Below are 72089 nucleotides of genomic sequence, written 5' to 3'. Positions count from 1 at the left end.
TACCTAAAGGAGACCTACCATTTCAGACAATTCATGTGGATCATTACGGAGAAGTGTGGAAAAGGTTTTAAATATGTTTTGGCAGTAGTGGATGGATTTACCAAATTCGTTAGACTGTTTGCTTGTAGATCGACAAGATCTGAAGAAGTGATTCGAAATTTTACAGAGTTTGAAATGAAACATTGTGTCAGATTGTTCGAAAACTGAAACGATACCGCATTGTGAATGAGTTTAAGTTTGTGTGTGAATGTATGGGTATTTGTTGCATTTCGTAAGACTTATTTTTAATATTTCTTATTTACGTTTTGTGTAATATGAATTGTATATTTTTTAAGATCTAACTCTTGGAAATAAAGTTGGGATTCTTTGGTGACCATGGATGGTCACTCTACAGTTCAGGATTGGCCGAACTGTAGAATGAATCGTGTTAGCTGTGGGATGCGATCGATAAGAAGATTGTTTAATACATTACGATGTTTATTCGAGCCGAGCCTTTGTGAAATAAACAATTTAAAACTTCGACTCAGAATAATAAATTTGCCGATTCATTTCCTACAGTATCATGATACAAATGTCGAGCGATCAGATCTGGGATGAGATCCTGACTACAGGAATCCTTCCCAACTTCCCTGAGGGCTCTGAAAAACTGGACTGGAAAATATCGACTGTTCTCTTGACCGACTCGGGTCTCTTATTTATATTACGTCCCCCAAAAAGGCCACGCCTGTTTTGGGGGACTCGCTGTCTTCTTTTGCCCCCGCTTAGTTTAGCGGGGGAGACAGCCATCGATGAACCCTCGCTGTAGGGGTGCGCTGGCCGTTCGGCCAGGCAGCGGTACGCGGCCGGCGGCTTTCTCCGCGACCAGGCATGCAGTACATCTGGCAGTGATAAAAAATAAAGAAACAAAGGAATTTCCGGTTCTTGCTAACGTCAAGGACGTTTTCTCTCCGTCGACCCCTTGACATCTGCAAGCGGACAGTTTTATGGTTATTACGGTCGCCGGCCGTGTGCCGCTACATCACCCCCTTACCAGTGATTGACCAATCGCGATACAATTCTTATTTCTACAACAAAAACAAAAACAAAAACTTGCCCTGCGACATGCCATACGACGGTATATGCGATACTCGCTACATCCCACTCTCTCACTCATTCATAATAGTATCTTATTTTTGCAATCTGCAATCTATCCGGAAACCTCACTCGTCTTCCCGAACGTGTAGTTCGCACCTCTTGTTCCGGAGCAGACACTGTCGGTTCTGACCGCGGTAACTGCATTGTTTGAGTCGCTTCATTATCAACGGCATCATTAACAACGTACGCCGGCTTTAATCTATCAATACTAACATTAACAGGTTTATCCTTAATATTTATCACAAAGTTTTTTGGGCCCCGGGATATGACCTCGAATGGTCCATCGTACGGTGGCTCCAATAAAGTTCGTACTTTATCATTCCGGATAAACACTTTTTCACACACTGTTAAGTCTTTATATACAAAAATCCGCTGCGCATTGTGGTGACTACCTGAGGCTGGGGTGATCCCCCGGAAATGCTGACGTAGTTTCTCGGCAAAATTGGAAACGTCATACTCGCCTTCTATTTGACGCGGTGCTAGGAACTCACCAGGTAGACGCAACGTCTCCCCATACACAAGTTCTGCTGCCGTTGATTTGGTGTCCTCCTTCCAGGCTGCGCGTAAACCCAGCAATATGGTAGGAAGGACCCTCGTCCATTGAACGTCTTGGTGGCAACGAATGGCAGCCTTCAACTGTCGATGGAAACGCTCCACCATGCCGTTCGCCGCTGGGTGGTATGCTGTTGTCCTTAAATGTGTTGTCCCTGTTAACTCGTTCAAATGCTTAAACAAGGACGATTCAAATTGACTTCCTTGGTCGGTTGTTACTCTAAGAGGGGTCCCAAATCGAGCAATCCATCCCTCGTAGAACGCTCGTGCCACCGTTTGTGCTTCCTGATTTATCATCGGGAACGCCTCCGGCCACCGGGTATACCGGTCCACGCAGGTCAAACAATACCTATGACCTTCCGACATCGGCAACACTACAATGTCAATATGCACATGTTCGAACCTTTCCGACGGCGCAAACTTTCCGAGCGGCGAATGTACATGCCTGGACACTTTTGAACGCTGGCAAGAGACGCACGCTCGCGCCCAACGCTTACTGTCCGTTTTTATTGACGGCCATACATATCGTTCCGTCATTAATTTCGCCGTCGCCTTAATTCCGGGATGTGCAAGTCTGTGCACCGTATCGAACGCCGCGCGGCGGAATGTTCCCGTGACAAATGGCCTCGCAATGCTCGTCGACACATCACACCATACAAAACTGTTTGACCCAGGAATTCGCATTTTTCTTAGCACTAGAGCACTCGCACACTCGCCTCGCACGTAGGCCGAGAGTTCGCTATCGGTGTCTTGTGCCTTCGCCAATTCTTCGTAATCGAGAAGTTCTTCCACTTCCTCGATCCTGGATAACGCGTCGGCAATAATATTGTCTTTTCCGGCAACGTGACGGATGTCGGTAGAAAATTGACTTATAAAATCTAGGTACCGGAATTGCCTCGGCGAGCACTTTTCCGGTTTTTGGCGAAACGCAAACGTTATCGGTTTGTGATCGGTGAATATAACGAACGCACGTCCTTCCACCATATACCGAAATTGCTTAATTGCTAAATATATAGCTAATAGCTCGCGATCGTAGGCCCCGTAATTCGTCTCCGCCGCGCTGAGTTTTTTTGAAAAAAAACCTATCGGTTCCCAACCGTTCCCGGTGTCCTGTTGTAAAACCGCGCCAACCGCGAAGTCTGAGGCATCGCAGGTAAGCGCAAGGGGGGCGCCAATCTGCGGGTGCGCCAGCAAGGTGGCCTGTGCCAAGGCTCTTTTTGACTCCTCAAACGCTACTACCGCCTCTGCATTCCAATGAATCGGTGTGCGACCCTTCGCGTTACCTGACAGCAAATTATTCATCGCTGCCTGCACCTGTGCAGCCCTAGGTATGAATCGTCTGTAGAAGTTCATCATACCTAAAAACTGCCTCAGCTGTTTGGCTGTAATAGGTTGGGGGTATTCTACGATCGCGCGCACCTTACATTCTAGAGGTTTTGTGCCCTTATGTGATACCGAATAACCTAAAAATTCTACCTCGGGTTTTCCGAACGTGCACTTGCCCGGGTTAACTACTATACCGTACGACTTCAGCCTATTAAATAAAATGTTCAAATGTTCGAGGTGTTGCGCTTCGGATTCCGACGCTACGATGATATCGTCTATATACGCGTACACGAAATCTAGTCCTCGAAGCACCTCATCGATAAATCTTTGAAAAGTCTGTGCCGCGTTGCGTAACCCGAACGGCATCCCCGGAAATTCGAACAGCCCGAATGGCGTCGTAACCGCCGTCTTAAACACATCTTCGGGCGCAACCGGAATCTGATTGTACGCACGCACTAGGTCTATCGTTGAAAACACCTTTTTTCCGAATAAGTTTTGCGCAAAGTCTTCAATATGCTTTACCGGGTACCTATCCGGAACTGTGCGGTCGTTGAGTGCCCGGTAATCTCCGCACGGTCTCCACTCGCCTGATTCCTTCTTTGGCACCACATGTAAAGGAGATGACCAGCTGCTTTCGGACGGCCTCGCAATCCCCAGCTTCACCATTTCGTCGAACTCCTTCTTCGCTGCCCTGAGTCGATCCGGTGCCAACCTCCTTGGTCTGCAATTAACCGGTTGACCTGGCGATGTCCGGATATAATGTACCGTTGTATGCTTTTTTCTAACAGTCGGGATTCCCTCTGGTCTCGTGATTTCGGGAAATTTCTGCAACAGCTCCAAGTATATGGAATCCCCCGAAACCGTTTTCACGCTGGGAATGTCGCTAGCACTTCTACCTACCGGTTGCCCGGGCACTGACAACGAAGTTATATTGTCTATCAACCGGCGATTCCGAATGTCTACCAGTAAACCATAATGGTACAAAAAGTCTACGCCGATAATTGGCTTAGATACACTGGCTACCACAAATCTCCACGTAAACTCGCGACGTAACCCAAAGTCCAACGTCAACGTGGTCGTACCAAACGTTGTAATTTCGGACCCATTTGCCGCGAACAACACATAATCCGATTTCTTCCCGGGGCCACGAATCATGGATCGTGGGTACACGCAAAGGTCGGCTCCTGTATCGACCAGGAATTGCGTTCTAGTCGTCTTGTCGGTCACAAATAGACGGCGCGGCATCGTGCGGATTACATTTTTCGATTACATTGTTCAAATTTGTTGCATTTGTAAAATTCTCGAATTTAGAGTCCAAGGATTACGTAATATTTTATTCCATAGTTATATTGTACTAGATATTTTTTTGTAAAGGATTCCGGGATTATATCCAGCATTGTTTCATCATCGTCGATGACAATGTTCCATTAACGTTTAAAATATTTTTTAATTAAAATATTTCGATTCTTCGCAATTTCTATAATTTGTTTATTAACAAAATTTAATTATATTTTTAAAAATTATGTTTACCTATCAACATGTTGGATTCAGGGAGGAGTTGAGGGCTCTGAAAAACTGGACTGGAAAATATCGACTGTTCTCTTGACCGACTCGGGTCTCTTATTTATATTACGTCCCCCAAAAAGGCCACGCCTGTTTTGGGGGACTCGCTGTCTTCTTTTGCCCCCGCTTAGTTTAGCGGGGGAGACAGCCATCGATGAACCCTCGCTGTAGGGGTGCGCTGGCCGTTCGGCCAGGCAGCGGTACGCGGCCGGCGGCTTTCTCCGCGACCAGGCATGCAGTACATCTGGCAGTGATAAAAAATAAAGAAACAAAGGAATTTCCGGTTCTTGCAAACGTCAAGGACGTTTTCTCTCCGTCGACCCCTTGACATCTGCAAGCGGACAGTTTTATGGTTATTACGGTCGCCGGCCGTGTGCCGCTACACCCCAATAGTTCAAGAAACCGAGCCAACAACAAAACTATATCAGTCACCTCCTACGAAAATGCCAAACGAGAATACGCCCCAACCAAGGACCAAGCCATAATACTGCATGCTGTAGATGGTATTACCGTCAGGGACTATGCATTAGCCATAGGAAAGATAATAGGCCCCAGATCTATCAAATACGTATCGAGAATTTCAAACGGTAGGGTATGCACATACCTAGATAACAAAGAAACTGTCAGCAACATAACAGCAAAATTCAAATCAATTACCACCAGCAACACAAATATTGAAATCCGTCCTATGATATCGCCGACCCAACGTATCGAGCTGTCAAATGTAGCATCGATCATCCCAAATTCAGTAATTGTGTGAAAATGCATTTAGAACCAATAACATCAAACTCTGCTCTAGAATAACCGACCTGAGAGCAGAGACATCTGATCCTGAATTTGTGCAGCTTCAGACGTCAAGTATACGTCGATATCGACGTCCTGAACAAATTTCCAAGCACATTCTTAATTAATTTTGACAATACCCTACACAGAATTTTTGCCTCTACTGACAAACAGATTTGCTTAGTATACAAAAGAATATGCGCAATAAGTAAACAAAATTTATGTTTCTACTTACTATAAGAAGTGCTTTATTATATGAGAAAGCTATTGATTCAATAATACTATCATAAATAATAAAAGAGAGTAATAATTTTTCTAATAATATCGTGTCCGAATATTAATGCGAGTCACTGTACTTGAAAGCAGTAATCACAGACCCAGATTTTGCACACATATTAAGTTTCAGAAGAAGACAAGTCTACGAACTTGTTTATAACAAGTCTCTGAATATTCACCACTTCAGAGAAACAGATCTGCTTCAATTGTAATCAATCAAGCTATAAGCAATGTCCTAACAATACAAACACGAACGAAAACGGTTCCCAAACCGATCTGAATATAAATCCCCTCCCCCCGCATTAACGTATCAATCATCAATGATATATTCATATCGGTCAACGTATTGTCGAATATCAAGAAGGCAGGACAAATACAATGGAAATAGAGACAGAACAATTCAACACAAACAAAGAGGAGAATAAGAGACCGCTATCTATAACATCAGAAGGAAGTCATATCAACCCAATAAAATTAGCGACTTAAATTTCAAGATCCCTGCTCCAATAACATTAAAAAAATAATAATCAAACTGTTGCGACGGCAACACCGAAGGTCGAACGTCCCTGGCCATCCCTTGAGCAATTAAGCAATATACCTGCGACAGTAAAAAATGCATCCGAACGAAAATACCCTTCGACCCGACGAACGGACAACACGACTCATAAATTCCATATTTCACAAAACGGAAAAATTACAACCCGAACTTTCGAACAGTTTCCCACTCCTCATTTCAAGTTCCTTCCGACACACCCATCTCAAATCAAAAACGCTTCATTTCCTCCACCAAAACCTACCATCCACCAATCAACAAAAAAACCGAGGTGACAAGCGGAAGGGCACCTAGAACGTTAGTCAGAACTGTTAGAACTCTAAGAACGCAGATAGAACGCAAATAACGCATCGCTAAGACCATAGCTGTACTGTAATATTAAAGTGTACATAAAAACAACCAGCGACTTCGTTCAACTTAATTCCATTTGGAAACATCGCGCATATACACAAACGAATAGAACCACCCTTTTGCAACACGTGCAACCAAACTATGTCGACCAACCACATCCTTTTCGAATGCAGAAAATACGAAATATCAAGACAAAAATACATGATACTACCCGTCGTAAAATTCCTAAAGGAAACCAACATCTACCAGGAAATAAAAACAAGAAACAGGACAATAAACCGTCGCTAATGACATGAAGGTCGATGCGATGTTAAACCTGAAAAAAAAGATTCTTGGTCTTTTTCACAACAGTTTTCTTGTACAAATTCGTTGTATATTACCATCGCTTATCAAAAATGAATATCACGAGCCAGGCTCGCGAACAGATAGTAAATGAATGTTAGTTCCTATCAGTATGCCACGAGAGTTAGTCGCGATTCTTATAATTGTTGTTACAAAGCAGTTTAGTTATTAAAATGTAAGAAATCCCTACAAAATGCAAAATACAAAAGTGTTAGATAAAAGCAATGATAACGAATCCAGTGATAGTAACGTGTTTGCGCCAATCACAAAGCTTGTAAGGCGTATGATTATAGTTGGGAGTGGATTTGCCAGAAAGTAAAAAACACACCAATAGTTTGGAAGTATTCTGAACATCATGGAATAAAAGCGTATATTTTAAATAATTTAAGCGAGAATCCAACAATGTTGGACCTATTTTTTATTACATTTGATAACAAGTTTCGGGAAATGCTGACTATGAAAACAAATCGCTTCGCACATCAGACAATTCACGACGAGCGAAAAGACGGCATGTGGACGACACTTGGTATTCTGTTATCTTAGATGAAATAAAGGCCCATTATGCACTGTGAATTTTGATGGGTCAAGTGAAAAAAATCAAATATTTAACTGTATTGAACTAGAAGAGCTGTAGTAGAAACGCCAATATTTAGACAAACGTTGCCTTTTAAGAGATTTCGGCAAATTTCGAGATTTTTACATTTCTCTGATAATGAAACTGCTGATAGTAATGACCGACTTCGAAAGATAAAAGCTATCATTAACCTTTGGAATGAAAAATTTAAAGAAATTTACACACCCAATGAATGTGTCAGTATAGACGAATCCTTAATGAAATATAAAGAGCGTTTAACGTACAAACAATTCAATCCATCCAAAAGAGCCTGATTTGTATTAAAAATTTACAAATTGTACGAGGCAGGTACCGGTTTCTGTCACGGATTTAAAATATATACTGGCCAGTACAAAATTGATCGAAATGATAGTGCGTTAGAGAACGTTGTGATAGAGCTGTCAAAATTTATAATAAACAAGGAATATACTTTGTCTCTGGATAACTGGTACTCTTCGCCAAATCTGTTTTTAAAAATTACACCAGAAAAAGGCAAACGTAATCGAGACAGTGCGCAAGAACAGGAAAAATATGCCAAACGCCAATCAAAAGCATATTTTGAAGAAAGGCGAATGTATATGAAGATGTTGCAATAATTTGATAGCTGTGAGGTGGAAGGACAAGCGCGACGTGTATATGATATCAATGAAACACGAAACTGCAGAGATGGTCGAGTAATCAAACAAAGAATTACAGAAAGTAATGAAGCCTAAATGTATCCTGGAATATAACAAGGTTATGGGTGCAGTTGATCATCAAGATCAGTTGTTTGCCTGTTTCCGAATCATGAAAAAAGTCATCGAAGGATACCGAAAACTTTTCTTTTGCATGTCAGATATGGCTCTGTTCAATACCTACATTATGCATAAAGCTATTCACAGTTGAAAAAGGGAGACTTATGTTGATTACGGTATAAATATAGCAGAAGCAATTTTACAAATTGTCGAATTACCGGACTACAAAATGCGTGGAAAATCTAGATCAGTTGAAACACCTCTTCGACTCCAAGCTCATACATAAACATAAAATTCGAAGCGAAACGAAGTGAGAATGCGTGAAAGGTAAAGTAGCTTCTGCCGGAATGTTTTAAGAAGTATCATACCGTGGAGGATTTTTAGAGTTGTACGTATTTTCTTAATAGATATTCATTCAAGGTAAACATTTTTTATGATTGATTTTTTTTTGTTTATAATATGCTATGTAACAACAAAAATGATTTCTGAGGGTGAAAAAATAATGTACGTAAAATTTCAAAGCGACTGGATAACGGTAACCCGTGTCGCATCGGGTTCAAAGATTTGAAATTTCTATTATGTACGTTAATTTTAATATAAATGTGTACCACTGTTTTAGAGGCGGTACTAAATATTTTTTATAATGAAAATGTAATCTTACATGTATATAATATTATCGTGACTTAATTTAAAATTATACGTTATAATAAAATTAATTGAAATATCTTATAAAATGTTACATACTGGTCAATATACAGCTTTTATTCAGATTGATTTGCTGGCATCTGGATGACGTCACCGATAATCTTCTAATACTTGTAAAATAAATTGTTTATTATATTCATTTTTCGTTAATAAGCTATTACATTCCGTGATAAACTTCAAGCCTCGTCTTACACTGTCATTAACTAATTTTAAATTCCTTACTATTTCTAAGGCTCTTTTATACGTTTCATCGCTTTTCGGAATGGAAGGATTATTATATAAAAATGCTCATTCCATTCAATCAGACACGAGAAAGCTTGCACATGATTAACTAGACATTATAAGTACGGTTATAGGAGAACGATGCACCCCGATACATGTCACACAATTTTTATTAGGCTCTCAGGAGGAAGAAAGAAGAAACGTAAATGAAGAAACGAAAGAACTTCAAGAAGAACCGCAAGATATGATTTTTCACAGTAACGAAATTGTGAACAGAAATTACGTATTCTAATCAAAAGAATAACATTTGAAACTGCACACGCTCCGACGAACTCTCCTCACTTTCTTTCATTTCTCAAGGCCCATACCCAATAATAACAATCACATTCACATTCTCCCTGTTTTTTATTATGTTGACTTATATGTCTAGTCATGTTTGGAATAATAAAAAATGTTACCTTTTATCTTTTGTAATAAACTTGTTCCGTTCCGTAGGACCTCCCGTAGACCGCTTTCGCGAAGGTTTACGGCGCGGACAAGCGAGGTTCATCTAAAGAGACGGAAACCTTTTTTCCATCTGCCGATCATCTGTGCAGTGTCTTCCGTCTTCTTAATGACCGCGAGGCGTCGTAAACCCGAAAGGCCCGGAAAACAACCCCGTCATAAAACTTAAGAATTTTAACGGGTCTTGGGAAAGTTTAGTCCCAACCGTCGCTGGGATGATATCTCAGGCCCCAGGGGACCTCCCGACCGCGCAACTACGCGACACCCGCCTCTCCTAGACAAGGCCCGTGTAGGACGATACGAGAGGGTGGTGACAAAACGTTTAGAGGACACTGATTGGGAAATCGTAATATTCGAGAAAAACCAATCAGTGCATCCCGGCGTGGAGGTGAGGTTCCTTCAGGAATCTCAAGTGGGGGTAACCTGCATAAAACAACGCGACCAGTCGGGGCGCGAACACTCACACGCGCGCTCTCTCTCTCTCTCTCTCGCTCTAGCTCTAGCTCTCGAGTACATTACAGTCGGTGATACGGGGTCGTGCATTCGGGCAGTCAGTGAATCGGACACTCTCTCGAGTTCACACGGAGTCGTTCGAATCGTTCGAGTCGTTCATCCGGAGTCAATCGGACAGAATCATTCGGGCACTTCGTCAATCTTCACGACCACGACGCGGCCGATCGGGCAGTAATCACCGACGGAACAGTGGGAGATTGCAATTCGGCTCAGTATCAACCGTAACATTGATACCTCGAGCCAGATCACGAGGCATTCCGTAGAATCCTCATCCGCGGCATAAATTCGCTAACGAGCGAACGCAATCGCGGGTCGAAAAAGCTAGACTCGCTTCGCACACACATTTTGGTCCTTCGAGCCGGATCCGCGACACATTCTGGTCCCTCGAGCCGGATAAGTGCGAAACAAACTGGTTTAATTGATTCGGTTAATCTCCCGACCACAAGTCTGGAAATATGTAGTCCTATGCTTTTCTGGCCAGTGCTCAGTCGATACACTTGACTAAACCAATTTCGCACCAACCGATGATTTTCGAAAAAGAATTTCATAATTTTGGTATTCTAAATAATGTTGTATACATAATAAATCTCACAGGTGTATTTTAAAAATTGGTGAAAAAAATTTCTTTAATGATATTACAATAATTTAAATCTCTGTAGTTTCGGGAAAATACTCTATATACTATATTGTAGTACCATATAGTGTTTGTTTGAATTAGTTTTATTTATTTTGATCTTATTTTTATTAATAAATATTTAGCGTTATTTATAAAACTTACATTTGTAGGATAGTAATGCATAAATGCTAACTGAAAACATGATCATTTTTTTATATCATTATACTCGAGGTAGGAAAGTTAATTCTTAATTCTATCAATTCAAATGAATTCTGCAGTATTTATGGAGTATATTTTGATTCCAATAGATCATTTTGGACATATGTTGCACAATGTAGTCATCGAGACGAGCTTTTCTATTTCTTCCATCGAATGTGTCGACCCGATGTCGCGTTCAGTGATGGTTCGTGAAAGAAATTATTCGTAATGAGACTTAATTCTGTTTGTACTATACACAGTATTGTACTATAAGGAAATTATACATATATCTGTTTGAACCGTTCAAACGAACACGGTAACTCCTACTAACGTATAGTTTAAAGCTAACGAGAAGACTTTTGCGACCAACGTGTCCGCACTGTGTATAGTCGCCTTCTCGTCAAGTCGGAATAATGCATATAGCGGCTTGAGTACGAATCATGCATAATTAAAGTGTGGATAGTAAAGTATTACTATATTACTTTCATGCATGCTATAGCGAAGACAACCTGCAAAATTGACATCACTTTTATCAACACTAAATTAAATCGTGGGTTTAAACATGAATGTTGAGTATTATCAAAATCTGAATCATAATAACGTTCTATGTGAAATATATAATAGAATGAACCATCTACATCTTACAGTTGTATGTATTTGCGTAACCGGAGTATGAAGTTTTGGAAATATGTAGTACTCAGGAAGGCTCATAAAGTGCAAAAATAAGTTAAATGTTCGACAATTTTCAAAATTACTAGTTCGTTATTCTTATAAAAGTTTATGTTGCAAATATATCTTTTCGTTGGGAACTCTAGTAGTGTTGGAAGGATGAATTGGATAGTGGACTGTACAGTAAAGAACGCTAGTGTAATAACACTAAATATATTTTAACCAATAAGATTTGTACAGAGCAGCATAATATACAATAGAATGATAAAATCTATTGATGTATCATGAAGGTCACGAATTTATACGATCAAGCGATCAATTTATGATTACAAAGCTGTAGCGAAATTTGCAAGTGCAATTGATTATAGCGAAGCTAGGCTGCAAGCACAAAAGTATACAGACACTGGACTGCAAGAGCAGAGAACTTAGAGTTATATATACTAGCGCAACTATATGTATCTACGTAACAGTAGTTGATAACTAATGCCACGTTCGCGGTGTGAGGGCCTATTTATTTCGTTGTGAATATTGAAAACTAAGCAGCACTGAAAGTTCGTTACAGTGCACGAAGGCAATGACCTAACGAAGAGCGCTGCATGGGAAACAACGAAAAATAGGTAACGGATTTGATATTGGGATTATTGGAAGGTGATAAATACATTGCGACGCTGCAAAAAAAGACTGTTTGAAGTGTTTACTACGGGTTGTCTACCTGGACGGGCGTCGAACTCGAACAGCTGAGCTCGACTTAATGTAAAAAAACTAACGTCGCGCTAGAGTTCTTATGCATCGATCCAAGTGATACCAGTAAAGAGGAGGTAATGGACTGGCGATCTAAAATTGATCGATTTGATTTTGGAGATACGGGGCCATTTTGCTTGACAAATTTCCAATATTCGGAATCAGTAACGCGGAATCGACAAACATCTAATTTCACCACAAATGAAGAGTTGCATTAAATGGAACATTCAGATTGAGAATACTCCATTTTTTATTACTGCAGAGCTATGCATTCTTGGAAGTTTGCAGAACATTTCTTGTACTCTACGCGCCCGAAATAACTAAATGTTTTTTTGAAATGGTTATAATATGGAGGAAGAAAAGCAGTGTAACAATAGTCGTTGGTTTCATTAGTCGAAGACAACTATGGCTGGATACGACAACGATACTTACCTAAGTATTAATTACAGGCAAATATAGCCATTTTCAAAGAATGATAAGTTAACTTCACAACTATCGACTTCAATTTCCAAAGTATTTCAGAATAATTGCTGATTAATTCAGGGTTACAAAATTTCAAATAGTGTACATAACTAGAAAAGTAACGCGCAGTGGATACATTCTTGGTATACTGGCAACAAATATTAATCACATAATGAAAAATAGCAAGAATGCACGATTCCTAGTAAATATTGAAGTGGAAATACAGAAAGCAGGAATTTGCTTGCTTGATGATTTACAATTTTTGCCGTCAACAAAAACCGATTGGGTCAACATGGAAGTTGAGTGATGCAGTTTTCATGTCAAGATTCACGTCAGTGTTCAGCAGATATCCAGATGACTATTGCGGAAGTAACCAACAAGAAAAGTAAGACTACATTGATCTGAATTTCGACGTACTTTTGAAGCAAGGCTTTGAGAATTGCTTTTGGATCTTCCATACCAAACTTTCCTGAATTTGGTTAACAGTCTGAAATATTTACTTCTCGGGGTGAACAGGACCGGAAGTGTTTCTGCGAAGCCGTGTATATTATCTATGAATCAAATTGTGCAGTAATGGTACCAAGAGTCATTGAAATCTGGATCGGTAATTTTTATTTACTCGTCATTATATGCTGTTGCCTTCCATTAATTAAAAACTTGCATCCATATTTGGATAACAAGCAATACAGCTTCAGAGGATTGATTTCTACATTGAAATCCTACTGCCACTAGAGATATTGCTTTCTTGAGTTCGTTGATCAATTTACTGGCTGCTACCTATTCTGACACGATTAAATCAAATACTCTAGATTTATAAAAATCCATGTTTAAAATGATCAAGTTGGAACATTCATTCGATGAAATTGATAATGCAGATTGTCTAGTTGTAGCAACTTTTGCGAGGACAAAACCTTGTTGTTGTCTATTAAGTAAGCTGCAAAGTTAAAAAGTAGGTGCGTCGAATCTTTTCGAGCAAACTCAAGCATTTATAGCATTGCAGAGTTAATGCAATTAATAAACTTCTTTCTGAGGTTTTTCATAGTAGCGTTATTGGTTTAAATAAGTCTATGATTTATATTGGACAGTATTTATCGCAGTTCTTCTTGTGAAATGGAATCGCATTCTATATAATGTGCTTGAGTACGAACGCTGTGTATTTCGAACCTACACTGATTGTGATACACTGCATTGGTTTAGGTTGAAGTACAGAAAAGACTCGGTCAGGAAAGAAATTTTTCATTCTTATTGGAGGTTTTGTAAACGTTTTTAAAAAAGACAGAAATGGTAAATGTTTATATTGTTTATATAACAGTGCAATACATTCCTCGCAATATTTTGGGTCGTAACATTCCAATTTAAAAAAATCCTTCTCGGTAACATTGTTTTTATGTGAAATGAAGTCATTTGCATAATTTGGGCTTGATCGAGTTTCGGAGATGCGTTCGAGACTAGTTTCGGAATGACAATATCTTTTTCAGTAAACTTGACAATTTCGAATTTGACGAACGTCATCAATTATTAAAAACATATTTTATTTGGGACAGTAATTTAAATTGTTAGAATATTCAAAAATCTTATTTCTCTATAATCAGAAATAAATTATTTTTGATGATATAATTAAATAAGTCAATGCGGGTGAACTCCTGGGGCGAATTTTACTTCTGTATTCTATCGTATTTTGGAGAGGCTATTTTTATCGCTGCTATACAGGGTTTCTCAAAATAATGTTACTTGAATTGACCTCAGGAACCCTCCATTTCCGCAAGTAACATAATTTTGGTACACCCTCTATATGGTGTCAGAATGTTCACTTTACTGTACACTAGAGGTAAGCAGGGATCTGAGATTTCAGGTTAGAGTCGGGTCGAAAATTTTCTTTGAGTTTGGGTCAGAACCCGAAACTTTGGGTCCCGAAATGTTCAGAAATATAGTGTATATTACATATTACATGTTACTTGTGAACTCGCCACGAAATCTATATAGCGGGGCAGTGTCATTTGGGAGCCGATTTTGCAAGTAGCACCTTGCTTCTAGGCTCCTGGTGAAACACTGACGAGTGGTTTTTTTTTGTTTATGCTGTGATGTTGGATCCGTTGCTGCCTGTAATCCAGACTTATCAAGTGAATTACGTGATTGTGGTTACCTGCAGGATGTAAAAAATTCATTTTAATGAGTGACTGAAGGAGAAAAATTTGCAAAAAAACTCGGGCTTGAGAGGATGCCGTTTAATAATATGGTAAATAATATGATTATATTGTTACGGTGACTTGTCCAAATCAAGTCGCTGTAATGTGAAACTGCCCTGTTGTGAACAACTCCTTAAAAAATAATAGAAGATAGGGGTTGCCACGGAAGAGTGTTACCAACGGACAATCGGAGAGTCTATATTCTTTATTGTAAATATATAAAATGCCGCGACGCGAGAGAAACGGAGTGATTCGCAACAATATGATAAGTAGAGGATAGGTGTGGAGAGGAAAGGAAGGTAGGGTGAGTCAGCGATGAGGAAGTGCGGGTGTTGGATTGAGTGAGTAGTGGTGTATTACCATTTATTGTTTTGGGTGTGATGGGGTCAAGTCAAGTTGAATTAAGATTGTACGTGGAAAAGTGCTGAGAGTTGGAGTTAACTATTTGTTAAGGCTCGAGAATTAGTAGGTTTCAAGATTATTGGAGTTGGGAGGAAGGGAGGGAAAGAGGAGTTCGTTGTTATGATTGTTGTACTTTGTTGAGCTTGTAGCTCCTGTAGTGGTTGTTGCTCTAGATGACGTGGAGAACTTCAACGTTGAGTGTTCTGTTGAGCAGAGGGAGTGTACAAGATCTGTGTGTATGGGCTATAATTGCCGCAGTTTGTTGGTTAAAGTTGCTTGAGATGCGTCAGGGACGGGGGTAAATGAAATGTAATTATTGGACGTGCGAATTGTAAAAAGAGATAATAGGAGTGCAATGCATGCAACCGCGCAGGAACATTTGCTATGTTACGAGCCGAGGGCCAGGCAGCTTTGCGTGGTCAGAGGTTCGATGCGATTGGGATTTTTCATAAGGGAGATTGCGTGGATGCTTCTTTCAGCACGGATGGCTACCTAGTAATCAGGATAGGATTTGGATAAATTGGATAGGATGAATAGAATAGATGATAGAATAGAATAGAATAGAATAGGATGCCTCGTAACTTTTGCAAGAAAAATTGAAGATACACCTCGAGTAGTTGTTTATTGGTTAAATATTTCTATATTATTAAATAATTAATAATATATCATAAGTTAATTAAATTTAAGAATAATGTTAAGATGTAAAGATTTATAAATTTAGATTACTTCTTTTGAAGTAGAATTGTTAATTAATCTATGAATATATAAAGATATTTATTAAATATTAATTATTTGTTTAATGGATCCATTTCAATATATCTATGAGGACAGATGATATTTCTAAATTTATAGTTGATCTATTAAAAATATATATTAATAAATTTAATAATCCTGTGATTTTTATATTTTATAAATTAATAATATATATTATATAATTCTCTAATTATAGTTAATTAATAAAATATTTGAATAAAATATAGATAATAATATGTATTATAATAAAACGTAAATATATATTTAAATATGTATTTATTATACAGGGTGTCCCAAAAATGTCTCGTAATACGGAAATGTGGGGTAGCTGAGATCATTCTAAGTAACTTTTTCCTTCGCGAAAATGCAATCTGCAGCTTTGTTTACGAGTTATTAACGAAAAACACTAACCAATGGGAGGTGACGGCGCGAAGTTCGAGAGCCCGCAGCACGAGACTTTGACAGAAGGTCCGGACGGACTCGAGCCGCGTTCGAAGTACTGAACAAGTCACGAAGCGTGAACTTTCCGGATCTTTTTTTACTATGTAAAAGTGATATTTTTAAACAAAGAGCTGTTCACCTTTATTTTAGAACGTCTGAATAATATTTACTAATTTTTCGGACCCGAAATAATATGTAGTTTAACCGTGACAGCCGTTTTAATTTTCTAGTGTGCATGACACCTCATGTGTACCATATGGAATTTGTATGCAAGGTGTACAGTGAAGATTAACAAAGTTCGTAAATGATATTTTAATTTAAATAATTCCGTGTCCGAACAGAATTCAACGAATGATTTGCAAAGCTGATTTAATAATAAATAATCGCATTAAGAGACGTAAAGGATTTGTTTATTAGATCGATTTATTATCGATTTATTATTGATTATCGTGAGAATGTATCGATGTCCTCTATTGTCTCTAGCATATCGTTGAACCTCGACGATGTCGGCTTGTCAGAGATTGTTACGTAAAACAATACCGAGAAGTATAAAAAAAGAAGGAGTTGAGCCGTTGCCCAACTCTCTAACTCTTTAATACAAATAATACAAGTTTTATACGATTTACAATAGTTTATACCGAATACAATAGTTCCGTAGCTGGTGGAGGATTCGTCAAGGCTGAGGTTTGGGGCGTTGGAGACTGGTATTTATATCGGTCTTTGTCAGGGGTTGATGCTTCCAGAACATTCGGCGACGGGGCCATGTGCAGGATCTTGAGTGGGTTATCTTCCGGATGACGTAGTGTCTGTGTGTAACATGAGAATGTATTGAGGCCCTTACAAGATCGTCGAGTCCTCGCACGATCACTCGCCTGCGCGGGAAGAAACGCCTCGCCAGAGCATGCAGTTCGTTCACCAACTTTACTTTCTCATCGCTCATGATTACCACTGACACCTCTCTCTCTCTCTCTCTCTTGCTTTATCGGGTTCGCGGTCGCTTCAAAACGAAAGATGAACGAATTCTTCGTTTAACCTTATGCTACCGAGGTTTCTTCGGTTGCTGACGCTGCCACTACCGCAACATTTTTCTCATTTCTCGGTTCAATCATTATCTTCTTCATCTATGTTTCGAGCAGCTCTTGTTGTTGTTGTTGTTGTTTAATCTGATGTATTTGTTGACAAACGTGGTCGAGTCTCAACTCAATATTTGTAAATCTATCGTTCCAATTTTCGTCCACAGATATCGTTTGATTGGTTTCGCAGCAATTCCAACGAATGCTCGTTCTATCGAATCACCTGTTAAATTTATCAACAGACATTTCATTCATTACTGCAGTAACGAGTATCGAACGATTTAATTTATAATCAATCCGACTTCTTCGAAGTTCTTCGATTGCGGATATTATTTCGTTGTCGTGACCAGTGGGCCCGGCATTTTTCGATGCCATCAGCAATATCAAACGATACCCCAGCTCGTTCGGATCGTCCCAATGCACGTAATCGATTGGATTGTTTGTTACGCGCATCATCGTTGGAATTTGTTTACCCTTTCCGCGCAACGTCGAAAACATCGGTCCTATGATAGTTTTGTACTTGTAACCCTTATTCCCCATTATTTGGTTACCTCGCTGATGCGCGCGCGTAGCGATGAGAATGTTTCTGTAAATATCCTTATCGACCTCGATGTACAGGTTCTCGTCGGGTATTCTTTTGAATATCAATTCGTAGAGACCTGATAACGATATCGTCGTTGCTTTCAACATCAAACGTGGTGTTTCCAAGTATCAGTTTGTCATTATAAAAATACACTCCATACACGTTGTCCAAATTTTTCGGTGGTCCGCTAAAGGAATTGCGCAAGTATTTGCTGGCTAAAGGTCCAAGATTGTTGAACAAATATTCGTATTCGTCGCGGTGCGATTCAGGACTTTTCAAAATGTTTCGCACCGATGATTCCAACGATGCTGTGGCCGTTGGAGACGATTCGAAAGCTTTCTCTTGTTGCTCCGAAAGTATTGTAGGTATCGTTTCGTGCGCTTTATTGCCACCTGCCTCGTTAAGGTCACTGTTGCCACTGTCGTCGTCGTCATCGTCGTCGTCGTACAACACATAGCCGATGTCATCGTTGGTAAGGACAGGGAAATATATTTTCTTTTTCTTCTTCAAATGCATCCTTGGCGTTAAAGCTGCTTCGTCATGCTTCCTCTTCTTCTTCTTGTTCCATTTTCTCTCTACTTTCTTCATAGAGAATAGCGACTGCGTTTACGGATCCAACGGCCGATCCGCTATCGGCATATTATCGTTCGCTTCCGTAGCTGTATTTTGAACCAGCTGTTTCAACGGCTCCTCGATCGGGCGTAAATTCGTCTCAATGTTCGACTCCGTATTCATTTTCCCAACCTTCAGAGCTAAACTATTTTTACGTATGACATCACTGGTCTTGGCTATTTCTTTGGCGATCGCGGCTCGCCGGTTTTCCTTAGACCGACGCATATCGGGCGGTACGATGCGACTTCAACGACTCTTGCAGTCCAAATGAGCCCCGATCACAGCACGACAAATTCGTTAAACCGCGCCTGTAACGACCACGATTCGCAGGGCTGTCTTTGTCGATTACAAGGAATCCGTACTTGTTTCGCCAATACCTCGTACAAAGTGCGTTGAACGTTTCGAACGACATATCTGTATTCATATGATTCGTGACATCTTGATTGAATAGAATCACTAGATTTGCATTGTCGCGAATCAAATGTTTGGGTATTCTCGCGTACGATTGCGACAGATAGAAACAACCGATGTGCGAATGTCTGCCTATCGCGAAATATTCTCTCATGACATCCTGTTCGTCGCAAGCAACGTCGTCAAAGATAAATATCGAATTCGGCCGAGCATCTGCCTGAGGAATCACGTCCGCGTTGTCCGAGTAGGCAAAATAACCTACATCCCCCACGGACGAGAACAAGTTGCTCAAGTATTGATACTGTGGTTGACGCAGCGATTTCGTATACACGTACAAGTTTGCGAATCGCAGCCAATTCGGACTCTCCAACAGACTAATCATAACATTCGTTTTACCCGCTTTGGGAGCTTTGGAAGCGTTGACAGATGGCGCTGCTGGGGTGATCAAAACAATAAACGATGTGAAAGCTGCGAAGAAACAATTGGAAGAAGCGCGACGACACAATCGCACTATGGAGGGCCGCGGAGTGTATCTCGCGCCGTACAAACGTGGAAAAGGAATGAAGAAGAAGAAGTCAAAAGAAAGGGAAAAAGATAACTCGACGACGGACGTGGAATTGAAAATCGTCTGTAAAAAATTACCGCATTTTCGCGGAGTTTTCATGCGCGATGAATTGCCGAAACAAATATGGGTAAACGAACGAGGAATAGTGAATCTGGATAGCGGTCATGGTTCAGGAACGCACTGGGTCGCGTATATAAAACATGATTCGCGAGTCAGTTACTTCGATAGTTTTGGAGATGTTCGACCACCGATCGAATTGATTCGTTATTTCCGACCATCACGTACAATCACAAGATTTATCAAAGTTACGACGCAAGCGTGTGCGGACAATTGTGTGTGAAATTTCTGCGAGGAACCCTGATATAGTTCGTCGCAAGGATGTCATACGCGTTCATGTTATCGGGAAGAAGTAGCGTGTTAGCATCCAAGTACTTCCCGCCTATAGATCTCAACAATGCCGATTACGAACTGGGCCTGCTCGATTTGCAAACTTATTTCACGATACCAAACATCAGTTCAAATATCGGTATTGGGATTTTGGCTTGGATTATTTCTCAAATAAATATGATATTAATTCCATTTCTTAAACAGCTTTATTTTTACTTTCATTTGAGAGAAGGTATATGTACAAACTGACGCCTGCTTATCTACCTTTTTTGGTGTGGTCTTCTCCACCAATCAGAGGCGGTCATTCATCGCGTCTTACATTGTATTCTCGGTACTGGGATCACTAACGGTCAGAGCACGATGTGTTCTAACGACACCGGCGATGGTATATGGCGGCATCTTTTGATATACAGTTTACATCGCCGTCGGTGCGCGTTGACGAAACCGGCGAAAAACGTAATCTGATATTTTCGAATATCAGTCCCCAGAAAAACCTGACCAGACCATTTATTTCTTATATTAATTGAACAATGAGAAAAAAAATTCTGTTATTGTACGCCTATTCCAACTCTCATTTGGATGAACTTCTGTCCTGGAAGTGGCTTGGTCAGCATATCTGCCAATTGATGACCTGTTGGAATATATTTTAATATTACCACTTTATTCTCTACCTTTTTTTCTGCTGGTCAGACACTCCCGACCCGCCCGACGGACGGGACGGGGGTAGTGCGGGGTTTGACCCGCTAAAACCCCCACGGCGGCCTAGGGCGCTGGCGATTAGCGGGGGAGCCACGAGAACTCTCAAAGAACACAACCGCGGCTCCCCCTCGCCTGGCCGGCCACCAGGATGGAATAGCGGTGGCCGGTCGCGTTTCGGGGGGGGGGAGATTTATCCACCCCCCATGAATCATCTGGATTCGGCGGTGCGGGGGACCGCACCCCACACCGCCTCGTCACTCCCAATATGGGGAGGACATCTTCAGTTGGCAGGCGGCGGGCAATTAAACCAGCATAATCTGGTACATCCGCCGCCCGCCTATTCTCAGCTGCTCGGGGGGGGGCTCTAGGCGTGGGCGCACACGCCGCACTCCCCGCTCACGGCGACCCTGCTCGACAGCCACCTTCTGCAACATTACCTGTTCGCAGAAGGCGATGGCTGCCGCCCATTTTCTCGGGCTCTCCAGCATGGCCCCAACTAAGCTGGAGAGAGCGAGGTCGCGACCAACTTTCCTTCTTAGGACTCGGCGCAGCACTGAAAAGGCGGGGCATACCTCCAGTGTACTTTATTCTCTACCTGCTCTCTGGCAAAGTGATATTTAATATCGATATGTTTCGATCTTTTGTGACTAATTGGGTTGTTTGCAATACTAATACAACCATTATTGTCTTCATAGATTACAATGGATTTTGATATATTTACTTTGATACTGGTTGCTAAAGATTTTAACCATAATGCTTCTTTAACTGCTTTAAATAAAGCCATGTATTCAGCCTCAGTCGAAGAGACCGCGACTGATGATTGCTTTTTCGTATTCCAACTAATTGTATATTTTTCGAACAATTTAAATATATAACCAGTTGTGTCGTTTCCATCCCAATCTGAATCAGCATACCCTGCTGTCTATCAAGATGTTATCATGTGTACCTCTTGTGTACGTTAGTTTGATATCTGTCGTGCCTTTCAAATATCTTAAAACTCTTTTAAGACAAATCCATAATTACTTATTTCTTTTATTTGTGTATCTGCTCAAAATGCTCACAGCTACACATAGATCAGGTCGCGTACAGATCATAATATTGTTACGTGCCGAGGGCCAGGCAGTTTGGGTGGCCGGAGGTTGCATGCAATTGGAATCTTTTTGGATGAGGTGCGTAGACCAGCCGATGTTTATTTCGACACGGGTGGCTACCTTTTAGGTTAGGATGAGGTGCGTAGACCAGCCAATGTTTATTTCGACACGGATGGCTACCTTCAAAGGGGTTTGGATAAGGTGGTTGGAGGAATTGGTGTTAGGGTGCCTCGTAACTTTGTTAAAAAGAAATAAGGATATACCTCGAGCGGCTGAGGTATACCTTGGTGGGTTCTTACCTATTACTGGTTCGAAGCAGGAGATGGTAATAATTGAAGTGGAAACCAAAAAACTGGTAGAAACTAATTTATTGCGTGCTGGGTTTAACAAGTGTGAGTGTGTGTTTGTGGACTCTAAACGCGCTCTCAGTTTTTCGCACTGAGCCGGCGGGGGCTTTCGATTCTAGGCTGTTACCTCTGAGATTTGGTTGAAAGAGAATTTAACTCGATCTTGCTAATGTTTCCGTCTCAACGAATGTCACGAAACTAGCCCGCTTCCCGGTCGCGTTAGAGCCCTTTATATACTAGAATTTTATGGGAGAAATGGTAGTGGCGGTGTTGCTACGTGGTCCGGTTCCAGAACGTTCGTCGTCGTACCCCCTCGGAGGTTCTCGACTCACGATATACAAATCCACCCCCGACTGGCTGCCGCCAGCCTGGCGTATGCCTTCAGGAAGGAATATAAAAAATACGTGGGAAGATTCCTCGTATGTTACAATATACATCAAACAACCAATAACATTTCGACAAGGTGCCTCATATTGTTCGTCTGAATTCAGGGCTTCATAATTAAGCTTACTTTCAAGTGGAGTATTTATGGGTTTACAATTATCCATATTAAATTTCTTCAATACTTTTCTAATATAAGTACTTTGGTCTAGAGTTATATTTTCTCCAGTCCTTTCAATTCTAATGAAACTGTTCATTACCTGTTCATTAAGTAGTCTTTGAAATTATTCATCGTTACGATATTAGCTGTCGCAACTACCAAATGATCGACATACAAAACTACATAGATATTTTTAGAAATATCTCCTTTACCTAAAATATAAGTACAACGGTCAACTGGGGAATTCTGAAAATCTTTTTAAGAGCCTTTTCGAATTCTTCAAACCAGCATCTTGCTGCTTGTTTTAATCCATACAAAGCTTTATTTAATTTACAAACTTGATTCTGTTTGTTTTCAATTCCCTCAGGTACTCTCATATAAATTTCCTCCTTTAATATACCGTTTAAAAATGCGGTTTCTACATCCATATGATGGATTAATAAATTAAATTGATTAGCATAAGCAATTATAAATCTGAAACTTGAAATCCTTGCAACCGGAGCAAAGGTTTCATTATAATCTACTAAATACTTTTGGCTAAACCCTTTTGCAACCAGCCGAGCTTTATATCTTAATGGGTTTACAAATTCATCATCTTTTATCGTAAATACCCATTTACAATTTATTATATTTCTATTGCTAGGCCTTGGTACTAATGTCCAAGTTTTATTCACCATAAGAGAATTAATTTCTTCTCTAACAGCTTGTTCCCATTGTTCCCTATCATTTCTGTTATTTGTTTCCTGATATGATGCAGGAGTTTCACAAACTACCGATTGTGCACACATCATATAATCAATCGGCATGTCCTCTTCATCATATGAAATGTGCGGTTTCCTTTTAATCCTATCACTCCCTCTTGGTTATGATAACATTCTTTTACTGCTATTTGTACTATCTGTATTTGTACTATTCTGAGAAGACCTATCTACTGTTATTTCAATATTATCATTATGGAATTTTTCATTGATTCTGTTTGAATTTATACTCTCTAGTTTATCTGTTTTTCCATCAACAGACTTACTAGGATCACCCACTGATTTTGACTTTACGTCAGAAACATCAGTTTTATTTCCGATATTTTCCGAACTTAAACTATCTGGTTTGCCATTATCAGATTTCTTTAATTCCTTTATTGAGTTTGACATTACGTCAGAAATTTCAATTTTATTTTGAGATTTTTCACAACTAATCTCTTTAACATTTGCTACCGGCCTTGACTTTAGGAAATTAACTTCGTCAAATATTGTATCTCTGACAACGAAATACTTTTCCTTTTCACGTCCCACACTCTATACCCGTTTGTTTCATAGCCTGCTAGTATTCCTTTCCATGACTTTTCGTTACATTTGGTTTTACTAGTTTTATCATGCACATATACTGTAGAATCAAATATTCTTAAATATTTTATTTGTGGAAGGAGTGATTGGACCGCACACGTCCGAATGTACTATAAACAAAGGTCTTTTTACATGATCTTTATCTTTTTCCTTTTTAAATGGCAATCGTGCTCGTTTTCCATTAACGCAAGCTTCGCATAAGTTATTATTTGGAATTATTTTATTTACCAATTCGACATCGCTAATCATTCCTTTATTTCTTAACTCTAAGAATTTACTTTTTTCAATATGTCCCAAGCGTTCATGCCATAGTTCAAAATTACCTTTGATAATACTGTACATTTGGACTGAGTTTACTTGTTCATGCTTTATCTTAAAATCTATTGTAACAAGATTGTTCGAGGACTTACCCCTGATGATCACCTTACCGGATTTAAAAATCTGTACGCCTTGTTTATCAAATACAATCGTATTACCCATACTTTGCATCTTTGATACATAGAGCAAGTTATATGGTACTTCCGGCGAATATAGGACGTCCTTCAATTCTCCTGCGACTCGTGTGTCACTGAGTACGTCTAGTGTGTCCCTTTTTGTTGCCATGATGTATTCTCCAGATTTTGTCACTGATATCCTGATCGGTGTCTTCAGCTCCTCGTTTTGCTAAGTCCTCCCTATTGATAATATGGTCGGACGCTCCTGAATCCAATAAAAATTAAACCCGTTCTCTTCTATCTTCAGTGCATTCCACATATCCTGCCATGAATGCAAATCCATCTGTATTTGCAGCATTTGTATTTTGCTGCACACACTGCACTGTTTGTAATGTTCTCCTGTTTTCGCTATTTTTATAGTCCATGGTTCTCTTGTGGTAGTAACAATCCTTCTTTATATGTCCTTTTCTTCCACACTGGTAACATTTTGTCACATGTGTTGCTTTTGTCTTCATGTTCGTAGACGTTTTATTTCGTATTTAAAAATTTCCACGTTTTTTTGTTTTTATAGGAAAGTCTTGATTAGTGAATCTCCTTTTATTATTATTTTGTTTAATTGCCTGGAGAATCTTTATACTTGAATCGGCATTCTCATTTAACAATTTCACCTCATGATCCAATAGCCTGGTTTTTACGAATGCAATACTTAAGTTGTCTTCAGCTAAAGTTTCAATAGCTGTTATCATTCCATCATAAGATGATGGAAGTAATAATAAGAAATGAGAAATTACATCTATCTCTTCTAATTTTCCTCCAGCTGCTTTCAATTCAGTGATTAGGCCATCAAATGTCGTGAAGTGTCTCATCAATGGGGTATCACTTTGCAATTTTATACTCAGTAATTTCTTTTGCAGAGCCAGTTGAGTGGTACACACGAGGTGTCATGTACACCAGAAAATTAAAACGGCTGCCACGGTTAAACTTCATATTATTTCGGGTCCGAAAAATTAGTAAATATTCTTCAGACGTTCTAAAGTAAAGGTGAACAGCGTTTTTCTTAAAAATATCACTGTTATGTAGTAAAAAAATCCGGTAAGTTCTCGCCTTGTGACTTGTTCAATACTTCGAACGCGGCTCGAGTCCGTCCCGACCTTCTGTTAAAGCCTCGTGCTGCGGATTCTCTCGCGGACCCTCTCCCTCGCACCGTCACCTCTCATTGGCCAGTGTTTTTCGTTAATAACTCGTAAACAAAGCCGCGGATTGCATTTTCGCAAAGGAAAAAGTTACTTCAAATGACCTCAGCTACCCCTCATTTTTGGCTGTTAAAATAATCGTCGAACACCCTGTATAGCGGTATCTTTGATATACAGTTTACATCACCGTCGGTGCGTGTTGACTGAACCGGCGGAAACGTAATCTGATATTTTCGAATCTCAGTCCTAAGTAAACTATAAATTAATTTTTGTCCGAGGCTAAAGTTTCTTTTTCGACAATCGGAGACAATAAATTCTATTTCGGCGACGAGGGTGAGGAGATAAACATCCCGGACGGCTCGTACGAACTGGGAGCGATCAACGCTTACTTGAGGCGTGAGATAAGCGCGCGGTATCCTTCTCCAGCCAAAGATAACAACGATGTAGAATATCCGCTGATCCTACGAGCGATCAACAATACTATGAAAAGCGAAATTAAAAGCGCATATAAGATAGATTTTACGAAACCCGGCACCGTGGGTCCAATCCTAGGATTCTCTAGGAATCGCATTCTATCACCGAACACGTGGCATGTATCGCACACTTCCGTGAATATCATTAACACGAATATTATTCGAATAGAATGCAACGTAACCACCGGTTCGTACGATAACGGGAAACTGATTCACACGATACACGAATTCGCGCCTAACATGTCGCCGGAGTATAAAATATCGGAAACACCGGCACGAGTCATTTACCTCCTGATCGTTACACGATCAATGGACCAGTCTGCACGTTTGATTGATTTTCGAAACGAAGAAATCACGGTTCGGCTGCACGTTCGTCGAATCGTCTCATAACCTTGACATAGCCGTTATGTTAATTCATAATAATAATAATAGGATATCGAATACGTCGAACATAAAAAACGGCGCGCCATTTCGACAATAAGGAGAAGAAGAACGGTGGCTCTAGAGAACAATGCGGTAGCGTTTATGTTCGACGAGATACGTTATGAACTGAACGGAGTGGAAATCGATCGGTCCAGAAATCCCGGTACAACGACGATCTTGAAGAATTACATCAGTCTGAACATTACGAAGAGCAACGCGCTTGTGATGTAAATTTTCACACTTAGATATATAAAAAACTTTATTTCATTCAAGCGGGTTACGCCTGAATGTACAATACAATAAATGAACACAGTACAAATTTTAATAGTAACGACGGACAGCAATTTGATGTGTATGGGTCAAAACCCTGATTCCAACTCAATGGTCTGTCTTTGATGTGCGGTGATTTTATACAGGCTCTTATCTCGCTCCACGTGGATCGTAGTCGGCTGGACCTTAACCGGATGTTGTTATGATGGTGTAACGGGGCGTGTAGGCTGTCACACGCTGTCCAACGCGGGCTGGATATACAGAAACGATGATCAACGGAGGGAAACTCTCACCGTAACGCTTACGAATTTGCTACATTTCAACTTTTGCGTGCATATGAACACATTGCTAGACTTCTGCGAAGATTACAAACGCGTTGTAATAAATGCTCGGCACGGATTGATTTTGATTCGCGCGCGCAACGACGCTAACGCTTTACGAAGCTGGTCCGACAATGCGAAACCTGTCCTGGATTTGTATCAAATTCAATGGAGAATGTCGCACGTCGCTTTGGATGAAATACACAAGTTGTCGATGCTGCGTATTCTTGAGAGCGAAAGAACGATCAGCATGAGTTTCCGTTCGTGGTAACTGTACAAATATCCGATGCTGCAAACAACCACGAAGCACACGTGGGCGATAAAAACAGCTCCGCAAATGAAAAAACCGCGGTACGTGACAATCGCGTTACAAACCGAAAGGAAAAACGATTTAAAGATAAACCCTACCCAATTCGATTCGTGCTTATCATCCAATATTCGACTTTTTCTGAACTCGGAAATGTATCCCTATTTTCGATTGATGCATATGCTTTTACACAGCAAATTTACAAATTAAAAAATATTTTAAACTTTGTATTACATTTTTTTTATTCATCGTTGACGCCACCACCCTCGTTGTCGTCGTCATCGTTGATGGACAAAACGGACATTGCGCGCTAAACGCATACATAACGTTGTTCGAGGATCGTACGGACAATTCCTGGACCAAAAGCGATGCTCCAACATGGGTTTGTCCCCGGCTTCCCACCAATAAAGTCCTATGCCGCACGCGAAGCATTCCACGAAATCATCCTCCCTCAGATAATAAAATCCAGCGATCGCGAGCTCCTCCGGCTTAATAAACGGGATCGGCCAATTTTCAAAGCTGCTAAGCCTGTCCTCTTCGCACCGATAATCCATACGTTCCTACGCTCTCTCTCTCTCTCTCTCTCTCTCTCTCTCTCTCTCTCTACAAAAAGGCGCCATAGAAATAAAAAATAATTCTAACTAAAAAAAAAAGAAAAAAAAAAGTGTTACCTATCGATTTCATTAGCCACATCTAAAATACACGAACTTCGCTCAAACAACAATGATATTGAATCTTTTCTTTCGAAGTTCGCGTCCAGCAATGAAGCCTGCATGGTACGTGGTATTCTTGATACATCGGTTCCGCGATCAATGAATTGAATTTCGGACAGCCGAGATATTCCAAATTGAAACTGCCAACTCCTATTTTATTTAAAATATCCTTTTCAATATGCCCCCCTTTGTACGCGACGACGGGATCTTTGTAGTCTCGAACGAAATTTTTTATAATAATGCCAATGTCCTCTTGTTGATAATTCTTTTTCCCCTGGAAATTTTTAAATGAAATCCCGTGCACGAAATTCGAGACATGCCATGCAGACTTCTGATCGCTTCTGGATAAATCCATGTAGCGAACGTACAATTCGAATTCAAATAATTCATATTCAGCGGTATGAGCATTAACGATGGCTAATTCTTTACAATTAAATTTGTTGGCTACGAAGAAACCGTCCATATCGACAATAAAATCTATTGCGGGCATCTTAAACGTAAACTTACTTTTTGCAAAATATATGTCTATAGCAACACGCACCTTTCCACTGTACGACAACGATTTAATTTGCTCCGCGTTATGCTTCATCTATTTATTAACATGCACGCACGCGCACTTCACTCTCCACAACGTCGTAAAAATGCAAGCGCAGCCTCTCTAATCTACCCCTCTCTCTCTCGCTCTCACACTCCAAAACATTTCCTACAATGTAAAAATGCAAGCGCGATAAAAAAACGCCACATGATTAAATTCCATAAGACAAGAAGACCGCTTAGAAATCGTCTCCAGACTCGTTACAAATGCGACGCATTCGTCGTGCGCGACGGTAACCGTTGCGACGCATGTATCCTCCATCTCTCTCTCACTCCTAAAAACCGCGCTTCGTTCATAGCGGACCAAGCGGAAGAGAGAGAGAGAGAGAGAAACCGTATCGATGCGTCTATCCCCCTTTCTCACTCCACAAACCGCGCAACGTATATTATTTTTCTAACATTGACGTAGGCTTTAGATTCTGCAATCTCGGTCTTGCAACCTCCTCTTCTGTCCAACCTTTTGTCCCAACACAAATCATCATATTTGGAAATCTTTTTGATTAATTTCTTAAGCTTATTATGCAAAAACTTCATTGTTACAGCAATCAGGTTCGTTTCGTTCTTCTCTTTGAGCATTTGGTAGACTTTCAGATCCAAATCTACTTCAAAGAGATTAAAAAGAATTTCAAAGAAATTTCTCAGTACTCTTTCTCCCTCGCCGTTGGAATAATCTTTATCGTCTCCTTTAGTATGTAGTTCTGCTTCAGATAATATTTGTCTCTGGCAAGCTCCTCTAATCATCGAAAGAGAGAGAGAGAGAGAGAGAGAGAGAGAGAGAGAGAGAGAGAGAGAGCAACGGAGGCAGAATAATACAAAAATCTTGATCTAGAAACAGTTCTCACGGTAGTTGTTTTGATTTAAACAAAAGTAACCATATTCTTAATTTAATGATAAAATATATGAAAGTATATACTAATTAAAGTGATATTATCCGACATAAAATAATGTCTTTAATTATAATCTTTAATCATTTTTGCTGCTGGTTAATATAGTAGATTTGATATGTTTGGATTAAATGGATTACCAGATCTATCATCTGATGCTGCTGCTCTAAAAGGATTTGTTATTAAAGAAAAGATTTTCATTTTTAGTTAGATAAAAAATGTAAAGGATAAACAGAAACAAGAGAAGCTTAATCAACCTTTGGAAACATTAAGAAAGAAATTGCCTGAAGACTTTAGATAGGAGATGCTGCGGGTAAAGTAGATTGTTTTCTTTTTCTTTTTTTCTTTTATTCTTTTTTTTTTTGAGGATCTGATTACAGGTAGTAGAGGATTCAGTATAAAGTCTTTACAGGAAAGTTGCAAGCAATATGCGCAACAAGTTAATCAGTCGAAGAAAGGCTCATGTTTGGGTAATGCTGTAAAAGAAGAATATGAAAACTTTGTGAATATATTCCACACATTGAATTTACTGCAGAAGACATTGGAAATATGGGTTCCGGTCCAGAAGTAAGAAATCTAAAGTTGAAAAATGTTCTATGCGGAAGTCCTGAAATTGAAGGAGAAATGGTGGTAATATTATTTATATGATGAATTACAGGAATCACATTTTGTACCACTTCTTAGTAATATTGAAAAAGATATAAAGAGAAGCATGAAAGTTTCTAGAGAGGAAGCTAGTGTTAATGCGATAGATTCAAACTGGAACAATATTTCCAAATCTTACATTTCTATGCAACTACGAGATATTAAAAATAACTCGCACAAACAAAGTGGTCATTCAAGGAGTACAAGTAAGGAAAATCGTGAAATTGGTGCAAGCTCTAGAAAACGTAAACATACTGTTACGGACAATGATAGTAAGGTACCAAAAAGTGGGCACATTGATATAAATGATACTAGCAATGAGGATTCGGAATTTCTTAATGATTTACAAGATGGATCTAGACGGGATGGATTGAGTAATGCTTATCAACGTATTCCTCATCAATTGATTGGACTTATGTATCAATTAGACTTGTCGATTCTTTGCTTACTAAGGAAGTCCATATATAAACATAAATATCCTTCATTATCGTTAGCGTTTGAAAAGTCTGATATTGATAAGTTTAGTAACATTGTTCTTTGCTACGAGAAGAAGTCTATCCATCTAGAAATTGAAAATGTAGACAAATATTATACAGATAATAATATTAGTTATGCCAGATTATTTACTAAAGAAAATCGAAGTTTCTCCATGAATAATTACCTTAATAGTTTTGTTAAACATCTAATCTCTAAGACAGATGATTTATCAAATGATATAGAATACCTTGTTATCTATACTAATTCAAGCTTGAATCTTGCGAAAGGAAAGGAAACAGATTAAAAAGGGGACGATTTAAAAACTTTTATCCGTTTAAATTTGATAGCATGGAAGAACGTGATATCATATTAAGAGACTTTTTCTTTACAAATGATAATATACAAGGGCGTGGTTTTTATCAATTTGCGCGAGATAAAATAATAAGAGATGAACTTTTAAAGCGATTAGAATTTTCGTCCGCTATGCAGACAGTAATAAAAGATAGGAAATATTCCCGGAAAGAAATAAAAGAAGCATTTTTGGATAAATTAGTATTTGCAGTTAATCAACCTAATAGAGAAGAATTGAACAGCATTATCAAAAGTGAAATGGGAAAAAATAGTAAAGTTCACGACGGTTATGTAGCATTACAAAAATTGTGTTACGTGATTTAATAGCTTCAGAAAAAGATGGAAAACTTGGAAGTTATATATCTGAAATTACATATGGATCCAATTTATTAATGTCCTTCTTACACAATATGTTCTTGCGTAAAAACATGTTTCTCATCAATTTTGAGGAAAGAAACTACGGCATATCTGTTGACGTCACTATCAATTATAAAGATAGCATTACTTGTATAAAGCCTCACAATACAAATAATAGTATTGGTTATTATCAGTTATTTCCTTCTAAACGGCAGGAGAAAAGAATACATTTTCTGTGAATAAGTGCTTCGCTCTTTTCATTGAAAAATTAGAAAAGGATGAGAATATAAAATATTTTGTCATCTATACTAATGCAGACCTAAATCTTACAGAAGAAAAGAAATTCAAATATGAACGATCTAAAAATTTCTATCCTTTACAATTTACTAACATAATATTAAAAAAAAGGATATAAGATTTTAAACGATTGTTTTTGTATAAATGAGAATGGTCTTTATCAATTTTCGCAAAAAGAAATGACAAGGCTTTTAAATTTGTTAAAGCTGCCACCTTTTTGGCAGAAAGAAAAAGAAGAAGGAAGACTTTCTGGCGAGAGTGAAAAAGAAATAAAAGAGAAATTTTTAGATAGACTAATATTTGCAGTTAATCAGTGTGACAAGGAAGCATTGAACAGTGTTATTAGAAATGGGATAGATGAGGGTAATGTTCCATATAATTGCGAAGAATTACATGAAATAGCGTTACGTTGGTTAGAATCTCATGAATTTGGCCCTATTACTAAGGGAATAATGGAAAATTTGTTGGGAGATATAAAATATAATAGGGTCTAGTTATCAGGAAATTGTCGAAAATATTGATGAAGAAATCAAATTTGCCAGAAGTGTAGTTGGCAGAGAAGGAATATCTGCATTTATCAATTTTTAAGTTTCTTAATTAAGGGAGAAGGGAAAATATGTCTGGAGGTACTAAGAAGGAAAGAATAAATTTAGCTACTATGTCGAGTATTTTGCATGTGACAGGAGCTAACGCTGCAAAAGCCTTTAAAGACCTATATGACCTATGGTTTGATGAAGAAGGAAGTAAAACACAATATCTAAAAACTCTAGACAAAGAAGAGATAAATCAAAGTAATATTCCAGTATTTTGAGTGGAGCAGGAGCTAACGCTGCAAAAGCCTTTAAAGACCTGTATGACCTTTTGTTCGATGAAGAAGGAAGTAAAACACAATATCTAGAAACTTTAGAGAGAGAGGAGATAAATCTAAGTAATATTTCTAGTATTTTAAGTGGAGCAGGAGCTAACGCTGCAAAAGCCTTTAAAGACTTACATATCCTTTGGTTTGATGAAGAAGGAAGTAAAACACAATGTTTAAAAAACTCTGGAGAAAGAAGGAATAAATCTAACTAATATTTCCAGTATTTTTAATGTAGCAGGAGCTAATGCTGCAAAAGCTTTTAAAGGCTTATATGATCTTTGGTTTAATGAAGAAGGAGGTAAAACACAATATTTCAAAACGTTAGAAAAGGAAGGGATACGTCTATCTAATATTTCCAGTATTTTACATGGAGCAAGAGCTAAAGCTCCTGAAACTTTTACAAATTTATATGATCTTTGGTTTGATAAGGAAGGAAACAAAAGACTATATATAAAAACTTTAGAAAACGAGAAGATAAATCTGTCTAATATGTCCAGTATTTTGAATGGTGCAGGAGCTAACGCTGCAGAAGCTTTTAAAGATTTATATGACTCTTGGTTTGATGCAAGAGGAAATCAAACACAGCGTTTGAAACATTTTATTGAAGGGGTCGGAGATGAGGGAAGTAACTTTACGTTGCATAACTTGTCTAGCATATTAAGTAGAGCAGGAGGCAAGGCTAAAGGTGCTTTTCAAGAGTTGCACAGCGTTTGTTTTAATAGCAAAGGACAAAGAACAGAGCTTTTAGAGGACTTCTACAACGCAGGTTTTAGACCAAGTAACTTGTCCTCTATACTATGTGGAACAGGAGCTCATGCTTCTTTTACTTTGAAACAACTGCATAATATTTCGTTTAATAAGAAAGAAAGGAAACACAGCTTTTAAAGGATTTTTACAATGTGGGTTTTAGGCCGTGCGATTTATGTGGTATATTGAGTGCAGCAGCGAATAGTTTAAAAGAATTTCATGATTTTTGTTTTATAAACGAAACAAAAAAGTATTTGAATCGTTTCTTAATCGAGAAGAAAGGTTTTACACCAAAAAATTTATCTAAAATATTGCATGGAGCAGCAACTAAGATTTGTTCTGCTTTAAAAGATTTTCATGATATCTGTTTTGATGGGAATGGAAACAAAACACAACTTTTAAATGATTTCCATAAAGCAGGCTTTATGCCATGCAATTTATCTAACATATTATCCATGACAGGAGATAATGCTACTTCCATTTTAAGAAATTTCCATAAACCTTGTTTTAATAAAGAATCATTTTTAAATCATTTCTTAGCTGAGAAAGAGCTTTTTATGCCAAAGGATTTATCTAAGATTTTATATGGAGGAGGACTTGGTACTTGCCATACTTTTGAAAAGTTGCATGATCTTTGCTTTGATAAGGCAGGGAATAAAACAGATTATTTAAATAATCTTATAAAAAATAGCTCGCCGAATGCGATACTTAATATACTATATAAAAAGTAAAAAAAATTAAGAAAGCTCCTTTGCTTTCTTAGTAGAAACGGGCCAAAGACAAGATTGGGATAGTTCACAACAAAATGATCCTAAGAGAAAAACCCGTAAGTGTACTAGTAATCAGAGTAAGAGCAAAGGAGGTAGTAAAAATAGCAACAAGCTCTCTGGGATCTTCTAGATAAAAGAGGAGTTAGCGTGACAGCTAGAGAATATCTTGATAGCCCGAGAAATAGCAAGAACATAGAAGAAGTGGTACAAGTAACCAATGTAATTCCTTTTATAGTTCGAAAACGTGAAATTGAAGAAGCACAGCAAACATGTAGGCCGTAGCAATCTTTGCCAAAACAATTGGTTAAAGGAGCAATTAATTTTATAATCCACGAGCTCGCTCTTGATTTTTCTGCTTGTGAAAACACCTGAAATTCATCGAAATCATTTAATAGTGGAAACAGTTATTTCTTCCTTGAGCCTTTTTGACCTTATAAAAACATAAAGTTAATTATTGTCGATGAAGAGCATGATTCGTCTTTCAAAAATAAGAACAGGAAATTATATACATACAATGCTCGAGATATGGCGATAATTTTAGCCAAATTTGAAAATATTCCGATCATTTTATCATCGACTTCTCCACTGTTTGAAAGGATCCATCATGTTAATAACGGGAATTGCAATCACGTGATGATAACTAAGCGATTTGATGATGCAAATGGAACAGGCTATTAACGATACCTACAAGGAAGGGCTTTCTCCCACAATAATATGTTAATTTTGTTATATAGAAGAGGATAATTTATTTTTGTTAATTTTTTAAAGATTATTTGAGTAGTCTCACCGAAATATTTGTTTATAATAATAGATTTTAATTGTTAATTAGTCCACCGATAAGTTAAGATAGAGTTTGAATAAAGTTTATATATTGGGTAGAATAACGCTTTTTTTCCACCTTCACCGACGCGTGCCCCAGTGTTACATTTTCCTAAACTGCAGAGGAAAGACGCAACTAGCAAGCAATTCGTAAAATTGTAGATATGAAATTCGGCAGGGAGCGAACAGCTCGCTTTGCCAGTCCAGTTCTCTATAAGATTAACACTAGCTTCCTCTCTAGAAACTTTCATGCTTCTCTTTATATCTTTTTCAATATTACTAAGAAGTGGTACAAAATGTGATTCCTGTAATTCATCATATAAATAATATTACCACCATTTCTCCTTCAATTTCAGGACTTCCGCATAGAACATTTTTCAACTTTAGATTTCTTACTTCTGGACTGGAACCCATATTTCCAATGTCTTCTGCAGTAAATTCAATGTGTGGAATATATTCACAAAGTTTTCATATTCTTCTTTTACAGCATTACCCAAACATAAGCCTTTCTTCGACTGATTAACTTGTTGCGCATATTGCTTGCAACTTTCCTGCAAAGACTTTATACTGAATCCTCTACTACCTGTAATCAGATCCTCAAAGAAAAAAAGAAAAAAAGAAAAAGAAAACAATCTACTTTACCCGCAGCAGCTTTATAAGGTCAAAAAGGCTCAAGGAAGAAATAACTGTTTCCACTATTAAAAGATTTCGATGAATTTCAGGTGTTTTCACAAGCAGAAAAATCAAGAGCGAGCTCGTGGATTATAAAATTAATTGCTCCTTTAACCAATTGTTTTGGCAAAGATTGCTGCGGCCTGCATGTTTGCTGTGCTTCTTCAATTTCACGTTTTCGAACTATAAAAGGAATTACATTGGTTACTTGTACCACTTCTTCTATGTTCTTGCTATTTCTCGGGCTATCAAGATATTCTCTAGCTGTCACGCTAACTCCTCTTTTATCTAGAAGATCCCAGAGAGCTTGTTGCTATTTTTACTACCTCCTTTGCTCTTACTCTGATTACTAGTACACTTACGGGTTTTTCTCTTAGGATCATTTTGTTGTGAACTATCCCAATCTTGTCTTTGGCCCGTTTCTACTAAGAAAGCAAAGGAGCTTTTTTAATTTTTTTTACTTTTTTATATAGTATATTAAGTATCGCATTCGGCGAGCTATTTTTTATAAGATTATTTAAATAATCTGTTTTATTCCCTGCCTTATCAAAGCAAAGATCATGCAACTTTTCAAAAGTATGGCAAGTACCAAGTCCTCCTCCATATAAAATCTTAGATAAATCCTTTGGCATAAAAAGCTCTTTCTCAGCTAAGAAATGATTTAAAAATGATTCTTTATTAAAACAAGATTTATGGAAATTTCTTAAAATGGAAGTAGCATTATCTCCTGTCATGGATAATATGTTAGATAAATTGCATGGCATAAAGCCTGCTTTATGGAAATCATTTAAAAGTTGTGTTTTGTTTCCATTCCCATCAAAACAGATATCATGAAAATCTTTTAAAGCAGAACAAATCTTAGTTGCTGCTCCATGCAATATTTTAGATAAATTTTTTGGTGTAAAACCTTTCTTCTCGATTAAGAAACGATTCAAATACTTTTTTGTTTCGTTTATAAAACAAAAATCATGAAATTCTTTTAAACTATTCGCTGCTGCACTCAATATACCACATAAATCGCACGGCCTAAAACCCACATTGTAAAAATCCTTTAAAAGCTGTGTTTCCTTTCTTTTCTTATTAAACGAAATATTATGCAGTTGTTTCAAAGTAAAAGAAGCATGAGCTCCTGTTCCACATAGTATAGAGGACAAGTTACTTGGTCTAAAACCTGCGTTGTAGAAGTCCTCTAAAAGCTCTGTTCTTTGTCCTTTGCTATTAAAACAAACGCTGTGCAACTCTTGAAAAGCACCTTTAGCCTTGCCTCCTGCTCTACTTAATATGCTAGACAAGTTATGCAACGTAAAGTTACTTCCCTCATCTCCGACCCCTTCAATAAAATGTTTCAAACGCTGTGTTTGATTTCCTCTTGCATCAAACCAAGAGTCATATAAATCTTTAAAAGCTTCTGCAGCGTTAGCTCCTGCACCATTCAAAATACTGGACATATTAGACAGATTTATCTTCTCGTTTTCTAAAGTTTTTATATATAGTCTTTTGTTTCCTTCCTTATCAAACCAAAGATCATATAAATTTGTAAAAGTTTCAGGAGCTTTAGCTCTTGCTCCATGTAAAATACTGGAAATATTAGATAGACGTATCCCTTCCTTTTCTAACGTTTTGAAATATTGTGTTTTACCTCCTTCTTCATTAAACCAAAGATCATATAAGCCTTTAAAAGCTTTTGCAGCATTAGCTCCTGCTACATTAAAAATACTGGAAATATTAGTTAGATTTATTCCTTCTTTCTCCAGAGTTTTTAAACATTGTGTTTTACTTCCTTCTTCATCAAACCAAAGGATATGTAAGTCTTTAAAGGCTTTTGCAGCGTTAGCTCCTGCTCCACTTAAAATACTAGAAATATTACTTAGATTTATCTCCTCTCTCTCTAAAGTTTCTAGATATTGTGTTTTACTTCCTTCTTCATCGAACAAAAGGTCATACAGGTCTTTAAAGGCTTTTGCAGCGTTAGCTCCTGCTCCACTCAAAATACTGGAAATATTACTTTGATTTATCTCTTCTTTGTCTAGAGTTTTTAGATATTGTGTTTTACTTCCTTCTTCATCAAACCATAGGTCATATAGGTCTTTAAAGGCTTTTGCAGCGTTAGCTCCTGTCACATGCAAAATACTCGACATAGTAGCTAAATTTATTCTTTCCTTCTTTAGTACCTCCAGACATATTTTCCCTTCTCCCTTAATTAAGAAACTTAAAAATTGATAAAATGCAGATATTCCTTCTCTGCCAACTACACTTCTGGCAAATTTGATTTCTTCATCAATATTTTCGACAATTTCCTGATAACTAGACCTATTATATTTTATATCTCCCAACAAATTTTCCATTATTCCCTTAGTAATAGGGCCAAATTCATGAGATTCTAACCAACGTAACGCTATTTCATGTAATTCTTCGCAATTATATGGAACATTACCCTCATCTATCCCATTTCTAATAACACTGTTCAATGCTTCCTTGTCACACTGATTAACTGCAAATATTAGTCTATCTAAAAATTTCTCTTTTATTTCTTTTTCACTCTCGCCAGAAAGTCTTCCTTCTTCTTTTTCTTTCTGCCAAAAAGGTGGCAGCTTTAACAAATTTAAAAGCCTTGTCATTTCTTTTTGCGAAAATTGATAAAGACCATTCTCATTTATACAAAAACAATCGTTTAAAATCTTATATCCTTTTTTTTAATATTTATGTTAGTAAATTGTAAAGGATAGAAATTTTTAGATCGTTCATATTTGAATTTCTTTTCTTCTGTAAGATTTAGGTCTGCATTAGTATAGATGACAAAATATTTTATATTCTCATCCTTTTCTAATTTTTCAATGAAAAGAGCGAAGCACTTATTCACAGAAAATGTATTCTTTTTCTCCTGCCGTTTAGAAGGAAATAACTGATAATAACCAATACTATTATTTGTATTGTGAGGCTTTATACAAGTAATGCTATCTTTATAATTGATAGTGACGTCAACAGATATGCCGTAGTTTCTTTCCTCAAAATTGATGAGAAACATGTTTTTACGCAAGAACATATTGTGTAAGAAGGACATTAATAAATTGGATCCATATGTAATTTCAGATATATAACTTCCAAGTTTTCCATCTTTTTCTGAAGCTATTAAATCACGTAACACAATTTTTTGTAATGCTACATAACCGTCGTGAACTTTACTATTTTTTCCCATTTCACTTTTGATAATGCTGTTCAATTCTTCTCTATTAGGTTGATTAACTGCAAATACTAATTTATCCAAAAATGCTTCTTTTATTTCTTTCCGGGAATATTTCCTATCTTTTATTACTGTCTGCATAGCGGACGAAAATTCTAATCGCTTTAAAAGTTCATCTCTTATTATTTTATCTCGCGCAAATTGATAAAAACCACGCCCTTGTATATTATCATTTGTAAAGAAAAAGTCTCTTAATATGATATCACGTTCTTCCATGCTATCAAATTTAAACGGATAAAAGTTTTTAAATCGTCCCCTTTTTAATCTGTTTCCTTTCGCAAGATTCAAGCTTGAATTAGTATAGATAACAAGGTATTCTATATCATTTGATAAATCATCTGTCTTAGAGATTAGATGTTTAACAAAACTATTAAGGTAATTATTCATGGAGAAACTTCGATTTTCTTTAGTAAATAATCTGGCATAACTAATATTATTATCTGTATAATATTTGTCTACATTTTCAATTTCTAGATGGATAGACTTCTTCTCGTAGCAAAGAACAATGTTACTAAACTTATCAATATCAGACTTTTCAAACGCTAACGATAATGAAGGATATTTATGTTTATATATGGACTTCCTTAGTAAGCAAAGAATCGACAAGTCTAATTGATACATAAGTCCAATCAATTGATGAGGAATACGTTGATAAGCATTACTCAATCCATCCCGTCTAGATCCATCTTGTAAATCATTAAGAAATTCCGAATCCTCATTGCTAGTATCATTTATATCAATGTGCCCACTTTTTGGTACCTTACTATCATTGTCCGTAACAGTATGTTTACGTTTTCTAGAGCTTGCACCAATTTCACGATTTTCCTTACTTGTACTCCTTGAATGACCACTTTGTTTGTGCGAGTTATTTTTAATATCTCGTAGTTGCATAGAAATGTAAGATTTGGAAATATTGTTCCAGTTTGAATCTATCGCATTAACACTAGCTTCCTCTCTAGAAACTTTCATGCTTCTCTTTATATCTTTTTCAATATTACTAAGAAGTGGTACAAAATGTGATTCCTGTAATTCATCATATAAATAATATTACCACCATTTCTCCTTCAATTTCAGGACTTCCGCATAGAACATTTTTCAACTTTAGATTTCTTACTTCTGGACCGGAACCCATATTTCCAATGTCTTCTGCAGTAAATTCAATGTGTGGAATATATTCACAAAGTTTTCATATTCTTCTTTTACAGCATTACCCAAACATGAGCCTTTCTTCGACTGATTAACTTGTTGCGCATATTGCTTGCAACTTTCCTGTAAAGACTTTATACTGAATCCTCTACTACCTGTAATCAGATCCTCAAAAAAAAAAAGAATAAAAGAAAAAAAGAAAAAGAAAACAATCTACTTTACCCGCAGCATCTCCTATCTAAAGTCTTCAGGCAATTTCTTTCTTAATGTTTCCAAAGGTTGATTAAGCTTCTCTTGTTTCTGTTTATCCTTTACATTTTTTATCTAACTAAAAATGAAAATCTTTTCTTTAATAACAAATCCTTTTAGAGCAGCAGCATCAGATGATAGATCTGGTAATCCATTTAATCCAAACATATCAAATCTACTATATTAACCAGCAGCAAAAATGATTAAAGATTATAATTAAAGACATTATTTTATGTCGGATAATATCACTTTAATTAGTATATACTTTCATATATTTTATCATTAAATTAAGAATATGGTTACTTTTGTTTAAATCAAAACAACTACCGTGAGAACTGTTTCTAGATCAAGATTTTTGTATTATTCTGCCTCCGTTGCTCTCTCTCTCTCTCTCTCTCTCTCTCTCTCTCTCTCTCTCTCTCTCTTTCGATGATTAGAGGAGCTTGCCAGAGACAAATATTATCTGAAGCAGAACTACATACTAAAGGAGACGATAAAGATTATTCCAACGGCGAGGGAGAAAGAGTACTGAGAAATTTCTTTGAAATTCTTTTTAATCTCTTTGAAGTAGATTTGGATCTGAAAGTCTACCAAATGCTCAAAGAGAAGAACGAAACGAACCTGATTGCTGTAACAATGAAGTTTTTGCATAATAAGCTTAAGAAATTAATCAAAAAGATTTCCAAATATGATGATTTGTGTTGGGACAAAAGGTTGGACAGAAGAGGAGGTTGCAAGACCGAGATTGCAGAATCTAAAGCCTACGTCAATGTTAGAAAAATAATATACGTTGCGCGGTTTGTGGAGTGAGAAAGGGGGATAGACGCATCGATACGGTTTCTCTCTCTCTCTCTCTCTTCCGCTTGGTCCGCTATGAACGAAGCGCGGTTTTTAGGAGTGAGAGAGAGATGGAGGATACATGCGTCGCAACGGTTACCGTCGCGCACGACGAATGCGTCGCATTTGTAACGAGTCTGGAGACGATTTCTAAGCGGTCTTCTTGTCTTATGGAATTTAATCATGTGGCGTTTTTTTATCGCGCTTGCATTTTTACATTGTAGGAAATGTTTTGGAGTGTGAGAGCGAGAGAGAGAGGGGTAGATTAGAGAGGCTGCGCTTGCATTTTTACGACGTTGTGGAGAGTGAAGTGCGCGTGCGTGCATGTTAATAAATAGATGAAGCATAACGCGGAGCAAATTAAATCGTTGTCGTACAGTGGAAAGGTGCGTGTTGCTATAGACATATATTTTGCAAAAAGTAAGTTTACGTTTAAGATGCCCGCAATAGATTTTATTGTCGATATGGACGGTTTCTTCGTAGCCAACAAATTTAATTGTAAAGAATTAGCCATCGTTAATGCTCATACCGCTGAATATGAATTATTTGAATTCGAATTGTACGTTCGCTACATGGATTTATCCAGAAGCGATCAGAAGTCTGCATGGCATGTCTCGAATTTCGTGCACGGGATTTCATTTAAAAATTTCCAGGGGAAAAAGAATTATCAACAAGAGGACATTGGCATTATTATAAAAAATTTCGTTCGAGACTACAAAGATCCCGTCGTCGCGTACAAAGGGGGGCATATTGAAAAGGATATTTTAAATAAAATAGGAGTTGGCAGTTTCAATTTGGAATATCTCGGCTGTCCGAAATTCAATTCATTGATCGCGGAACCGATGTATCAAGAATACCACGTACCATGCAGGCTTCATTGCTGGACGCGAACTTCGAAAGAAAAGATTCAATATCATTGTTGTTTGAGCGAAGTTCGTGTATTTTAGATGTGGCTAATGAAATCGATAGGTAACACTTTTTTTTTTCTTTTTTTTTTAGTTAGAATTATTTTTTATTTCTATGGCGCCTTTTTGTAGAGAGAGAGAGAGAGAGAGAGAGAGAGAGAGAGAGAGAGCGTAGGAACGTATGGATTATCGGTGCGAAGAGGACAGGCTTAGCAGCTTTGAAAATTGGCCGATCCCGTTTATTAAGCCGGAGGAGCTCGCGATCGCTGGATTTTATTATCTGAGGGAGGATGATTTCGTGGAATGCTTCGCGTGCGGCATAGGACTTTATTGGTGGGAAGCCGGGGACAAACCCATGTTGGAGCATCGCTTTTGGTCCAGGAATTGTCCGTACGATCCTCGAACAACGTTATGTATGCGTTTAGCGCGCAATGTCCGTTTTGTCCATCAACGATGACGACGACAACGAGGGTGGTGGCGTCAACGATGAATAAAAAAAATGTAATACAAAGTTTAAAATATTTTTTAATTTGTAAATTTGCTGTGTAAAAGCATATGCATCAATCGAAAATAGGGATACATTTCCGAGTTCAGAAAAAGTCGAATATTGGATGATAAGCACGAATCGAATTGGGTAGGGTTTATCTTTAAATCGTTTTTCCTTTCGGTTTGTAACGCGATTGTCACGTACCGCGGTTTTTTCATTTGCGGAGCTGTTTTTATCGCCCACGTGTGCTTCGTGGTTGTTTGCAGCATCGGATATTTGTACAGTTACCACGAACGGAAACTCATGCTGATCGTTCTTTCGCTCTCAAGAATACGCAGCATCGACAACTTGTGTATTTCATCCAAAGCGACGTGCGACATTCTCCATTGAATTTGATACAAATCCAGGACAGGTTTCGCATTGTCGGACCAGCTTCGTAAAGCGTTAGCGTCGTTGCGCGCGCGAATCAAAATCAATCCGTGCCGAGCATTTATTACAACGCGTTTGTAATCTTCGCAGAAGTCTAGCAATGTGTTCATATGCACGCAAAAGTTGAAATGTAGCAAATTCGTAAGCGTTACGGTGAGAGTTTCCCTCCGTTGATCATCGTTTCTGTATATCCAGCCCGCGTTGGACAGCGTGTGACAGCCTACACGCCCCGTTACACCATCATAACAACATCCGGTTAAGGTCCAGCCGACTACGATCCACGTGGAGCGAGATAAGAGCCTGTATAAAATCACCGCACATCAAAGACAGACCATTGAGTTGGAATCAGGGTTTTGACCCATACACATCAAATTGCTGTCCGTCGTTACTATTAAAATTTGTACTGTGTTCATTTATTGTATTGTACATTCAGGCGTAACCCGCTTGAATGAAATAAAGTTTTTTATATATCTAAGTGTGAAAATTTACATCACAAGCGCGTTGCTCTTCGTAATGTTCAGACTGATGTAATTCTTCAAGATCGTCGTTGTACCGGGATTTCTGGACCGATCGATTTCCACTCCGTTCAGTTCATAACGTATCTCGTCGAACATAAACGCTACCGCATTGTTCTCTAGAGCCACCGTTCTTCTTCTCCTTATTGTCGAAATGGCGCGCCGTTTTTTATGTTCGACGTATTCGATATCCTATTATTATTATTATGAATTAACATAACGGCTATGTCAAGGTTATGAGACGATTCGACGAACGTGCAGCCGAACCGTGATTTCTTCGTTTCGAAAATCAATCAAACGTGCAGACTGGTCCATTGATCGTGTAACGATCAGGAGGTAAATGACTCGTGCCGGTGTTTCCGATATTTTATACTCCGGCGACATGTTAGGCGCGAATTCGTGTATCGTGTGAATCAGTTTCCCGTTATCGTACGAACCGGTGGTTACGTTGCATTCTATTCGAATAATATTCGTGTTAATGATATTCACGGAAGTGTGCGATACATGCCACGTGTTCGGTGATAGAATGCGATTCCTAGAGAATCCTAGGATTGGACCCACGGTGCCGGGTTTCGTAAAATCTATCTTATATGCGCTTTTAATTTCGCTTTTCATAGTATTGTTGATCGCTCGTAGGATCAGCGGATATTCTACATCGTTGTTATCTTTGGCTGGAGAAGGATACCGCGCGCTTATCTCACGCCTCAAGTAAGCGTTGATCGCTCCCAGTTCGTACGAGCCGTCCGGGATGTTTATCTCCTCACCCTCGTCGCCGAAATAGAATTTATTGTCTCCGATTGTCGAAAAAGAAACTTTAGCCTCGGACAAAAATTAATTTATAGTTTACTTAGGACTGAGATTCGAAAATATCAGATTACGTTTCCGCCGGTTCAGTCAACACGCACCGACGGTGATGTAAACTGTATATCAAAGATACCGCTATACAGGGTGTTCGACGATTATTTTAACAGCCAAAAATGAGGGGTAGCTGAGGTCATTTGAAGTAACTTTTTCCTTTGCGAAAATGCAATCCGCGGCTTTGTTTACGAGTTATTAACGAAAAACACTGGCCAATGAGAGGTGACGGTGCGAGGGAGAGGGTCCGCGAGAGAATCCGCAGCACGAGGCTTTAACAGAAGGTCGGGACGGACTCGAGCCGCGTTCGAAGTATTGAACAAGTCACAAGGCGAGAACTTACCGGATTTTTTTACTACATAACAGTGATATTTTTAAGAAAAACGCTGTTCACCTTTACTTTAGAACGTCTGAAGAATATTTACTAATTTTTCGGACCCGAAATAATATGAAGTTTAACCGTGGCAGCCGTTTTAATTTTCTGGTGTACATGACACCTCGTGTGTACCACTCAACTGGCTCTGCAAAAGAAATTACTGAGTATAAAATTGCAAAGTGATACCCCATTGATGAGACACTTCACGACATTTGATGGCCTAATCACTGAATTGAAAGCAGCTGGAGGAAAATTAGAAGAGATAGATGTAATTTCTCATTTCTTATTATTACTTCCATCATCTTATGATGGAATGATAACAGCTATTGAAACTTTAGCTGAAGACAACTTAAGTATTGCATTCGTAAAAACCAGGCTATTGGATCATGAGGTGAAATTGTTAAATGAGAATGCCGATTCAAGTATAAAGATTCTCCAGGCAATTAAACAAAATAATAATAAAAGGAGATTCACTAATCAAGACTTTCCTATAAAAACAAAAAAACGTGGAAATTTTTAAATACGAAATAAAACGTCTACGAACATGAAGACAAAAGCAACACATGTGACAAAATGTTACCAGTGTGGAAGAAAAGGACATATAAAGAAGGATTGTTACTACCACAAGAGAACCATGGACTATAAAAATAGCGAAAACAGGAGAACATTACAAACAGTGCAGTGTGTGCAGCAAAATACAAATGCTGCAAATACAGATGGATTTGCATTCATGGCAGGATATGTGGAATGCACTGAAGATAGAAGAGAACGGGTTTAATTTTTATTGGATTCAGGAGCGTCCGACCATATTATCAATAGGGAGGACTTAGCAAAACGAGGAGCTGAAGACACCGATCAGGATATCAGTGACAAAATCTGGAGAATACATCATGGCAACAAAAAGGGACACACTAGACGTACTCAGTGACACACGAGTCGCAGGAGAATTGAAGGACGTCCTATATTCGCCGGAAGTACCATATAACTTGCTCTATGTATCAAAGATGCAAAGTATGGGTAATACGATTGTATTTGATAAACAAGGCGTACAGATTTTTAAATCCGGTAAGGTGATCATCAGGGGTAAGTCCTCGAACAATCTTGTTACAATAGATTTTAAGATAAAGCATGAACAAGTAAACTCAGTCCAAATGTACAGTATTATCAAAGGTAATTTTGAACTATGGCATGAACGCTTGGGACATATTGAAAAAAGTAAATTCTTAGAGTTAAGAAATAAAGGAATGATTAGCGATGTCGAATTGGTAAATAAAATAATTCCAAATAATAACTTATGCGAAGCTTGCGTTAATGGAAAACGAGCACGATTGCCATTTAAAAAGGAAAAAGATAAAGATCATGTAAAAAGACCTTTGTTTATAGTACATTCGGACGTGTGCGGTCCAATCACTCCTTCCACAAATAAAATATTTAAGAATATTTGATTCTACAGTATATGTGCATGATAAAACTAGTAAAACCAAATGTAACGAAAAGTCATGGAAAGGAATACTAGCAGGCTATGAAACAAACGGGTATAGAGTGTGGGACGTGAAAAGGAAAAGTATTTCGTTGTCAGAGATACAATATTTGACGAAGTTAATTTCCTAAAGTCAAGGCCGGTAGCAAATGTTAAAGAGATTAGTTGTGAAAAATCTCAAAATAAAATTGAAATTTCTGACGTAATGTCAAACTCAATAAAGGAATTAAAGAAATCTGATAATGGCAAACCAGATAGTTTAAGTTCGGAAAATATCGGAAATAAAACTGATGTTTCTGACGTAAAGTCAAAATCAGTGGGTGATCCTAGTAAGTCTGTTGATGGAAAAACAGATAAACTAGAGAGTATAAATTCAAACAGAATCAATGAAAAATTCCATAATGATAATATTGAAATAACAGTAGATAGGTCTTCTCAGAATAGTACAAATACAGATAGTACAAATAGCAGTAAAAGAATGTTATCATAACCAAGAGGGAGTGATAGGATTAAAAGGAAACCGCACATTTCATATGATGAAGAGGACATGCCGATTGATTATATGATGTGTGCACAATCGGTAGTTTGTGAAACTCCTGCATCATATCAGGAAACAAATAACAGAAATGATAGGGAACAATGGGAACAAGCTGTTAGAGAAGAAATTAATTCTCTTATGGTGAATAAAACTTGGACATTAGTACCAAGGCCTAGCAATAGAAATATAATAAATTGTAAATGGGTATTTACGATAAAAGATGATGAATTTGTAAACCCATTAAGATATAAAGCTCGGCTGGTTGCAAAAGGGTTTAGCCAAAAGTATTTAGTAGATTATAATGAAACCTTTGCTCCGGTTGCAAGGATTTCAAGTTTCAGATTTATAATTGCTTATGCTAATCAATTTAATTTATTAATCCATCATATGGATGTAGAAACCGCATTTTTAAACGGTATATTAAAGGAGGAAATTTATATGAGAGTACCTGAGGGAATTGAAAACAAACAGAATCAAGTTTGTAAATTAAATAAAGCTTTGTATGGATTAAAACAAGCAGCAAGATGCTGGTTTGAAGAATTCGAAAAGGCTCTTAAAAAGATTTTCAGAATTCCCCAGTTGACCGTTGTACTTATATTTTAGGTAAAGGAGATATTTCTAAAAATATCTATGTAGTTTTGTATGTCGATCATTTGGTAGTTGCGACAGCTAATATCGTAACGATGAATAATTTCAAAGACTACTTAATGAACAGGTAATGAACAGTTTCATTAGAATTGAAAGGACTGGAGAAAATATAACTCTAGACCAAAGTACTTATATTAGAAAAGTATTGAAGAAATTTAATATGGATAATTGTAAACCCATAAATACTCCACTTGAAAGTAAGCTTAATTATGAAGCCCTGAATTCAGACGAACAATATGAGGCACCTTGTCGAAATGTTATTGGTTGTTTGATGTATATTGTAACATACGAGGAATCTTCCCACGTATTTTTTATATTCCTTCCTGAAGGCATACGCCAGGCTGGCGGCAGCCAGTCGGGGGTGGATTTGTATATCGTGAGTCGAGAACCTCCGAGGGGGTACGACGACGAACGTTCTGGAACCGGACCACGTAGCAACACCGCCACTACCATTTCTCCCATAAAATTCTAGTATATAAAGGGCTCTAACGCGACCGGGAAGCGGGCTAGTTTCGTGACATTCGTTGAGACGGAAACATTAGCAAGATCGAGTTAAATTCTCTTTCAACCAAATCTCAGAGGTAACAGCCTAGAATCGAAAGCCCCCGCCGGCTCAGTGCGAAAAACTGAGAGCGCGTTTAGAGTCCACAAACACACACTCACACTTGTTAAACCCAGCACGCAATAAATTAGTTTCTACCAGTTTTTTGGTTTCCACTTCAATTATTACCATCTCCTGCTTCGAACCAGTAATAGGTAAGAACCCACCAAGGTATACCTCAGCCGCTCGAGGTATATCCTTATTTCTTTTTAACAAAGTTACGAGGCACCCTAACACCAATTCCTCCAACCACCTTATCCAAACCCCTTTGAAGGTAGCCATCCGTGTCGAAATAAACATTGGCTGGTCTACGCACCTCATCCTAACCTAAAAGGTAGCCACCCGTGTCGAAATAAACATCGGCTGGTCTACGCACCTCATCCAAAAAGATTCCAATTGCATGCAACCTCCGGCCACCCAAACTGCCTGGCCCTCGGCACGTAACAATATTATGATCTGTACGCGACCTGATCTATGTGTAGCTGTGAGCATTTTGAGCAGATACACAAATAAAAGAAATAAGTAATTATGGATTTGTCTTAAAAGAGTTTTAAGATATTTGAAAGGCACGACAGATATCAAACTAACGTACACAAGAGGTACACATGATAACATCTTGATAGACAGCAGGGTATGCTGATTCAGATTGGGATGGAAACGACACAACTGGTTATATATTTAAATTGTTCGAAAAATATACAATTAGTTGGAATACGAAAAAGCAATCATCAGTCGCGGTCTCTTCGACTGAGGCTGAATACATGGCTTTATTTAAAGCAGTTAAAGAAGCATTATGGTTAAAATCTTTAGCAACCAGTATCAAAGTAAATATATCAAAATCCATTGTAATCTATGAAGACAATAATGGTTGTATTAGTATTGCAAACAACCCAATTAGTCACAAAAGATCGAAACATATCGATATTAAATATCACTTTGCCAGAGAGCAGGTAGAGAATAAAGTACACTGGAGGTATGCCCCGCCTTTTCAGTGCTGCGCCGAGTCCTAAGAAGGAAAGTTGGTCGCGACCTCGCTCTCTCCAGCTTAGTTGGGGCCATGCTGGAGAGCCCGAGAAAATGGGCGGCAGCCATCGCCTTCTGCGAACAGGTAATGTTGCAGAAGGTGGCTGTCGAGCAGGGTCGCCGTGAGCGGGGAGTGCGGCGTGTGCGCCCACGCCTAGAGACCCCCCCCCGAGCAGCTGAGAATAGGCGGGCGGCGGATGTACCAGATTATGCTGGTTTAATTGCCCGCCGCCTGCCAACTGAAGATGTCCTCCCCATATTGGGAGTGACGAGGCGGTGTGGGGTGCGGTCCCCCGCACCGCCGAATCCAGATGATTCATGGGGGGTGGATAAATCTCCCCCCCCCCCGAAACGCGGCCGGCCACCGCTATTCCATCCTGGTGGCCGGCCAGGCGAGGGGGAGCCGCGGTTGTGTTCTTTGAGAGTTCTCGTGGCTCCCCCGCTAATCGCCAGCGCCCTAGGCCGCCGTGGGGGTTTTAGCGGGTCAAACCCCGCACTACCCCCGTCCCGTCCGTCGGGCGGGTCGGGAGTGTCTGACCAGCAGAAAAAAAAGGTAGAGAATAAAGTGGTAATATTAAAATATATTCCAACAGGTCATCAATTGGCAGATATGCTGACCAAGCCACTTCCAGGACAGAAGTTCATCCAAATGAGAGTTGGAATAGGCGTACAATAACAGAATTTTTTTTCTCATTGTTCAATTAATATAAGAAATAAATGGTCTGGTCAGGTTTTTCTGGGGACTGATATTCGAAAATATCAGATTACGTTTTTCGCCGGTTTCGTCAACGCGCACCGACGGCGATGTAAACTGTATATCAAAAGATGCCGCCATATACCATCGCCGGTGTCGTTAGAACACATCGTGCTCTGACCGTTAGTGATCCCAGTACCGAGAATACAATGTAAGACGCGATGAATGACCGCCTCTGATTGGTGGAGAAGACCACACCAAAAAAGGTAGATAAGCAGGCGTCAGTTTGTACATATACCTTCTCTCAAATGAAAGTAAAAATAAAGCTGTTTAAGAAATGGAATTAATATCATATTTATTTGAGAAATAATCCAAGCCAAAATCCCAATACCGATATTTGAACTGATGTTTGGTATCGTGAAATAAGTTTGCAAATCGAGCAGGCCCAGTTCGTAATCGGCATTGTTGAGATCTATAGGCGGGAAGTACTTGGATGCTAACACGCTACTTCTTCCCGATAACATGAACGCGTATGACATCCTTGCGACGAACTATATCAGGGTTCCTCGCAGAAATTTCACACACAATTGTCCGCACACGCTTGCGTCGTAACTTTGATAAATCTTGTGATTGTACGTGATGGTCGGAAATAACGAATCAATTCGATCGGTGGTCGAACATCTCCAAAACTATCGAAGTAACTGACTCGCGAATCATGTTTTATATACGCGACCCAGTGCGTTCCTGAACCATGACCGCTATCCAGATTCACTATTCCTCGTTCGTTTACCCATATTTGTTTCGGCAATTCATCGCGCATGAAAACTCCGCGAAAATGCGGTAATTTTTTACAGACGATTTTCAATTCCACGTCCGTCGTCGAGTTATCTTTTTCCCTTTCTTTTGACTTCTTCTTCTTCATTCCTTTTCCACGTTTGTACGGCGCGAGATACACTCCGCGGCCCTCCATAGTGCGATTGTGTCGTCGCGCTTCTTCCAATTGTTTCTTCGCAGCTTTCACATCGTTTATTGTTTTGATCACCCCAGCAGCGCCATCTGTCAACGCTTCCAAAGCTCCCAAAGCGGGTAAAACGAATGTTATGATTAGTCTGTTGGAGAGTCCGAATTGGCTGCGATTCGCAAACTTGTACGTGTATACGAAATCGCTGCGTCAACCACAGTATCAATACTTGAGCAACTTGTTCTCGTCCGTGGGGGATGTAGGTTATTTTGCCTACTCGGACAACGCGGACGTGATTCCTCAGGCAGATGCTCGGCCGAATTCGATATTTATCTTTGACGACGTTGCTTGCGACGAACAGGATGTCATGAGAGAATATTTCGCGATAGGCAGACATTCGCACATCGGTTGTTTCTATCTGTCGCAATCGTACGCGAGAATACCCAAACATTTGATTCGCGACAATGCAAATCTAGTGATTCTATTCAATCAAGATGTCACGAATCATATGAATACAGATATGTCGTTCGAAACGTTCAACGCACTTTGTACGAGGTATTGGCGAAACAAGTACGGATTCCTTGTAATCGACAAAGACAGCCCTGCGAATCGTGGTCGTTACAGGCGCGGTTTAACGAATTTGTCGTGCTGTGATCGGGGCTCATTTGGACTGCAAGAGTCGTTGAAGTCGCATCGTACCGCCCGATATGCGTCGGTCTAAGGAAAACCGGCGAGCCGCGATCGCCAAAGAAATAGCCAAGACCAGTGATGTCATACGTAAAAATAGTTTAGCTCTGAAGGTTGGGAAAATGAATACGGAGTCGAACATTGAGACGAATTTACGCCCGATCGAGGAGCCGTTGAAACAGCTGGTTCAAAATACAGCTACGGAAGCGAACGATAATATGCCGATAGCGGATCGGCCGTTGGATCCGTAAACGCAGTCGCTATTCTCTATGAAGAAAGTAGAGAGAAAATGGAACAAGAAGAAGAAGAGGAAGCATGACGAAGCAGCTTTAACGCCAAGGATGCATTTGAAGAAGAAAAAGAAAATATATTTCCCTGTCCTTACCAACGATGACATCGGCTATGTGTTGTACGACGACGACGATGACGACGACGACAGTGGCAACAGTGACCTTAACGAGGCAGGTGGCAATAAAGCGCACGAAACGATACCTACAATACTTTCGGAGCAACAAGAGAAAGCTTTCGAATCGTCTCCAACGGCCACAGCATCGTTGGAATCATCGGTGCGAAACATTTTGAAAAGTCCTGAATCGCACCGCGACGAATACGAACATTTGTTCAACAATCTTGGACCTTTAGCCAGCAAATACTTGCGCAATTCCTTTAGCGGACCACCGAAAAATTTGGACAACGTGTATGGAGTGTATTTTTATAATGACAAACTGATACTTGGAAACACCACGTTTGATGTTGAAAGCAACGACGATATCGTTATCAGGTCTCTACGAATTGATATTCAAAAGAATACCCGACGAGAACCTGTACATCGAGGTCGATAAGGATATTTACAGAAACATTCTCATCGCTACGCGCGCGCATCAGCGAGGTAACCAAATAATGGGGAATAAGGGTTACAAGTACAAAACTATCATAGGACCGATGTTTTCGACGTTGCGCGGAAAGGGTAAACAAATTCCAACGATGATGCGCGTAACAAACAATCCAATCGATTACGTGCATTGGGACGATCCGAACGAGCTGGGGTATCGTTTGATATTGCTGATGGCATCGAAAAATGCCGGGCCCACTGGTCACGACAACGAAATAATATCCGCAATCGAAGAACTTCGAAGAAGTCGGATTGATTATAAATTAAATCGTTCGATACTCGTTACTGCAGTAATGAATGAAATGTCTGTTGATAAATTTAACAGGTGATTCGATAGAACGAGCATTCGTTGGAATTGCTGCGAAACCAATCAAACGATATCTGTGGACGAAAATTGGAACGATAGATTTACAAATATTGAGTTGAGACTCGACCACGTTTGTCAACAAATACATCAGATTAAACAACAACAACAACAACAAGAGCTGCTCGAAACATAGATGAAGAAGATAATGATTGAACCGAGAAATGAGAAAAATGTTGCGGTAGTGGCAGCGTCAGCAACCGAAGAAACCTCGGTAGCATAAGGTTAAACGAAGAATTCGTTCATCTTTCGTTTTGAAGCGACCGCGAACCCGATAAAGCAAGAGAGAGAGAGAGAGAGAGAGGTGTCAGTGGTAATCATGAGCGATGAGAAAGTAAAGTTGGTGAACGAACTGCATGCTCTGGCGAGGCGTTTCTTCCCGCGCAGGCGAGTGATCGTGCGAGGACTCGACGATCTTGTAAGGGCCTCAATACATTCTCATGTTACACACAGACACTACGTCATCCGGAAGATAACCCACTCAAGATCCTGCACATGGCCCCGTCGCCGAATGTTCTGGAAGCATCAACCCCTGACAAAGACCGATATAAATACCAGTCTCCAACGCCCCAAACCTCAGCCTTGACGAATCCTCCACCAGCTACGGAACTATTGTATTCGGTATAAACTATTGTAAATCGTATAAAACTTGTATTATTTGTATTAAAGAGTTAGAGAGTTGGGCAACGGCTCAACTCCTTCTTTTTTTATACTTCTCGGTATTGTTTTACGTAACAATCTCTGACAAGCCGACATCGTCGAGGTTCAACGATATGCTAGAGACAATAGAGGACATCGATACATTCTCACGATAATCAATAATAAATCGATAATAAATCGATCTAATAAACAAATCCTTTACGTCTCTTAATGCGATTATTTATTATTAAATCAGCTTTGCAAATCATTCGTTGAATTCTGTTCGGACACGGAATTATTTAAATTAAAATATCATTTACGAACTTTGTTAATCTTCACTGTACACCTTGCATACAAATTCCATATGGTACACATGAGGTGTCATGCACACTAGAAAATTAAAACGGCTGTCACGGTTAAACTACATATTATTTCGGGTCCGAAAAATTAGTAAATATTATTCAGACGTTCTAAAATAAAGGTGAACAGCTCTTTGTTTAAAAATATCACTTTTACATAGTAAAAAAAGATCCGGAAAGTTCACGCTTCGTGACTTGTTCAGTACTTCGAACGCGGCTCGAGTCCGTCCGGACCTTCTGTCAAAGTCTCGTGCTGCGGGCTCTCGAACTTCGCGCCGTCACCTCCCATTGGTTAGTGTTTTTCGTTAATAACTCGTAAACAAAGCTGCAGATTGCATTTTCGCGAAGGAAAAAGTTACTTAGAATGATCTCAGCTACCCCACATTTCCGTATTACGAGACATTTTTGGGACACCCTGTATAATAAATACATATTTAAATATATATTTACGTTTTATTATAATACATATTATTATCTATATTTTATTCAAATATTTTATTAATTAACTATAATTAGAGAATTATATAATATATATTATTAATTTATAAAATATAAAAATCACAGGATTATTAAATTTATTAATATATATTTTTAATAGATCAACTATAAATTTAGAAATATCATCTGTCCTCATAGATATATTGAAATGGATCCATTAAACAAATAATTAATATTTAATAAATATCTTTATATATTCATAGATTAATTAACAATTCTACTTCAAAAGAAGTAATCTAAATTTATAAATCTTTACATCTTAACATTATTCTTAAATTTAATTAACTTATGATATATTATTAATTATTTAATAATATAGAAATATTTAACCAATAAACAACTACTCGAGGTGTATCTTCAATTTTTCTTGCAAAAGTTACGAGGCATCCTATTCTATTCTATTCTATTCTATCATCTATTCTATTCATCCTATCCAATTTATCCAAATCCTATCCTGATTACTAGGTAGCCATCCGTGCTGAAAGAAGCATCCACGCAATCTCCCTTATGAAAAATCCCAATCGCATCGAACCTCTGACCACGCAAAGCTGCCTGGCCCTCGGCTCGTAACATAGCAAATGTTCCTGCGCGGTTGCATGCATTGCACTCCTATTATCTCTTTTTACAATTCGCACGTCCAATAATTACATTTCATTTACCCCCGTCCCTGACGCATCTCAAGCAACTTTAACCAACAAACTGCGGCAATTATAGCCCATACACACAGATCTTGTACACTCCCTCTGCTCAACAGAACACTCAACGTTGAAGTTCTCCACGTCATCTAGAGCAACAACCACTACAGGAGCTACAAGCTCAACAAAGTACAACAATCATAACAACGAACTCCTCTTTCCCTCCCTTCCTCCCAACTCCAATAATCTTGAAACCTACTAATTCTCGAGCCTTAACAAATAGTTAACTCCAACTCTCAGCACTTTTCCACGTACAATCTTAATTCAACTTGACTTGACCCCATCACACCCAAAACAATAAATGGTAATACACCACTACTCACTCAATCCAACACCCGCACTTCCTCATCGCTGACTCACCCTACCTTCCTTTCCTCTCCACACCTATCCTCTACTTATCATATTGTTGCGAATCACTCCGTTTCTCTCGCGTCGCGGCATTTTATATATTTACAATAAAGAATATAGACTCTCCGATTGTCCGTTGGTAACACTCTTCCGTGGCAACCCCTATCTTCTATTATTTTTTAAGGAGTTGTTCACAACAGGGCAGTTTCACATTACAGCGACTTGATTTGGACAAGTCACCGTAACAATATAATCATATTATTTACCATATTATTAAACGGCATCCTCTCAAGCCCGAGTTTTTTTGCAAATTTTTCTCCTTCAGTCACTCATTAAAATGAATTTTTTACATCCTGCAGGTAACCACAATCACGTAATTCACTTGATAAGTCTGGATTACAGGCAGCAACGGATCCAACATCACAGCATAAACAAAAAAAAACCACTCGTCAGTGTTTCACCAGGAGCCTAGAAGCAAGGTGCTACTTGCAAAATCGGCTCCCAAATGACACTGCCCCGCTATATAGATTTCGTGGCGAGTTCACAAGTAACATGTAATATGTAATATACACTATATTTCTGAACATTTCGGGACCCAAAGTTTCGGGTTCTGACCCAAACTCAAAGAAAATTTTCGACCCGACTCTAACCTGAAATCTCAGATCCCTGCTTACCTCTAGTGTACAGTAAAGTGAACATTCTGACACCATATAGAGGGTGTACCAAAATTATGTTACTTGCGGAAAAGGAGGGTTCCTGAGGTCAATTCAAGTAACATTATTTTGAGAAACCCTGTATAGCAGCGATAAAAATAGCCTCTCCAAAATACGATAGAATACAGAAGTAAAATTCGCCCCAGGAGTTCACCCGCATTGACTTATTTAATTATATCATCAAAAATAATTTATTTCTGATTATAGAGAAATAAGATTTTTGAATATTCTAACAATTTAAATTACTGTCCCAAATAAAATATGTTTTTAATAATTGATGACGTTCGTCAAATTCGAAATTGTCAAGTTTACTGAAAAAGATATTGTCATTCCGAAACTAGTCTCGAACGCATCTCCGAAACTCGATCAAGCCCAAATTATGCAAATGACTTCATTTCACATAAAAACAATGTTACCGAGAAGGATTTTTTTAAATTGGAATGTTACGACCCAAAATATTGCGAGGAATGTATTGCACTGTTATATAAACAATATAAACATTTACCATTTCTGTCTTTTTTAAAAACGTTTACAAAACCTCCAATAAGAATGAAAAATTTCTTTCCTGACCGAGTCTTTTCTGTACTTCAACCTAAACCAATGCAGTGTATCACAATCAGTGTAGGTTCGAAATACACAGCGTTCGTACTCAAGCACATTATATAGAATGCGATTCCATTTCACAAGAAGAACTGCGATAAATACTGTCCAATATAAATCATAGACTTATTTAAACCAATAACGCTACTATGAAAAACCTCAGAAAGAAGTTTATTAATTGCATTAACTCTGCAATGCTATAAATGCTTGAGTTTGCTCGAAAAGATTCGACGCACCTACTTTTTAACTTTGCAGCTTACTTAATAGACAACAACAAGGTTTTGTCCTCGCAAAAGTTGCTACAACTAGACAATCTGCATTATCAATTTCATCGAATGAATGTTCCAACTTGATCATTTTAAACATGGATTTTTATAAATCTAGAGTATTTGATTTAATCGTGTCAGAATAGGTAGCAGCCAGTAAATTGATCAACGAACTCAAGAAAGCAATATCTCTAGTGGCAGTAGGATTTCAATGTAGAAATCAATCCTCTGAAGCTGTATTGCTTGTTATCCAAATATGGATGCAAGTTTTTAATTAATGGAAGGCAACAGCATATAATGACGAGTAAATAAAAATTACCGATCCAGATTTCAATGACTCTTGGTACCATTACTGCACAATTTGATTCATAGATAATATACACGGCTTCGCAGAAACACTTCCGGTCCTGTTCACCCCGAGAAGTAAATATTTCAGACTGTTAACCAAATTCAGGAAAGTTTGGTATGGAAGATCCAAAAGCAATTCTCAAAGCCTTGCTTCAAAAGTACGTCGAAATTCAGATCAATGTAGTCTTACTTTTCTTGTTGGTTACTTCCGCAATAGTCATCTGGATATCTGCTGAACACTGACGTGAATCTTGACATGAAAACTGCATCACTCAACTTCCATGTTGACCCAATCGGTTTTTGTTGACGGCAAAAATTGTAAATCATCAAGCAAGCAAATTCCTGCTTTCTGTATTTCCACTTCAATATTTACTAGGAATCGTGCATTCTTGCTATTTTTCATTATGTGATTAATATTTGTTGCCAGTATACCAAGAATGTATCCACTGCGCGTTACTTTTCTAGTTATGTACACTATTTGAAATTTTGTAACCCTGAATTAATCAGCAATTATTCTGAAATACTTTGGAAATTGAAGTCGATAGTTGTGAAGTTAACTTATCATTCTTTGAAAATGGCTATATTTGCCTGTAATTAATACTTAGGTAAGTATCGTTGTCGTATCCAGCCATAGTTGTCTTCGACCAATGAAACCAACGACTATTGTTACACTGCTTCTCTTCCTCCATATTATAACCATTTCAAAAAAACATTTAGTTATTTCGGGCGCGTAGAGTACAAGAAATGTTCTGCAAACTACCAAGAATGCATAGCTCTGCAGTAATAAAAAATGGAGTATTCTCAATCTGAATGTTCCATTTAATGCAACTCTTCATTTGTGGTGAAATTAGATGTTGGCGATTCCGTTGCTGATTCCGAATATTGGAAATTTGTCAAGCAACAACCCGACCCAACTATAAATTTTCCAATACAGATCCAGTACGCTGAAGAAAATAGTCTCGTGTGTCTAAAATCAAATCGATCAATTTTAAATCGCCAGTCGATTACCTCCTCTTTACTGGTATCACTTGGATCGATGCATAAGAATTCTAGCGCGACCATTATTTATTTTCCGTCGTTTCCCATGCAACGTTGTTCGTTAGGGCATTGCCATCGTACACTGTAACGAACATTCAGTTCTGCTTAGTTTTCAATATTCACAACGAAATAAATAGGCCCTCACACCGCGACCGTGGTTAGTTTTCATTTGTCATGAGTTAGCAGCTACTGTTACGTAGATACATATAGTTACGCTTGTAATTCTTCTCTGCTATTGTGCACGCGATTCACGTTACGCTTGTAATACTTTTGCGCTTGCAGCCTAGCTTCGCTACAACCGATTGCGCTTGCAAATTTCGATACAGCTTTGTAGCCATAAATTGATCGCTTAATCGTATCATTCATGACCTTCACGACACATCATCACATTTCATCATAACCTCCTCTGTACGAATCTTATTGGTTAAAACATATTTAGCGTTATTACACCAGCGTTTTTTACCATACAGTCCACTATCCAATTCATCCTTCCAATCCTTCCTCCAATTCATCCTTCCCAACGAAAAGATACATTTGCATCATATTTGGAAATTTGAGAAGAATAACAAACTAGTAATTTTGGAAATTGTCGAACATTTAACTTATTTCTGCACTTTATGAGCCTTCCCGGGTACTACATATTTCCAAAACTTCATCCTCCGGTTACGTAAATACATACAACTGTGAGATGTAGATGGTTCATTCTATTATATAATATTTCACATAAAACATTATGATTCAGATTCTGATAATACTCTACATTGATGTTTAAACCCACGATTTAAAAAAGTGATGAAAAAAGTGATGTCAATTTTGCAGGTTGTCTTCGCTATAGTAAGCATGAAAGTAGTATAATAATACTTTACTATCCACAATTTAATTATGCATGATTCGTACTCAAGCCGCTACATGCATTATTCCGACTTAACGAGAAGGCGACTATACACAGTGCGGACACGTTGGTCGCAAAAGTCTTCTCGTTAGCTTTAAACTATACGTTAGTAGGAGTTACCGTGTTCGTTTGAACGGTTCAAACAGATATATGTATAATTTCCTTATAGTACAATACTGTGTATAGTACAAACAGAATTAAGTCTCATTACGAATAATTTATTTCACGAACCATCACTGAACGCGACATCGGGTCGACACATTCGATGGAAGAAATAGAAAAGCTCGTCTCGATGACCACATTGTGCGACATATGTCCAAAATGATCTATTGGAATCAAAATATACTCCATAAATACTGCAGAATTCATTTGAATTGATAGAATTAAGAATTAACTTTCTTACCTCGAGTATAATGATATAAAAAAATGATCACGTTTTCAGTTAGCATTTATGCATTACTATCCTACAAATGTAAGTTTTATAAATAACGCTAAATATTTATTAATAAAAATAAGATCAAAATAAATAAAACTAATTCAAACAAACACTATATGGTACTTATTGGATTATTTTCTCTCTTTTGAATACTCAGAAGTTTTTCCTTCTAGCATATAAGTTACAAAAACGAATCGACGCCGAGAGTCTCGCCAGAGTACCATTAGATAAACAATGATTTCATATGTATATAGAACAGAGTGCTCTTTGTCTTTAGGTGACGTTTTTGGTTTCGTCTTTGTGAATAGTCTTCAGTCTCCTGGAGCAATCAGGAGAGTAAAGACGGTCCTTCCTCGTACATCAAATTAATAAACTAAAAGGGATAAGTTTAATTCACTGCGTTTTACTTTTATTTATCTACCCATTTCCAATAGTACTACAATATAGTATATAGAGTATTTTCCCGAAACTACAGAGATTTAAATTATTGTAATATCATTAAAGAAATTTTTTTCACCAATTTTTAAAATACACCTGTGAGATTTATTATGTATACAACATTATTTAGAATACCAAAATTATGAAATTCTTTTTCGAAAATCATCGGTTGGTGCGAAATTGGTTTAGTCAAGTGTATCGACTGAGCACTGGCCAGAAAAGCATAGGACTACATATTTCCAGACTTGTGGTTGGGAGATTAACCGAATCAATTAAACCAGTTTGTTTCGCACTTATCCGGCTCGAGGGACCAGAATGTGTCGCGGATCCGGCTCGAAGGACCAAAATGTGTGTGCGAAGCGAGTCGAGCTTTTTCGACCCGCGATTGCGTTCGCTCGTTAGCGAATTTATGCCGCGGATGAGGATTCTACGGAATGCCTCGTGATCTGGCTCGAAGTATCAATGTTACGGTTGATACTGAGCCGAATTGCAATCTCCCACTGTTCCGTCGGTGGTTACTGCCCGATCGGCCGCGTCGTGGTCGTGAAGATTGACGAAGTGCCCGAATGATTCTGTCCGATTGACTCCGGATGAACGACTCGAACGATTCGAACGACTCCGTGTGAACTCGAGAGAGTGTCCGATTCACTGACTGCCCGAATGCACGACCCCGTATCACCGACTGTAATGTACTCGAGAGCTAGAGCTAGAGCTAGAGCGAGAGAGAGAGAGCGCGTGTGAGTGTTCGCGCCCCGACTGGTCGCGTTGTTTTATGCAGGTTACCCCCACTTGAGATTCCTGAAGGAACCTCACCTCCACGCCGGTATGCACTGATTGGTTTTTCTCGAATATTACGATTTCCCAATCAGTGTCCTCTAAACGTTTTGTCACCACCCTCTCGTATCGTCCTACACGGGCCTTGTCTAGGAGAGGGGGGTGTCGCGTAGTTGCGTGGTCGGGAGGTCCCCTGGGGCCTGAGATATCATCCCAGCGACGGTTGGGACTAAACTTTCCCAAGGCCCGTTAAAATTCTTAAGTTTTATGACGGGGTTGTTTTCCGGGCCTTTCGGGTTTACGACGCCTCGCGGTCATTGAGAAGACGGAAGACACTGCACAGATGATCGGCAGATGGAAAAAAGGTTTCCGTCTCTTTAGATGAACCTCGCTTGTCCGCGCCATAAACCTTCGCGAAAGCGGTCTACGGGAGGTCCTACGAAACGGAACAAGTTTATTACAAAAGATAAAAGGTAACATTTTCTATTATTCCAAACATGACTAGACATATAAGTCAACATAATAAAAAACAGGGAGAATGTGAATGTGATTGTTATTATTGGGTATGGGCCTTGAGAAATGAAAGAAAGTGAGGAGAGTTCGTCGGAGCGTGTGCAGTTTCAAATGTTATTCTTTTGATTAGAACACGTAATTTCTGTTCACAATTTCGTTACTGTGAAAAATCATATCTTGCGGTTCTTCTTGAAGTTCTTTCGTTTCTTCATTTACGTTTCTTCTTTCTTCCTCCTGAGAGCCTAATAAAAATTGTGTGACATGTATCGGGATGCATCGTTCTCCTATAATCGTACTTATAATGTCTAGTTAATCATGTTCAAGCTTTCTCGTGTCTGATTGAATGGAATGAGCATTTTTATATAATAATCCTTCCATTCCGAAAAGCGATGAAACGTATAAAAGTGCCTTAGAAATAGTAAGGAATTTAAAATTAGTTAATGACAGTGTAAGACGAGGCTTGAAGTTTATCACGGAATGTAATAGCTTATTAACGAAAAATGAATATAATAAACAATTTATTTTACAAGTATTAGAAGATTATCGGTGACGTCATCCAGATGCCAGCAAATCAATCTGAATAAAAGCTGTATATTGACCAGTATGTAACATTTTATAAGATATTTCAATTAATTTTATTATAACGTATAATTTTAAATTAAGTCACGATAATATTATATACATGTAAGATTACATTTTCATTATAAAAAATATTTAGTACCGCCTCTAAAACAGTGGTACACATTTATATTAAAATTAACGTACATAATAGAAATTTCAAATCTTTGAACCCGATGCGACACGGGTTACCGTTATCCAGTCGCTTTGAAATTTTACGTACATTATTTTTTCACCCTCAGAAATCATTTTTGTTGTTACATAGCATATTATAAACAAAAAAAAATCAATCATAAAAAATGTTTACCTTGAATGAATATCTATTAAGAAAATACGTACAACTCTAAAAATCCTCCACGGTATGATACTTCTTAAAACATTCCGGCAGAAGCTACTTTACCTTTCGCGCATTCTCACTTCGTTTCGCTTCGAATTTTATGTTTATGTATAAGCTTGGAGTCGAAGAGGTGTTTCAACTGATCTAGATTTTCCACGCATTTTGTAGTCCGGTAATTCGACAATTTGTAAAATTGCTTCTGCTATATTTATACCGTAATCAACATAAGTCTCCCTTTTTCAACTGTGAATAGCTTTATGCATAATGTAGGTATTGAACAGAGCCATATCTGACATGCAAAAGAAAAGTTTTCGGTATCCTTCGATGACTTTTTTCATGATTCGGAAACAGGCAAACAACTGATCTTGATGATCAACTGCACCCATAACCTTGTTATATTCCAGGATACATTTAGGCTTCATTACTTTCTGTAATTCTTTGTTTGATTACTCGACCATCTCTGCAGTTTCGTGTTTCATTGATATCATATACACGTCGCGCTTGTCCTTCCACCTCACAGCTATCAAATTATTGCAACATCTTCATATACATTCGCCTTTCTTCAAAATATGCTTTTGATTGGCGTTTGGCATATTTTTCCTGTTCTTGCGCACTGTCTCGATTACGTTTGCCTTTTTCTGGTGTAATTTTTAAAAACAGATTTGGCGAAGAGTACCAGTTATCCAGAGACAAAGTATATTCCTTGTTTATTATAAATTTTGACAGCTCTATCACAACGTTCTCTAACGCACTATCATTTCGATCAATTTTGTACTGGCCAGTATATATTTTAAATCCGTGACAGAAACCGGTACTTGCCTCGTACAATTTGTAAATTTTTAATACAAATCAGGCTCTTTTGGATGGATTGAATTGTTTGTACGTTAAACGCTCTTTATATTTCATTAAGGATTCGTCTGTACTGACACATTCATTGGGTGTGTAAATTTCTTTAAATTTTTCATTCCAAAGGTTAATGATAGCTTTTATCTTTCGAAGTCGGTCATTACTATCAGCAGTTTCATTATCAGAGAAATGTAAAAATCTCGAAATTTGCCGAAATCTCTTAAAAGGCAACGTTTGTCTAAATATTGGCGTTTCTACTACAGCTCTTCTAGTTCAATACAGTTAAATATTTGATTTTTTTCACTTGACCCATCAAAATTCACAGTGCATAATGGGCCTTTATTTCATCTAAGATAACAGAATACCAAGTGTCGTCCACATGCCGTCTTTTCGCTCGTCGTGAATTGTCTGATGTGCGAAGCGATTTGTTTTCATAGTCAGCATTTCCCGAAACTTGTTATCAAATGTAATAAAAAATAGGTCCAACATTGTTGGATTCTCGCTTAAATTATTTAAAATAGACGCTTTTATTCCATGATGTTCAGAATACTTCCAAACTATTGGTGTGTTTTTTACTTTCTGGCAAATCCACTCCCAACTATAATCATACGCCTTACAAGCTTTGTGATTGGCGCAAACACGTTACTATCACTGGATTCGTTATCATTGCTTTTATCTAACACTTTTGTATTTTGCATTTTGTAGGGATTTCTTACATTTTAATAACTAAACTGCTTTGTAACAACAATTATAAGAATCGCGACTAACTCTCGTGGCATACTGATAGGAACTAACATTCATTTACTATCTGTTCGCGAGCCTGGCTCGTGATATTCATTTTTGATAAGCGATGGTAATATACAACGAATTTGTACAAGAAAACTGTTGTGAAAAAGACCAAGAATCTTTTTTTTCAGGTTTAACATCGCATCGACCTTCATGTCATTAGCGACGGTTTATTGTCCTGTTTCTTGTTTTTATTTCCTGGTAGATGTTGGTTTCCTTTAGGAATTTTACGACGGGTAGTATCATGTATTTTTGTCTTGATATTTCGTATTTTCTGCATTCGAAAAGGATGTGGTTGGTCGACATAGTTTGGTTGCACGTGTTGCAAAAGGGTGGTTCTATTCGTTTGTGTATATGCGCGATGTTTCCAAATGGAATTAAGTTGAACGAAGTCGCTGGTTGTTTTTATGTACACTTTAATATTACAGTACAGCTATGGTCTTAGCGATGCGTTATTTGCGTTCTATCTGCGTTCTTAGAGTTCTAACAGTTCTGACTAACGTTCTAGGTGCCCTTCCGCTTGTCACCTCGGTTTTTTTGTTGATTGGTGGATGGTAGGTTTTGGTGGAGGAAATGAAGCGTTTTTGATTTGAGATGGGTGTGTCGGAAGGAACTTGAAATGAGGAGTGGGAAACTGTTCGAAAGTTCGGGTTGTAATTTTTCCGTTTTGTGAAATATGGAATTTATGAGTCGTGTTGTCCGTTCGTCGGGTCGAAGGGTATTTTCGTTCGGATGCATTTTTTACTGTCGCAGGTATATTGCTTAATTGCTCAAGGGATGGCCAGGGACGTTCGACCTTCGGTGTTGCCGTCGCAACAGTTTGATTATTATTTTTTTAATGTTATTGGAGCAGGGATCTTGAAATTTAAGTCGCTAATTTTATTGGGTTGATATGACTTCCTTCTGATGTTATAGATAGCGGTCTCTTATTCTCCTCTTTGTTTGTGTTGAATTGTTCTGTCTCTATTTCCATTGTATTTGTCCTGCCTTCTTGATATTCGACAATACGTTGACCGATATGAATATATCATTGATGATTGATACGTTAATGCGGGGGGAGGGGATTTATATTCAGATCGGTTTGGGAACCGTTTTCGTTCGTGTTTGTATTGTTAGGACATTGCTTATAGCTTGATTGATTACAATTGAAGCAGATCTGTTTCTCTGAAGTGGTGAATATTCAGAGACTTGTTATAAACAAGTTCGTAGACTTGTCTTCTTCTGAAACTTAATATGTGTGCAAAATCTGGGTCTGTGATTACTGCTTTCAAGTACAGTGACTCGCATTAATATTCGGACACGATATTATTAGAAAAATTATTACTCTCTTTTATTATTTATGATAGTATTATTGAATCAATAGCTTTCTCATATAATAAAGCACTTCTTATAGTAAGTAGAAACATAAATTTTGTTTACTTATTGCGCATATTCTTTTGTATACTAAGCAAATCTGTTTGTCAGTAGAGGCAAAAATTCTGTGTAGGGTATTGTCAAAATTAATTAAGAATGTGCTTGGAAATTTGTTCAGGACGTCGATATCGACGTATACTTGACGTCTGAAGCTGCACAAATTCAGGATCAGATGTCTCTGCTCTCAGGTCGGTTATTCTAGAGCAGAGTTTGATGTTATTGGTTCTAAATGCATTTTCACACAATTACTGAATTTGGGATGATCGATGCTACATTTGACAGCTCGATACGTTGGGTCGGCGATATCATAGGACGGATTTCAATATTTGTGTTGCTGGTGGTAATTGATTTGAATTTTGCTGTTATGTTGCTGACAGTTTCTTTGTTATCTAGGTATGTGCATACCCTACCGTTTGAAATTCTCGATACGTATTTGATAGATCTGGGGCCTATTATCTTTCCTATGGCTAATGCATAGTCCCTGACGGTAATACCATCTACAGCATGCAGTATTATGGCTTGGTCCTTGGTTGGGGCGTATTCTCGTTTGGCATTTTCGTAGGAGGTGACTGATATAGTTTTGTTGTTGGCTCGGTTTCTTGAACTATTGGGGTGTAGCGGCACACGGCCGGCGACCGTAATAACCATAAAACTGTCCGCTTGCAGATGTCAAGGGGTCGACGGAGAGAAAACGTCCTTGACGTTTGCAAGAACCGGAAATTCCTTTGTTTCTTTATTTTTTATCACTGCCAGATGTACTGCATGCCTGGTCGCGGAGAAAGCCGCCGGCCGCGTACCGCTGCCTGGCCGAACGGCCAGCGCACCCCTACAGCGAGGGTTCATCGATGGCTGTCTCCCCCGCTAAACTAAGCGGGGGCAAAAGAAGACAGCGAGTCCCCCAAAACAGGCGTGGCCTTTTTGGGGGACGTAATATAAATAAGAGACCCGAGTCGGTCAAGAGAACAGTCGATATTTTCCAGTCCAGTTTTTCAGAGCCCTCAACTCCTCCCTGAATCCAACATGTTGATAGGTAAACATAATTTTTAAAAATATAATTAAATTTTGTTAATAAACAAATTATAGAAATTGCGAAGAATCGAAATATTTTAATTAAAAAATATTTTAAACGTTAATGGAACATTGTCATCGACGATGATGAAACAATGCTGGATATAATCCCGGAATCCTTTACAAAAAAATATCTAGTACAATATAACTATGGAATAAAATATTACGTAATCCTTGGACTCTAAATTCGAGAATTTTACAAATGCAACAAATTTGAACAATGTAATCGAAAAATGTAATCCGCACGATGCCGCGCCGTCTATTTGTGACCGACAAGACGACTAGAACGCAATTCCTGGTCGATACAGGAGCCGACCTTTGCGTGTACCCACGATCCATGATTCGTGGCCCCGGGAAGAAATCGGATTATGTGTTGTTCGCGGCAAATGGGTCCGAAATTACAACGTTTGGTACGACCACGTTGACGTTGGACTTTGGGTTACGTCGCGAGTTTACGTGGAGATTTGTGGTAGCCAGTGTATCTAAGCCAATTATCGGCGTAGACTTTTTGTACCATTATGGTTTACTGGTAGACATTCGGAATCGCCGGTTGATAGACAATATAACTTCGTTGTCAGTGCCCGGGCAACCGGTAGGTAGAAGTGCTAGCGACATTCCCAGCGTGAAAACGGTTTCGGGGGATTCCATATACTTGGAGCTGTTGCAGAAATTTCCCGAAATCACGAGACCAGAGGGAATCCCGACTGTTAGAAAAAAGCATACAACGGTACATTATATCCGGACATCGCCAGGTCAACCGGTTAATTGCAGACCAAGGAGGTTGGCACCGGATCGACTCAGGGCAGCGAAGAAGGAGTTCGACGAAATGGTGAAGCTGGGGATTGCGAGGCCGTCCGAAAGCAGCTGGTCATCTCCTTTACATGTGGTGCCAAAGAAGGAATCAGGCGAGTGGAGACCGTGCGGAGATTACCGGGCACTCAACGACCGCACAGTTCCGGATAGGTACCCGGTAAAGCATATTGAAGACTTTGCGCAAAACTTATTCGGAAAAAAGGTGTTTTCAACGATAGACCTAGTGCGTGCGTACAATCAGATTCCGGTTGCGCCCGAAGATGTGTTTAAGACGGCGGTTACGACGCCATTCGGGCTGTTCGAATTTCCGGGGATGCCGTTCGGGTTACGCAACGCGGCACAGACTTTTCAAAGATTTATCGATGAGGTGCTTCGAGGACTAGATTTCGTGTACGCGTATATAGACGATATCATCGTAGCGTCGGAATCCGAAGCGCAACACCTCGAACATTTGAACATTTTATTTAATAGGCTGAAGTCGTACGGTATAGTAGTTAACCCGGGCAAGTGCACGTTCGGAAAACCCGAGGTAGAATTTTTAGGTTATTCGGTATCACATAAGGGCACAAAACCTCTAGAATGTAAGGTGCGCGCGATCGTAGAATACCCCCAACCTATTACAGCCAAACAGCTGAGGCAGTTTTTAGGTATGATGAACTTCTACAGACGATTCATACCTAGGGCTGCACAGGTGCAGGCAGCGATGAATAATTTGCTGTCAGGTAACGCGAAGGGTCGCACACCGATTCATTGGAATGCAGAGGCGGTAGTAGCGTTTGAGGAGTCAAAAAGAGCCTTGGCACAGGCCACCTTGCTGGCGCACCCGCAGATTGGCGCCCCCCTTGCGCTTACCTGCGATGCCTCAGACTTCGCGGTTGGCGCGGTTTTACAACAGGACACCGGGAACGGTTGGGAACCGATAGGTTTTTTTTCAAAAAAACTCAGCGCGGCGGAGACGAATTACGGGGCCTACGATCGCGAGCTATTAGCTATATATTTAGCAATTAAGCAATTTCGGTATATGGTGGAAGGACGTGCGTTCGTTATATTCACCGATCACAAACCGATAACGTTTGCGTTTCGCCAAAAACCGGAAAAGTGCTCGCCGAGGCAATTCCGGTACCTAGATTTTATAAGTCAATTTTCTACCGACATCCGTCACGTTGCCGGAAAAGACAATATTATTGCCGACGCGTTATCCAGGATCGAGGAAGTGGAAGAACTTCTCGATTACGAAGAATTGGCGAAGGCACAAGACACCGATAGCGAACTCTCGGCCTACGTGCGAGGCGAGTGTGCGAGTGCTCTAGTGCTAAGAAAAATGCGAATTCCTGGGTCAAACAGTTTTGTATGGTGTGATGTGTCGACGAGCATTGCGAGGCCATTTGTCACGGGAACATTCCGCCGCGCGGCGTTCGATACGGTGCACAGACTTGCACATCCCGGAATTAAGGCGACGGCGAAATTAATGACGGAACGATATGTATGGCCGTCAATAAAAACGGACAGTAAGCGTTGGGCGCGAGCGTGCGTCTCTTGCCAGCGTTCAAAAGTGTCCAGGCATGTACATTCGCCGCTCGGAAAGTTTGCGCCGTCGGAAAGGTTCGAACATGTGCATATTGACATTGTAGTGTTGCCGATGTCGGAAGGTCATAGGTATTGTTTGACCTGCGTGGACCGGTATACCCGGTGGCCGGAGGCGTTCCCGATGATAAATCAGGAAGCACAAACGGTGGCACGAGCGTTCTACGAGGGATGGATTGCTCGATTTGGGACCCCTCTTAGAGTAACAACCGACCAAGGAAGACAATTTGAATCGTCCTTGTTTAAGCATTTGAACGAGTTAACAGGGACAACACATTTAAGGACAACAGCATACCACCCAGCGGCGAACGGCATGGTGGAGCGTTTCCATCGACAGTTGAAGGCTGCCATTCGTTGCCACCAAGACGTTCAATGGACGAGGGTCCTTCCTACCATATTGCTGGGTTTACGCGCAGCCTGGAAGGAGGACACCAAATCAACGGCAGCAGAACTTGTGTATGGGGAGACGTTGCGTCTACCTGGTGAGTTCCTAGCACCGCGTCAAATAGAAGGCGAGTATGACGTTTCCAATTTTGCCGAGAAACTACGTCAGCATTTCCGGGGGATCACCCCAGCCTCAGGTAGTCACCACAATGCGCAGCGGATTTTTGTATATAAAGACTTAACAGTGTGTGAAAAAGTGTTTATCCGGAATGATAAAGTACGAACTTTATTGGAGCCACCGTACGATGGACCATTCGAGGTCATATCCCGGGGCCCAAAAAACTTTGTGATAAATATTAAGGATAAACCTGTTAATGTTAGTATTGATAGATTAAAGCCGGCGTACGTTGTTAATGATGCCGTTGATAATGAAGCGACTCAAACAATGCAGTTACCGCGGTCAGAACCGACAGTGTCTGCTCCGGAACAAGAGGTGCGAACTACACGTTCGGGAAGACGAGTGAGGTTTCCGGATAGATTGCAGATTTCAAAAATAAGATACTATTATGAATGAGTGAGAGAGTGGGATGTAGCGAGTATCGCATATACCGTCGTATGGCATGTCGCAGGGCAAGTTTTTGTTTTTGTTTTTGTTGTAGAAATAAGAATTGTATCGCGATTGGTCAATCACTGGTAAGGGGGTGATGTAGCGGCACACGGCCGGCGACCGTAATAACCATAAAACTGTCCGCTTGCAGATGTCAAGGGGTCGACGGAGAGAAAACGTCCTTGACGTTAGCAAGAACCGGAAATTCCTTTGTTTCTTTATTTTTTATCACTGCCAGATGTACTGCATGCCTGGTCGCGGAGAAAGCCGCCGGCCGCGTACCGCTGCCTGGCCGAACGGCCAGCGCACCCCTACAGCGAGGGTTCATCGATGGCTGTCTCCCCCGCTAAACTAAGCGGGGGCAAAAGAAGACAGCGAGTCCCCCAAAACAGGCGTGGCCTTTTTGGGGGACGTAATATAAATAAGAGACCCGAGTCGGTCAAGAGAACAGTCGATATTTTCCAGTCCAGTTTTTCAGAGCCCTCAGGGAAGTTGGGAAGGATTCCTGTAGTCAGGATCTCATCCCAGATCTGATCGCTCGACATTTGTATCATGATACTGTAGGAAATGAATCGGCAAATTTATTATTCTGAGTCGAAGTTTTAAATTGTTTATTTCACAAAGGCTCGGCTCGAATAAACATCGTAATGTATTAAACAATCTTCTTATCGATCGCATCCCACAGCTAACACGATTCATTCTACAGTTCGGCCAATCCTGAACTGTAGAGTGACCATCCATGGTCACCAAAGAATCCCAACTTTATTTCCAAGAGTTAGATCTTAAAAAATATACAATTCATATTACACAAAACGTAAATAAGAAATATTAAAAATAAGTCTTACGAAATGCAACAAATACCCATACATTCACACACAAACTTAAACTCATTCACAATGCGGTATCGTTTCAGTTTTCGAACAATCTGACACAATGTTTCATTTCAAACTCTGTAAAATTTCGAATCACTTCTTCAGATCTTGTCGATCTACAAGCAAACAGTCTAACGAATTTGGTAAATCCATCCACTACTGCCAAAACATATTTAAAACCTTTTCCACACTTCTCCGTAATGATCCACATGAATTGTCTGAAATGGTAGGTCTCCTTTAGGTAAACTATGCAAAAACCTCTCCTGTCTACCACTAATTAGCTAAATTTCAATACATTTCAAACAATTGTTAACATATTGTTTAATCTTTTGTCGCATTTGCGGAAACCAGTATATTTGTCTTATGTCATCGATGACTTTGTCAATACCTACATGCCCCAAATTGTCATGAGCCTAATAATTTATATATATTTATATATTATTTAATTTATATATATTTATATAATTGTCATTAGCCTAATAATATTATTTTCTAAACACGCGGGTACGTAAAATAACAATTTATCATTATTAATTTTTCTATTTTCCTATAAACTAACCGTTCCTTAATTCATAATGTTTTTCCTCGCTTGTTTCCAATCTATTTCTTAATCCACGAATCGTATGGTCTTGATATTGTTTAATTGACAATGTCTCTTCTAAAGTATTAGGTACCAATACTGCGTCAAGATATCTTAGCTCGCGACTCATTTGAGTCACTCGAGCGTCCCGGTGAAATGTCGGGTCGCACATTGTTGCTTTTAATCCTGAGCTCCTTAAACCGGTGGTACACGCAAACGTTCTTGAGTAATATCCTATCACTAAGCTTGTTCGACCATGGACCGTAAGTCCACAATGTTGAATCCTTCGGCGATGATGGATCGTGCACGTGATTTCTTCTGCATCCCTGCCTCGATGATGAAATGCTTTCTGACAATGAATATGGGTTTGAGATTTTTCGGGCATTTCTTGCATAATCTTCATTTCGTCGACTCCTGCGTTGCGCATCATTTTTGTTCCTACAGCTTGTTTACTTCTGAAAAAATACAAACAGTTTTTAAAAAATGCGGATCTATCAGGGACGGTGGTGGATTGTTGTTATACTAATTGACCGCGAACTAATTCGTAGCACACGATCCATTTTTTTATTCGATTGGATTTCACACCTCGTACCCAATTCATAATCGATTCGATTTCATCAAAATTCAATTCATGGCCGATATAGGTGTACTCTATTATTATCACTTTTCTTTTACTCATTATATCATTACCAAGTGTATTCAGAGTTAATAGTACATATATTTATTAAAAGGACAACCAATAGTAGTAGTAGTAGTAGTAATAGTTGTAATCTAAAATTGTTGAAAAAGTAACTGTAGTCTCG

This window comes from Megalopta genalis, unplaced genomic scaffold (genome assembly GCF_051020955.1).
Source record: "Megalopta genalis isolate 19385.01 unplaced genomic scaffold, iyMegGena1_principal scaffold0022, whole genome shotgun sequence".
Classification (NCBI taxonomy): domain Eukaryota; kingdom Metazoa; phylum Arthropoda; class Insecta; order Hymenoptera; family Halictidae; genus Megalopta; species Megalopta genalis.
Note: the sequence above shows the minus strand (reverse complement) of the source record.